The 60,948-nt window shown below is 36.0% G+C and overlaps 1 protein-coding gene, 1 long non-coding RNA gene and 1 pseudogene across 4 annotated transcripts; all 3 read right to left on the bottom strand.

The window, feature by feature from the left end:
* Nucleotides 1-257: 257 nt before the first annotated feature.
* On the bottom strand, nt 258-49,376 carry LOC145581907 (eukaryotic translation initiation factor 2 subunit gamma-like; annotated as a pseudogene).
* Nucleotides 35,481-37,828, bottom strand: LOC145581906 (uncharacterized). 3 transcript variants are annotated; one of them, XR_014099704.1, is made up of 8 exons: nt 37,693-37,828; nt 37,483-37,595; nt 37,154-37,210; nt 36,985-37,062; nt 36,213-36,884; nt 35,977-36,114; nt 35,818-35,898; nt 35,481-35,716 (listed from the first exon to the last, which is right to left on the bottom strand). It is a non-coding gene; the product is annotated as an uncharacterized LOC145581906 (long non-coding RNA). The 3 variants fall into 3 exon arrangements; XR_014099703.1 differs by having other exon boundaries at nt 36,213-37,062; XR_014099705.1 differs by having other exon boundaries at nt 36,213-37,062; nt 37,483-37,585; nt 37,693-37,819.
* Nucleotides 49,377-51,671: 2,295 nt separating the features above from the next.
* On the bottom strand, nt 51,672-59,021 carry LOC145582951 (eukaryotic translation initiation factor 3 subunit I-like). Its single transcript, XM_081640021.1, has 9 exons — nt 58,893-59,021; nt 58,362-58,551; nt 56,973-57,188; nt 54,250-54,377; nt 53,931-54,053; nt 53,755-53,844; nt 53,026-53,112; nt 52,263-52,342; nt 51,672-52,143 (listed from the first exon to the last, which is right to left on the bottom strand). Exons 2-9 carry the CDS (start codon nt 58,543-58,545, stop codon nt 52,068-52,070), a joined length of 984 nt encoding a protein of 327 aa, XP_081496147.1. The 5' UTR covers nt 58,546-58,551; nt 58,893-59,021; the 3' UTR covers nt 51,672-52,067.
* Between the last annotated feature and the right edge of the window lie 1,927 nt (nt 59,022-60,948).

Below are 60,948 nucleotides of genomic sequence, written 5' to 3'. Positions count from 1 at the left end.
TTTTTTTTGACAATCTAATTGCCCTCTTTGATCTTATATGTTGTAGTGAATAACCTGAATATGAGATGATTACAGAACATAATGCATGAGAGCATGTAATAACAACCCAAACAAGAAATTTTTAATAGCATCATATGCAAATATTATCTGGAAACATGTACCAAAATCAAGCATAAGAATTGGTTTTCTCCTCCATCTCAAATAAATTGTACCTAAAAGTTCCCTCCCAACCCACATTTCTTTTTCTCTTATCTAGTCTCTTTCACTCACTTGTTAACTTGTTACTCAGACTGCTCTTGGTGGGATCTCAAGAGTAACACCAGCTTGAATCTGTCCCCAACCGATGAGTCGCCAGTGCTTTTCAACCCGGCGACTCGGGGAAATTTTCTCTCCTTTACTTGTGCAAACCGGAGATGTAAGTTGCAATTTGGCCAAATGCACTTCTTATTTGACAGCAATTACACGAGCACCAGTCGACATGGATCCAATGTTCAACATAAGAACCTTTCCTTTGCTCAGTTTCGATACCCTTCCCTGTTTCTCAGTCCCTTTTGTTTTCGCACCAATCAGCCGCCAAAGCCAGAAGAAATTCACCTATTTGTATGTACCATCAGTAGGGAGCTCAGAAACCAAAATAACTATTAACATACTGAAAAATCATTAGTACTAAAATTACCTCTAGTTCGATGTAAACATCTGGAAGAGATCCAACCTCTCCGAGTACCTGACCTACCAATCTATCAGCTCGGGTTAAAGTCGGATCCATTGTTGTTCCAACCCCAATCAGACCTCCTAAGACAGCAAATTGTAACTGATTCTGCTCAGCATATAAAGAAACAATCCTCGAATATATGGGTGTGCACGTAATGTTGCCACTTTCATCCTTCACTACGATTCCAGGTCATACCTCAATTTCTTGGTTAACCCTTAAAACACCCTGCATTCAAAACAACATATAATGAGAACATTTCTCAAAGTATAACAAATATGAAGTATGATGTATTACAAATATTAGAGAAACAGTGAGATGCAGAAATGGAATCTTTAGCTAAAACAGCTGATAATACAGCAAACCCCATGAAATTTGTTACGGTTATTAGAAAGACAGGAACCTTTAAGATACTTCCACTAGCAACACCACCACGTATATCATCAACCTCGTACCCTAGCTTGTTAACATCAAAAGACCGGATCAAGATCATAGTTGGTGGTGAGACAAATTTTTTTTTAAGAATAGGAATATTTTTGACAATGTATTCACAAACAACATCGATGTTGTACTTCAATTGGGCAGAAACTGAAATCACAGGAACTCCTTCAGCAGCAGTTCCCTAAAGAAAACAAGGGGTGATTCAGAAACATGCTTCAGCATCTCATCAAAGGAATTTAGACGATTGCATTGTAAGCTGGTTCACCATTCAAAACAAGTTACCTGAATAAATTTCTGAACAGATTCATGTTGGTTTAGAGCAGCATTTTCTTGGATGAGATCAACCTTATTTTGGAGGATGATAATATGTTTAAGTTGCATGATATCAATTGCAGCAAGATGCTCAGAAGTCTGAGGTTGGGGGTAGCTCTCATTAGCAGCGATAAGAAGTAAAGCTCCATCCATAATAGCGGCTCCATTAAGCATAGTCATGGCCGGCTGAGAGCCTGTGCAAACAGACCCTCAGCACAGGGCCTCCAATTGTGTAGGGCCCCATAATTTTGAAGTCCAGTTGATGTTATATTTCTTCTGGAAATGCGATGTTGCTCTTCCCCATTAACCAGCTTTCATTAAACATTCATCCCTCAAAACTTCCTACTGAGTAATAAATTTCTCCGTGAATCTTGCAATTCCCATAAGCAATAATTATTTCATAACATTCCATATTCAAATCACTCTAATTTCTCATTAATTTTCAAATTCAAAATTTTCAGTTTTCGTTTTGTTTTTGGGGGAAAAATATCAAATTCAAACCTTTCATGGAGTATAATCATTCAATGATTTCCACCATTCTCCTTTTTCGATAATTATTCCAACTACCACTTCATTTTTGGGTATTTTGTGTGTTTTGGGAGGAAGAAGATGACGACTGTGAACAATAAATTGCGACAAAGCTTTTGATTTTTTTTTCATCAGTAATTTTTCTTTTTCTTTTTTTTTTCCATTGTTTTTAATAATGGGCTAGTTTTTTTTTTTTTTTTTTTTTTTTTTTTTTTTTTTTTTTAAGTTATAAACTACTCTGTTGGATCCGATTAGTCATAAGCTTACAAATTAAATTGGATCTAGTACTAGGACAAGAATTATACGAAGTGTTTGAGTTTTTATATGGTGCTTCATTTTATAAGAAATACTACGTATGAGAGTATAATTAAAATATAAATGATACTGTGGAACTTTGTATAAACAGAGTGATTTAGTTAAGTATTTGATTTTTTTATTTGGTGCATCATATTATAATAATACTAGTATACAAATACTCTTGTCAAAAAAAATAAAAAAAATACTACCTCCGGTCCAAATTACTCGCAACTTTGGAATATTTTATATCTCACAAATAATACCCCGAAGTTGTGAGTAATTTGGACCGGAGGTAGTATAAATATTACTATTATAGGGCCCATTTTAAAATTAGAACAGGGCCTCCAAAATGGTTGAGACGGCCCTGAGCATAGTAGCCATAAGAATATCATGACCCTGTCATTAAGAATTTGGAAAGTAACGTTATCACAAAATAAGACAAATCTAACAAGAACTCACATGAGTTGTACCTTAAAAACAACCCCTTTTACTAGATGAAATGTATCAGAAGGGTCAATAACAACAAAAAGAACAGAGTTTATAGATGAAAATGTGGGAAAACAGGCAAAGAAAACACAACCCACCTAAGGAGCCAAGCTAGATTGGATAAGATGAAAATAGCTTGATTATTTCAACACAAATAATGATCAAAGTACCAATATAAAAAGCATACAGCTAAATCAGGTATTATAAAAATCAAGGGCTGTTAGTTGCAACAATAGTAGATTACCGGATAATCAACAAAGGAAACATGTCTCAGAAGCTTCATCCTAACATTCTCAAATCCAGGTACATCACACAAAGGGGTGTCTTCCTTTCCGCTTCCATATGCCCTGCCAAAGAAAAAGTACAAAATTGCAACACATGAGCTCAACTTCAGGACATATTCATCTTCAATGAGCAATTCTATAGGTGCTAGAACAAGAATCTAGCATAAGCATAATTGTCGAGATAATAAGCTCAACTCAGTAGATCATTAGGCCATAACAGATCGATAACATACTTGTAGCACATCGGTCGTGGGCACCGATCATCTTCACACTTATAAATCTTGGCATTTGCATAGCCAAGTTTGATAGTGATGTTCCGCTCCAGTTCATTCTTAAAGCGTACAGTCTGCATAAAAGAAATACGAAGTATGAATAAGAGATCTCTTCAACTATTAAAAACACATACAAAAAAAAAAAACAAAAACATCTTCCCAAACCAAACATAAATAATCAGCTGTTCCCAAACCACATCAATTCAAGGACTAAAGAGATATGCACCAACGAGTTGAAAAACGACTTGGTTCCACCGTCTAGTTGCATTCAGATCACTTTCTTGAATATCTCATAAGAAATCAAAAACAAAAAGTGTTCATGTATAGGAGAATTTGGTAAAAATCACCTGAACACCCGATATAACCTTCACAACTGTAGATTTTCCGTGTGCCACATGACCAATAGTTCCTACGAAATATAATCAAGGGAATACATATTTCAAATATATCTAAGAAAAACAATGATCCTAATTTAAATCTGTTTACATTTGTGAATGAGCGATGCCCAGTTGATCTTTATGATTGATTTGTAATGTCAATCTTTTTCGCCAAGTAAGCAATTATATTAGTAGGATTGTGAGTCACAGGGCAGGTGGGTACACGGTGACAACTAAGCGAGTTTGAAACCCCGTTATGCCGTTTTGAAATTTTTTTTTAGTGTTTCTTACTTGAAGCTGGCTTTTAATAAATTGATTTTAATGGTAAGGTTGTGGTTATGGACTTGTGGTTTTTAGAAAGCCTTGTTGTAGAAGTCCCTGGGCATTTCTTGCGTAGTAAGTTTAGTTTGAATAAAAACAGATCTGTAAATCATAAAAATAATCTACAAAAAAACCCAATATTCGCTCGACAAAATCGCTCAACTCGTTGGTGTAGTGGAGCAAGCATATGGAGAGGTCCAACAACGGATCTCATCAGAGTTGAAGGATCGCATGCAAATGGTTTTACTTGGTTAGTGTTTGCTTATGGAATTGTGTTATGAATATTTTTTTGTTGTAGATGTAATACTACTAGTCTTTGCAGTTTTAGATCAATGTTGTTAACTTGTTATGTCTCGACATATCAATTTATTTTGTGACTTATTAATGTTGTAATTATAACATAGTATATAGGTTCTTAATACTAACATACTAAGCTGAATTAGTATGAATGAATGAATTGCGAATGCTTATATAACCGATTTTATCCCTGTTAATTTGGGTGTTGATCAAGTTTTGTCTGAAGTCCGAATCAATGTAGTCTATACGGACATGTATAGTTTATCAATATTTACTGGATATGTGCAAAAGAATGGTTTGTTGCCTCATAGTACCTATCACACACGAAGATTATTTTTCATTTTATGCTTGTATTTGTTAATTATTTTATGGAGAAGTAAATTGATCCCGTAGTCGAAAATGTTTGTTTGTTACTATGAATTTGTATTTATTATTGGTTTGCGCAACATGATGGGTTAAGTAATTATATGTCATATTTGATGGAATACGTCACATACTAAGCAGTGATTAAAAATAAAATGCTAGATGGTCGTGTGTCGATGTTTTCTACACTTATAGTGGAGGTTGCACTTACAAGGTCAGATATTAATATTGACTTTTTATATTTTGTTGAAAAGATGTTAGTAAAGGAAATAGGACTTTTAGAACTTAAATTATATTAACACCGGATTTCATGCAGGTGTTAAGGTGTATCTTGCGCAAGAAACATATATCTATTAAGGATTGTAGAAAGTATGGAAGACGGATGTGAAGCTATTGATCTTCATTACAATGTTACCGGAGTTGGGTTTGGAACTGGATTCGACAATTATGATTGTGGCACAAGTGATGACCAGGATGTCCCATTAGTTAAGGGAAAAAGCACAACCAAGACACAGGGCTCCACTGACCTGAACAATGTGCAATATATGTCCCCTATACAAACAATGGGGAGTTCGGATACAGTCGTTGGCAGTAACCAAATGGGTGTAGTAAACTATGTTGAACCTCCTAAGGTGGGGATGGTTTTTAAGAGTTGGCAAGATGTGGAGGCATATTACAAAGAATATGCACAGCAACAAGGCTTTGGTGTAACTCGTGCACAAGGTGTGTATTCAAAAGGTGAGGTCAGAGACAGAGTTACAACAACATGGAGGTGTGAATGCTGGGGAAGACCAGACATGAGAGCCAGAAGGGAAGCACAGAAGAGGGCTAAGGCTATGGATGTTTCTGGTTCTGGAGGGTAGTCGGTGGTGTAGTGTGTGCAAATGAATTAAGCCAACGCAAGCGCAAGTCAAAAAAATGTGAGTGTTTGGCAAAGGTTTATGCAAGTGTTAATCGTGGAGGTGAGTGGGTAATTAAGAGAGTTAATTTAGAACATTCGAACCACACCCCAACCCCTGGAAAGGCGAAGTTAGTTAAGGAATATCGAATGAAGAAATTCAACACAAGAGCTAGGAAACAGTTGTTTAAATTTTTCGATGAAGGGGTGCCAGTCAAACAAATTCATGGTTGCTTGTCAAATGAAGTTAAAGGTGAAGCCAACTTGGCGTGGACTGTAAAAGACTTGCAACATGAGGTGTATAAGGCAAGAAGGTTGAAGACGGTTAGGGGGGATTCAGTTGCTATGTTGTCATATTTTAAGAAAATGAAAGAAGTCGACCAGAATTTCTACCATGCACAACGCTTAGACATAGAGGGTAGGTTGAAAGATGTTATTTGGGTAGATGCGCGCAGTCGAGCAGCATACGAAGAATTTGGTGATGTTGTATGCTTTGATGCTACCTATTTGACAAATGAGTATGAGTTACCATTTGTTAATTTTGTTGGTGTGAACCACCATGGACAATCTATTTTGTTCGGATGTGCATTGGTCGCTCGTGAGGATTGTGATACATCTACATGGATATTTCAGCAATGGTTGTGTTATATGAACAATAGAGCTCCTGCTGCCATTCTAACAGACCAGGTTGTGGCCATGAGGAAGCCATTAGAAGAGGTTATGCCTTTGAAGCGACATTGATGGTGCATCTGACACATTATGAGGAAAATTCTTGAAAAATTGGGAAAATGTGAAAGGTGAGCAAGTTCCTTTACTCAATTATTATCTATAGTATATCTAAAACTAATTGTTGTTGGTGTTTAAATGGTTATTGTTATTATTCTTAGGTACAAATATTTCAAGGGAGTGTTGAAGGCTGTGGTATATGAGAGTCTTGATGTTGAAGAGTTTGAGAGTAAGTGGCTTGCGCTAATAGCTGAATATGGTCTCGAAAGTAATGACTGGTTATGTGGTCTATATAAGGAGCAGCATATGTGGGTTCCAGCGTTTATGAGAGAGTACTTCTGGGCCGGCATGAAGACCACGCAGTGGGTGGAGAGCATAAATAGTTTTTTTTTATGGATTTGTGAATCGTAACACCAAGCTAAATGAATTCCCTTAGAAGTATGCTAAGGCAATGGAGAAGCGAGTGCGTGACGAGACTGCTGCTGATGCTAATTGTGCGAAATATATAAGGCGGTTAGTAACCGGTTTCATTGTCGTAAAGTTTTTTCAGACCTTGTACACTGACACCAAATTTCAGGAGGTACAAACTGAATGTTCTCGTATGATGTACTGCTACTGTAAGGAAGAGAACATTTTGGATGAAAATACAGTGCAGTATGTTGTAGAGGACCGTGTTTGGGTTGTACTAGAAGGAAAAAGTGAGGAAATCATCACTGACCGGAGAAGCTATTATTCTGCAACCTATAACAAGGAGACGAAGGATGTATCTTGCAATTGCATGAAATTCGTAACACATGGTATAATGTGCAAGCATATGATGTGTGTACTTGATCAGAATCGTGTTGTACGGATACCAGAAAAATATATTGTGAATTGCTGGCGGAAGGATATCCTTAGGAAACACACTCGGGTGCGGGTATCGTACCATGACCCAAACAAAAGTGTAGCTGTGAAACGTTACAACAAGCTAATAGGAGAGTTTGAAGCTTTATGTGATGCAGCTTCAATGGTGAGTGATGAGGCTATAGAATTGGTGAGTACTGCTCTGAAGAATATTTACTTGGAAGTTAAAAAGTGCAGGACTAAGAATGGCCAAGAAAGTATTAGCATTACTTCTTTTCCAGATGCAACAACTGATACAGGATTGCCAGTGTCTCCCAACACAAATACCAATACACTGTCCACAAACCCCAGCAGGATATTGCAGAATGTTGTCCTTCATATTGTGAATTTATCATTAAGGATCCGATTGTTCCCAAAAAACGGCGTGGGAGACCCAAAGGTTCACGGCAGAAGACACTGGCTGAGATGGGTTTCAAGAAACCAGGGGAAAGGGTAAAAATAACAGTGGCAAGGGAAGCAATGGAAAAACCACCAAAGGCAGTGAGCGGAGCAAAGATGATATGTGTAAGAAAAAAGGAAGGGTCATCAACAACAAAACCTGTGATGATATGGAGAAGAACAAAGGAAAGCTCAAGAAGATCAAGGCAACTGGCGGTAAAACGAAGAATAATGGAAGGGTGAACAATCTCATAGTAAATGATGACCAAAACAAGACTACAAGGAGGGTCAAAAGGAACAAATCCGTTGAAGATACAATGAATATTAAAGGGGACGGAAACAAGAACACCGCTAAATCGTGTAGCAAGGAAACATCGAAGAATATCTCAAAGGGCACGCAGAAAAAATTCAAGGTAAGCTTCTAAATTGTACGTATTTACCTAACTTCCACAATTAATCAAGCTTTGTCATGTATCAAATATATATGCACGCCTTTTTTCGACATAATTAAGGTTACCTAATGAGGTGTAGGTGGAAAAGGTGAGGTTGTTAAATGATTTAGTACCGCTAATGACTGTGAATGTGGTGCCGGAAAAATTGGTGAGTATATTGCATTTAAATTCTGAATGGTTACAACAATTGTGACTGGTTAAACCTAATGTACTCAAATTGTATCCATTACAGACCAAGAGGCGCAAGCTTACGGCCATAATTGAAAGCGGTCGCGAGTCAAAGGCAAAAAAGGTCGTATAAGGGTGTCGTCCCAGCAGCAATCGACATCTTACTGCATTATCTTTAATAGTATTATCATGATTGAGTAGTAGTAACTTTCAAATTCGTGTTATGGACTTCTAAGTAAACCAAGGAATATGTAGGGGCATTTGCAATTCTGGATTTGTATTGGACATAAATGGTTTGGTATTTATGCTGTGTGCTCTCTGTTTTTACTTTGTGTATTTTATTGTTTTTACTTTGTGGCATCTCCAAGTCATAATCATGAAATTTAATACAACATTAACACAATGAGAAACATGATCTAAATAACACACCAAGCGGTTAATTTGAATTTTATTCCCCAGAGAATTCCTAATCCAAGCGGATTATTTTTTTTCTCAACTACGCATAAATTTGAATTGTGACCCGTTGTAAAAAGGAACCCAGTTTAATGGGTAGGAAGTTAGTAGACCAAAACAAAACCCATAGTTATAAGGAATTAAATTTTGGTTTTCAGTAAGAACCTAATCTATCACCTATCAGTCCTATATTGAATCCTACATTGAAATCTGGTAGAGTATATCAACTAAAAGCACCAATTTATAAGCAAAATAAAAAAGGCAAGGAAAACAGAGAAACAAAAGATAAGACAGTAATAAATCAAAAATGCCAATACTAATGACTTATTTTTACCTTTCCCACCAAAGAAAAGATATCAAAAACTAGTACCATTTTCAAATTTCAAATAAGATACAATGCAGAATAATAATCACCCGCCCAAGAATATTAACCTGGTCAAAATGACTATTTAGAAGAATTCAACCTCTATTTTAATTTTTATAGTGTACATTCTTTTGGAAATTCCTATTTTTGGCTTTTAACTATGTACTAGTTAAATTGTTTATTACACACAAGATGAAACTATATTGCATTAATTTATTGTTTTCATACCTTTTTACACAACAATGGTGGTTGGGTGTGGACAGAGGCTAAAATTTAAGAATTACTAATAGTAAACTCGGCTTTGTATCATAATTCATAATCCAATGTGGGCCTTATCGAACGAACCGTATTTGTTTTGGCCTCATATCAAATATGAGCTAAGGCCCGTATGAGTTTGTCACCAGGCCCACATAAGATAATTCGAACCCTTAGGTAAAGCTGGGCGTGGGCCGGGTCAGCACGCGGGCGGCCCGGGCACGGCACGAGGATGGCCCGGCACGGCACGGCCCGCCGGCAGGCCCGGCCCGGCACGATGGCACGCCCCTCGTGCCTCGTGCGGGCTGCGGTTAAAAAAAACCAAAAAGCAGCCCGGCACGGCACGAGCCCGGCCAATAGCCCGTGGCACGGCCCGCAGGCACGGCCCGCGGGCTAACGGCTATAAGGCTGTTTTTGTTTTCCCTCCAACGGCCATAAACGGCCATAAACGGCTATAAACGGCTATATTTTCACCTATAAATACCACCCTAAACTTCCAATTCTTTCCACAACTCAACTTCTCATCTCATTCTCTTACTCTCTTATTCTCATAATCTCATTATTCTCATATATTATAATTTATAAATTATAATCTCTTAATATTTCTTAATCTCTTATTCTCTTATAAATTTTACATTTTTAATATTATTAGTCTACTACCAAAAAAAAAAAAAAAATACTTTGTTATATTTACATTCGGGAAATTATAATTTCGGGAAATTATAAATTCGAGAAATTATAAATTTGGGAAAGCGTTGAAGCGTCGTTGTAAGATCTAACTCAACTTTATTTTAATTTGTTATTGTTATTGTTATTATTATTATTATTGTTACTATTATTATTATTATTATTATTATTATTATTATTATTATTATTATTATTATTATTATTATTATTATTATTATTATTATTATTATTATTATTATTATTATTATTGTATACTTGGAACTACTTAATTACATAAAAACTAATTTCTATTTTAATTGTGGGTTATTTGGATTGTTGAAATCTGTCTAAGGCGGGATTTGGGCTCTGGACAACGTCGATCCTAACCATAACCTACCTGGGATCTCATTGATTTAGATAATCTACTATTATTATAATTATTTTTGAAAATTTATTAACTTACTAATTAAGTAATAATTAAGAAAAAAAACTTACTTATACTTGTTAATTGTTATAATTTGTTATAATTTGTTACTTTGTTAGTGTTATAAACTTATAATTGTTAATTTGTTATAATTGTTAATATTGTTGTTAATTATTATTTATTAGTTAATAATCTTAATTAATCATGGCATCAAACCCGAACCAATCCTCCTCTAAAAAAGCCAAATCTAAACGACCATTGGAAGGCTCTTCTATGCCCCCCCCTACAATGCAAATCCCTACTATGCAAATCCCTACAATGGCCACCACCCACCCCGGGTTTTCTACCGATTTTCCCACCGGATTAGATCAACAAGGGACATTCCAACCATGGCAAAGCACCCAATCTCCACCTTATTATGCCTCCGCACATGATATGCCTTTTGAATTTAACTATCAAACAACTCAAGCAAGCAACACACAACCTGCCGGCTCTAGTGACCCATCCGTCCAAAATACTATTCCCCCATCTGATAACCCATTCATTGAATGGTACACCGAAGAAGAAATGACCCTTTTGAAAAACCGAAAGAGTAAATGTTGGCAATATTTCTTGTTAAGTAGAGATGGTGAAAAAGCCAAGTGTAAAACTTGTGGTAATATTTATTCGGCTCCAGCCAAAGGCGGTACGGGGCACCTAAACCGACACAGTGAAAAATGTGGTGCCCCTAGTACTGACCCAACTCAACCAAAAATTTCTCAATTCCATCCTTATGGCTTCACTTACAATTATGAGAGGGATAGGGATGAACTTGGGAGAATGATAGTCCAAGCCGAACAACCTTTTCTTTTTGCTGAAAGTGATCCGTTTAACAATTACATTAAACGAGCACTACAACCCCAACACAAAAAAATCTCCCGAAAAACCGTTAAAACAGCTGCCATGAAAACTTACTTAGAATACAAAATGAAATTAATTGAAGAACTTAAAACTCTTACTTCAAGAGTTTCTATAACTTCTGATGCATGGGATGGTGGTTATGGTTTACATTATTTGTGTGTTACTTGTCATTGGGTTGATAGTGAATGGTTATTGCAAAAACGTATTATTTATTTCAAATTGCTTGAATACCCCCATACGGACTTTAATATTTCTAATTGTATTATGAGTGCTCTTGATGAATATTGTCTTAGGGACAAAATCATGTCCATGACGTTTGATAATGCAACATCCATGACAGCTAGTGCTAATCTAATTAAACCAAACTTGCATAATGTCATAATGGATGGAGATGCATTACATATTAGATGCATTTGTCATGTTTTAAACTTGTGTGTTAAGGATGGACAAGAAGCAATTGGTCCATACTATTCCAAAATTCGAAATGCTGTTTTGTCTATTATGTCTTCTAGCAGTAGGTATCAGGAATGGAGGCGATATCTTAAGCAAAATAAGATAAAGCCTATTAGAATTAAAACGGATTGTCCAACTAGGTGGAACTCCACCTATGACATGTTGAGTCAGGCACTTTCGTATAGAGTTCCATTTTCATTGTTTTACAATAATAAGTATCCACAATTCATGATAGCAGACTCCGATTGGGATAATTGTGAAAAATATATGCAATTTTTACAATTATTATATAGTATGACTCACTGTTTTTCTTCTGTTTATGTTCCTTGCATTCATTCTTTCCTTCAAAATGCATGTTTATTTGCTCAACTTCTTTATGAACATCGATCACAACAAGATTACAATGATTATGTTCCACAAATGGAGGCTAAATGGCGTAAATATTACACTAAGCTTCCTATGGTTTATATGTTTGCTTCTATTTTAGATCCTAGATCAAAGTATGATGGCACATTTATGCTAATTGATATTTACTATGAATGCATGCAACTCGGTGATGGTGTCGAACAATATAAAAATCATGTGAAAGATAAATTTTTTGAGTTATATAGAGTTTATGAATCTAAATATGGAACCGTCACTCATTTTGCCCCTTCTCAAACATCCAAAAGCGTAAGTAAAACGGGCAAAAGTTTGGCGGCCCAAGCTGCTAACATGTTATCTAAGTTTTCAGGTAGTGGATCATCATCAAGGCGAACACAAAGCGATGTTTCGGAGTTGCAAATGTACTTAAACTACGACTTCATGAAAGGCTTGGACGAAGATTCGAGGTTGGGGATGGACATCCTAGATTGGTGGAAATCCCAAAGCACAAAGCATCCAATTTTGGCGGCAATGGCACGTGATATTTTCAGCATCCAAGCCTCCTCCGTTGCCTCGGAACGAGCTTTTAGTGCTTCGGGAAGGGTTCTAGACGATAGAAGAACAAGTTTGAAGCCCGAAACACTAGAAATGTGTGTTTGCTTGAAGGATTGGATGGATGCCCAAGAACGCATCCAAGATCGTACTTTTACGGCCAACGACAACATCGATGGTTCCGATCGTTCTGGTTCAACTAGCTCCTCCGCATTAGCTAGTGAACATGAAGCCGAAGATGAAGACGAAGAAGATAATGAAGACCTTGATTGAAGATTACCAACAACTCGAGAATTAATATTAATTAGCGAAAATTCTAGTATTTCCTATGTACTCTATTAATTAGTGAAAATGTTAGTATTTCCTATGTTGGCTATGTACTCTATTAACATTAGCCGTATAATAAAATAACAAAATAAGTTATTCATCAATTATTGTTAGTTGTACACTTGTACTTCATATTATCTTTTACTTAATAAATTTTTATGAATGAATTTTTTCAACTTTTAATTTTATGGAATATGTTATATTGTTATTTAATTTTTGTCTAATACTTATATAGTTATATGAATAATATGATATATAGTAAATTATGAATGAACAATAAATATTAATATAATTTAAACAATATTTAATATAACTTAACTCCATAAAAAATTTAATAATTATTAAATTCAAATATTAAATTGTATAATTATTCAATTCAATTTTTTCTTTCATAAAAAAAATTCAAGTTTTTTTAAAGTTTTTTTTAATTTTTTTTTTTAAAAAAAAAAAAGAAAAAAGGGTAAGCCGTGGCCCGTGGGCCGGCACGGCCCGCCTCCACCGTGGGCCGGCACGGTGGCCGGCACGACGGGCGGCCCGGCACGGCACGACCGGCACGGTGGGCCGTGCCGTGCCGTGGACAGGGAAACCTTGAAGGCCGGCACGGCACGGCACGGCCCGCCTCCACCGTGGGCCGGCACGGCCCGGCACGACACTGTTCATGGCCCGCCTAGGCACGGCCCACGGCAGGCCCGGCACGGCCCATGCCCACCACTACCCTTAGGTGCCTGTTGGGCTATAGGTATGTGAGTCGTTTAACTACTTTGGGTTACATGAACTGCTACTCACCTTGCATGGAGGTTTGAAAGGAGTGGAGTACGAAATCTCATTCTCACTAAATTAAAATTACATTTATTTTCAATTTAAAGCAAAAGGGAGGTTCTATTTTAATTATTCAAAATACTTGCATTTACCTTCGGATTTTAACCTTTGGATATATATGGATTCAAAACATGTTATAACAATTTTTTAGAGTCATCTTGCTTGCATATAACTCTTATAACTTATTAGTTCTATCTATTCTCAAAAGCCGTACATCAAACGTCTATATAATTAAATCACCCAAGCATATTGTTATCCTACCACACTTAAATTTGTCCCAATCCTACCACACTTAAATTTGTCCCAAAAAAAAATAATCTTAATATTCCTAATAGTTAGTACTTAATACGATCTATTAAGAAATTTTTTTAAAAAAAAAGGCAAAACTTCACAATAATAGTGATAACGATAATACTTTGGTTTTTATAATTAAGCTACAACACCAATGTAATCATATGCAACCCATAGTAATAAACTAATAACAATAATATTTGGTTTTTTAATTAAGCTACAACACCAATACGTCATTAATAAAACCATGAACAATCTCTTAGCTATGAGCTTATGATCCTACTTTAAGCAGAATGACATACGATATAACAGGAAGTTCTACATTAAGCACAATAACTACCTCTATGAAATCCATTTATAAGTCCTACAATTAAAGCCATTGCATAAACAACTAATAATCGTAAAATGTAATTACTAATTTTTTAAGAAAGTAGAGTTGAAACACCTCTGATAATACCTACTGCTCCACTATGATGTCACCTCAAAACTAGGGGAACACGAAACACTTTAAAAACAACCCAACTTTCCAAAAAAAACCCCACCTTTGTTGCCTCCCCTTCATCTGCCATCTCTTCATCCTTGGTCATTTCGGAAACCATCTGCTCCCCCTCTTTGTATAACCTACAAGTAATAAGAAATGGTTAAACGTGTCGTACACTTAATAAATTTTTTAAAATTAAGTTGAACCCTTTAATATTTAATAAAGATAAATTAATAAATATGTACTTACAACCCTCCTTGCTGTTACCTTTCCCGTTCTCATACGATTTACCATTACATATAAACTCATAGAGAGTTTGGTATTCTTGAACCTCGTCTGAGCCGGTCGAGAATGGGGTGGTGTTCGAAGTTCTTTGACCAAACCAATGTATGTGAACACTGATGGGGTTAGAATAGGGAAGGTGAAGCTATCTTCTCTTTTTATCTCCTTCTCTGGCGAACTTTTTACAGCCAAATTACCGGCTGGATGGTTAATTTGATTTATAGCTTTTTGGTGTTCCCGATGACGAGCAATTTCACGGATAAGCATACGGTCTAAATCTACTTCAGTAGGATTAGGCCCCCCAGCTGGTCCTAATCTAAAGTGGCTGATAAAAGGATCAAACATGTCAAGGTCTGGCACCTTCAACCGACCTTTTGATAACCGACCCTTCATCTTACAAGGATCAGTTGCAGAGAAGGTCATTCGGAAGCACCTCTTAGATTTTCTTCTCTTTTCTACAGTGCAATTCGAGGGATACTTTGCTGAGAATTTAGAACATTGAGGTGAGATTTTATGGAACATTATTTTTCTTTGGTTGGGTTTGGATGTGTTATTTAATTTTTCAAAGTTCTGACAGGGGAAGTTCTCTGATGGGGAATATAAAGCATTTGAGTTTTACAACTGAGAGAGGGCGAATTTATAACTGTTTGGAGAAGTATTAATTAGAAAGTATGATGGTAGTTGTGGAAATATTTTTTCCAAAAAGTACATGGTGTTGCTAATAATTGCTGAGTTCACTTTTGGGTATATTGGAGTATGAAGAGAGTTGAATTATACACCACTACTACTTATTCTAGTCCAATATGATTTGGAAGATGATCTTGATCTTAGGATTAGCCTAACTGCTACTTATTCTAGTCCAATATAATTTGGAAGATGGTCTTAGGAAAAATTACTTATGTTGAATGAAATACTCAATTATGATTTGGTAGATGGTTTTAAATGTATATCTCTACCAATGTGCACGAAATTTTTTTTTCCGAGTACTTTACCTGGCTTTGACCAAAATTATATTAAACGCAAGTCACACATAATATCTAACTCAAACATAATATCCAAAATAATATGAAACGCAAGTCACACGTAATATCCAAACTGTCTTATGTTCGTTAATGTTAGGATTAGTGGATGGTGTTATATGAATTGTCTCTTGAAATTATAATTTCGTAAAGACTATTCAATGGATTCCGTAAATAGTAACTATTGTAAATAGTATAATCATGACCCTTTATTTTTCATGAGGAATCATGTTTCATGTCCTTACTCCAACTTGAGTTCAATATTTAAAACTCATGTAAATAGTACAATAGCCTAATAGCACATAAATTATTGATTATGTTTATTTTATTTAAATAGATGAATTTTTTCTGATTATTTCCGAAGAATTTTATCTCGAAGCTATTTATTTCGATTTTAGTTTTTGACTGGTACAATTTACTTCGTTTTCATTTAAATTTTCTATACAGATGTTTGTTTTTGAAAGAATCAGTTTAATTTTTGTTTTAAATTAACTACATGGAGGGATAATATGATTTTTATCAATTGGTGTTCGGTTTAAATTATGTTCTGAAGTCAATGAAATGGAACAGATATTTATAACAAGTCAAATAACAATATCCCTTTTTGTTGCTTTAATTACCCCTCATGTATCTTGGTGAATAAGCGCAAAGCATTTTGTCACTATAAGTTATGTTTTTAGTCAAATACTAGAATATTAAAAACCAAATAATTATATCATGTTAATATCGATCATGATCAATATGGAATAACTAAAAAAAAAAAAAAACAGGTTAGTTTCTTGTAAAATTATGTACATGTATATGTGAATAAGGTTACAATTACAATGTTGGAATTATTTAATGTCGAACGTAAACTAACTCAATGCCATAAACATCTTTTGTGAATTATTTATTTATTTATTTATTTATTTTTTTTATTTTTTTTTTTTTTTTTTTTTTTTTGCGTAAGTAACAAGAAATTACATTGGAGCTTTGAAATCGCCAAAGAGAGTGCACAATAATGAGCATTAGTTTTTCATTTATGATCCTACTATTTATATATTTTTAGCATTAAACATCAATATTATTATTATATTATTTTAGTTTTATATTATCTTATTTTATGTTTTAATTTCAAACACTAAATAAAGAGACTTAAAGGCAACAATTTTATTTATCAAAAAACCAAAATTGATGTATCAAAATTCAAAACCCAACTTTAATTAGCTATATCAACTTTATTTTTATAAAGACAATATTGCCATTTTTGAAGTTAGTTGACAACACATTGCACCTTAGTTTCCTCCAATTTCACTCAATTTCATACAGTCATGTTAAAGTTATACTAGCCTATCATCTTAAATATTCATCACCATACAACAATAAATTTCACCACCATACACACATAATAATAATATTAATTTTATAACAACATTATTTTTCCACTACTACAAATACTTAGTACATAACACTACCGTCAGTCCGTCACCATTACACGCTTAAAGATGCCATAAATAATTTTAATACATAATTTGGATAATTCAACCACTTCTTAAACAAGTACCCAAATACATACACTTATCTTAAACATACGAACTAGCCTAGACTTAATTAAACCATAGTCGATAATTTTTGTTCCCTAATGGGAAAACATAACTGGAGCTCCACTCTCATGCATCAAATGTTCTTCTAAATGTTTGGGAAAACAAAGATCTCATCATCATTCTTGATACCAGCATTAAACACAGTGTTAATTCGAGTAAGCATACCATTTTCATAGGTCATGACGAGATGATCCGGATCAAGGTTTGCAAATTCACTAAACAGCTCGTACAACCCTTGTCAATAGGAACCCAAATCACCCGTAACCTTCACCTTAAGCGGATTCGTCCTATGGTCCCTCACATAAAAGTGCTTAACACGAGTATTCATGTTATGCTCCGGATCCTATAAAATTACAAATTATATAATTAGTGATAAAAAATATTAAATGTTAATTTTTTAAAATCATAATTAAAAAATTGCACAACTAATGTAAAGACACCAAATTCACTCCTCAATTGTTTTAGAAAAATGAAAAAATAATAAATAATAATAAAGGAATAGTAATCAACTCTCTAAACCAAAAAATATAAAAAAAATACTTAAAAAAAAGGAAAGTATCCTACGCTTTATAACATTGAAAATTTGTCAAACAAAAGTTTTAAACATTAAACGAACAAATTGCATTTGATTTCCTACTCACCTGACCTAAGACTAACAAAGCTTCACGATTAACTACACCTACGCCGAGTGGGGTGTCAAACTTGTCTATATATGATCCGGCTTTGTAGATCAAGATTTCACTAACTTGTCTATCCACTTTCGTAGCATAATCATAATAGACACGTTCGAATGTCTCATCGGCCCTTATGTAGTACGTAACACCAAGGTCTGCTTCGTTGTTGCTGTTGACAGTGAACTCCAACAAAGGAATTAAGTTTGCTTATGGAATAGGGTTGAGGTTAGGTCCATTAATTGGAAAGTTGGGTACAACATTAGGAAGGTTTTGTTGGGCCATGTTAGGAGGCAGTGAAAATACGGCCATAAAAGCAAAACCATGAATAGGATTAGGAATATTAAGTGCAGGGATATGAAGTGGATGAAGGGGTGGAGCTGGAACTAAGGGTTGAGCTGGAGCTAAGGGTTGGACTACGTCCTCATCATCTGGAACGTCGTTGTACAAGTTAGGAACAACGACATTCTCTTCATGGACGTTAGTGGCTAGGGTTCTCACGTTAGTGGCTACGGACCTAACACGAGCTCGACTAAGTCTAGCTAGTTGACGACCAAGCATGGCTGCCAAACGGTTAGTCCTACGACGTGCCAAGTACAAGCTACGTGCGGTTAGCGACCTAGACCTCCTAGGGATACGTTCATGGTGAGATGACGAAGGGAGGACCCATATTAGGCTGGAAATGGAGGGTGGGGAAGGCATTGATGAAGCCACAAGGGGGGAGTTGGAAGACATTTCTTTTGTTGGGAACTTAGGATGTTACTTAATTTGGTTTAGAATGCATGACTAGGTTGCTCCTCAATCACATATATATAGTAAGTTTGTAACTTAAGTAATGTCACACTTGAGGCCATTATGTCGTTCTATATTTTCTTTCTGAGAAATGTCAAAATTAAACGAAAGTAGCTCCCTGTCTGTAATGTTGGTCTCATATACGCTTATCGATGCAATTCAGTGATCTCACATGTAAAAAGATTATAAGTACGACCATGATTAGGAAACAAGAGATTTTAAATTCAAGTTTGATTATATTCATTTGCAAAAGGATTACACTTTACTTCAAATTGCAATTTCAATTCATTTTTTAAACGCATATTAAATCCATAGTTTTGCGTAGATTCTTTTAATGTGTACAAAAAAACAATTAAAAAAAATTATATTTTTAGGGGACACATTTCTTACTAATTATGCATAACATATGTCGTTGTGAGTTGTACATTTAGGCTATATGCTAATACTACATTCATGCTTAGAGCGCGGACAATCAAATTGTAGTCCAAAAACCCTTGGTGTTCATTTAGTGGTGTAATTTGGTGTGAAACAAGCTAAATTATAGATCTAAGTCATATGGTAAAAAAACCATGAAATCATGTGAGTTAAAGCCATCCATGTACACACATAACATTTGGACCATTATCCTTGTCTAATTCCAAAAAATATTAAACAACAAAAATGGCAATGGCTACGCATATGTAGAGTAATTACTTGAGCTGTGACTAGTCCATTAGTAATTTCTCATATTTGTAAGACAATTAACCATTAGAAATTGGCCATTAATATGTTATATTATTTTACAACACCGTACTCACTAAATAGATTATGAACCGAAATTTAAAAAGAACTCTTAATAGAGATCCGTAAAAATTTGAACGTAGAGCGTAACTTTATTACTCATATAATCAATTTTATTTTTAACACATTATCATCCTACATCCTGAAACTATGTTTTTTAAAAGTTTAACATCCTTCATTCCCTGCCAACAGAGTTAAGGTAATTTACCTAAGGGTTAATGAATCCCCAACTACCTACATTTACAACTGCCACTTGAACTCTTCAAGAGTAACATTTCTTTGTGTTTATGCATTAGATTTTTCACCTTGGAAAAGCAAATGACTTTATTGTGCTGTCAGCAAATCGCAACGAGCCGCATCATGTTAGGAATAAGTTCTAATATTGGATAGTACAATATACAACTGTGCCAAGGGTTTGCTTCAAGCTGAAATTGCAAAAACAACTTAATGGCCAAGTAAATTGGACACATGGCAACTTTTAACAGGCTTAGTACAAAATATATAAATGGTTGACATTTATTTCCAATATAAGTCCAACCTGAAATCCTATCGGTGCCATCTATACTAGGTAAACAAAGTCAAGCCCTATTAGAGTAGGGGTGGGTCAGAAACAGTAGAAAAAAGTGGCACAATTCCTACCTTTATTTAATTAAACCCTAATGTATTGATGAACATATTACTATATTTGGGTTCCGCCACATCTTCGAATAAAAAACATAAACACTCAAGTGTTTATAAACAATGTGGAGAAAATCATAAATTTAAAATAATAAACATGCAAATATATAAAAAAGAACAAAAATTAGAGAACAACTATTTTAATATAATTGCAATTAGAAAAGTTGATACATTAAAAATGTACACTTCATATGCAAGATAATGCAACGCTGTTTTATTTTTAATTTTTTTATTTTCTTTAAACGAAAATACAGATAATTTTCTTTTTAAAAAAAAATAAATAAAACAATGAAATAAACGTAGAAGTGTTTTTGTTATTTTTCCTTGAATAATGGTGATATTTTTTACTACAGTTATCCTTTGTTCCCCTAAAAAAAAAAAAAAAAAAACTATCCTTTGTTATCTTTGCCAAAAATGATTTGTTAAAATATTTTAAGTTATTAACATGGTGATATACTTGACTAAATTTACTTCTAATCATCTATTCCAAAAATAATCTGTTTAAAAGATTACGATGTATAACATATTAAAAATATTATCTTTTGCCAATTTTGTATTTTTATCATTTACAATTTAAAAATATTTAGTTATAGTTTTTAGTTTTTGAATTTGAATTTTTTTTTTTAACTAGTGTCGCTTATATTAAGATATACAAATACATACTTTAAAGAAAAAAAAAAGGATTTTTGATTGTGAGATTGAAACATATTAAAAATAATTCTTATATCATAGTTTTCTGAATATATGGAGTAACATCTTAGTCTAGGGAAAGAGTAGATAAAGTTAGATAAATTATAATCATTTACTTTAGGCAATGTCTCTTGATGCATTTTCTTTTTATTTTTTGTTTCCATTACAAAGGGTAACTAATTATTTTTTGACTTGAGATACAAATACAGATCATGGAATAATTATGCATTCACATGAATAACACGGAGTATATCTGTTACGTGTAAAGGATTATAATTAGAGGAGTCAAAACCACACCCGACCCTACACGATCCGAAACATATCCGATTTTGATTTATACTCGCTGGACATAACAATTTAAGGGCCTGTTCACATAATAATTGATCCGACCAGACCCGACCATATCAGATCCGATCTGATTATCCGAATTGACACCCCTAATTATAATACCCTTAAATCAAGCATTGTATACTCAAACCTTATGATTGTTCATCAATGGCCAGAAAATATACTTGATTCTTTAATCATAATTATCTATCTACAGTAAGGGTCAAAATTATTCTTAGTATTTGAAATTTAGAAATAATTTTTTTTTAGTTGAAGAAACGTTTTGAAATGTACAAATACTCATGTATTTTAGATTTTTATTAAATATTGCATTTTAACTTGTTAGAAATTTTGCTAACACGGAGTAATTAATATCCTCTTAATAAATGCAAGTTATTTATTGTCAAAGTAAATTTGCATTGAATCTTTCAAAAAATAAAATAAAAGAAAAACAAAAAAAAAAAAAAAAAAAAGAAAGAAAGAAAGAAGCAACTTACATTGAATTGAAACAATTGAATAACATAACTAATAACCATATTGTCCACATACTTCTATTTTGTACAATTGATTTTTTTGGGAGGGTTTTTTTTAACGTACTTAATTCATTATATAAATTGGGATGAACATAGCTAGCTTCACCTTAAAATAAGGGATAGTGTGTTGTGATTTATTTGTTTTCTTTTACTGTAACTAGAGCATATCCGTGCAAAGCACGGGATACATTATACGCAAAAGAAAATTGCCTAAAGTGAAATGTTGGTGGTTATAATAATAAAATTAAAAAATAGTAGGATGGGTAGGGTAGTTATTGGTGTTTACAAAAAAAAAAAATAAAAAAAAAATTTAAAAAAAAGTTGTAATCAACAAAATTTGAGGATTTGAGATTTGGGGGATTGTGGTGAATTGACTTTACAATTATATTATAGATTTTATTAGACGGTTTACCTTAAAATAAGGGCCACTGTGTTGTGATAAATTTAGACTTTTGTTTTTTAAAAGTGTAAATCGTAAAGGTAGATTATTTTCTGTAAAGGTAGGTTTTTTTTTTTTGGTTGTCATTTCTTTAATTCGTTATTCTGTTTAATTTGTAAAAGTTAATATTAATTACCTTAAAAAAAAGTTAACACTTAATACAATTACAATTTATCTTCCCTTATGCACGTAGTATTTAATAATCCATGATAAAGTAGTAAATTTTTTATGTTTAGCTTGATCATAAGAATTTTATTATCAAATTTTTTTTTTAGGAAATGTTATAAATATAATGGACTAAATGGAGGAGATTTATCGACCTATTTTAATGCTCATTTTGGTAAAAGATTTTTTTTGGAAGTAAATCAATTAAATTCAGTTTAAGAAAAGTGATTAATTATTTTTATATATCTCCTCCCATAAATACCGCTTCCTTTTTATTTCCTCTATTTTGACAAAATGCTTCTTTTTTATTCTTCAAAAAAATTAAAAAAATATACTGATTCCTTTAATTTTTTTTTTAGATGAGGCTATCAAAATGGGGATAAAGTTATACAAATGAATTTTGTCAATCGTTTATTTTGGATGATTTTCTTCAATTTTATAACTTTGAAATGATTATTTATAAATTATAATTTTATAACTTTGAATGATTATTTATAAATTATAATATTATAACTTGGACAAAAAATTTACCCTCTAAAAGTAATGAACCAAACAACCCTTTGCTGTTGGCCGCTGACTGATCGCTGAATTGTCATGACTTCAATAATGTGTAACTTTGATTTTTAAAATGTTGTTTAATAACAATTTGAAGGCTAAGAGCCTAAGATTAAGCATTATAAAATTTCAAGGGTTTACATTTAGTCTCTTATTGAAGTCGACCATAGGTCCATAGTCGTCTGAAGTCGACGACTACCATAGAATCATCCTAATCGTAATAGTAAAATTAATCGAGTGCCTAGGTACCCCTTTTAACTTAAATAATCCGCTGCTATTAGCAGATAGCTCATCTGTATCCCTCAAAATATATTAAATTTTATACGTATTAAATATTTTTAGAAGATGGTTGGGACTTAGGCGAATAGGTGTATAATGATTTTAACCTCACTCAAGTGCTCTGAGGTATTCTAAACGGAGGGTTGAGAGAGATTTAGAAGTATCTCGCAGGGGCAGGTTGGTTATTTCACACGGGATTTAAATTTTGTCATTATAGATTCAGTGGTATAAAATATACTCTCAGTGGTACAAGATATAATTTCAGTGGTATTTCAAAAAAGGTTCAAACGTCCTATTAAGCTATCAATTAATTCTATTGGAGCTTCACTGGTACAAAATATACTCTCAGTGGTACACAATACAATTTCAATGGTACTTCCATAAATCCTCAGTGGTACAAAATATACTCTTAGTAGTTGTGGTTCTAATACTTTTTTGTCTTTTTTGCACGTGAAACCATTTCTGACCTTTCAGGTAGGCCCCACCCCAACCCTCTTTCGCTCTCTCTATATCTCTCTTCCTTTCTCCCTCTTCCTAGTACATTTGTCATATTATTTTATGTTGTGAGACATTTTCTTTTGTCTCCAACCCTACATTTATACTTCCTCAAAGTGTTCTATGTGGCTAGGCTGTGTCTAGTAGTAGACTCTTAGGTCTTGTAAGGAGCAATAGTCAATTGTAAGATATATTTTTAATTAAATAGCAGACTAGCAGTGCCACAATTAATAATGAACAAATGTGGATGCCTCGCTCATTACCACGTGTGTCTTTTACGAGATACACTTTGTTTCCCACCCGTCGATGGCCATGTTTTACTACAACTTGGTTAACATAAAGATTAATCGGGTTAAGATAATAAATGGCGTCTTAGTTTTTTCAAAATGGTGTGTATGAGGAGTAACTTTATCCAACTTAGTGATTGATTTCTAATTTTTTAAAAGTAAATAATTTTAAAGATTTTTACACAAAATTTAGATCATTACATGAAAAATCATACCCTTCTAAGTTTAACAATAAAAAAAATTTATTACAAATTTCTTTTTTAAAGAATTAAGATCCTTCTACCTCAACCAACCAAAAAAAATGCAACAATTCCTTTTAAAGTTTTCAAGGCTTGTAAATTAATTATATGCATGAATACCCTTACCGTAAGGCGTAAGCGTATATTTCTTGCTTGGGTTACTACAATTTACCGTATATGATTATGCTACGGTCGTCATGCTAAGTATATATTCTCATAATTCGTTATTGTTTATAAAGAATAAAATATTTAATGTAATTACTAACTTTAATTGTTTTTATGGTATTTATAACAGAAAAATCTTTAATTTCAAGGTTTAAGTAATTTATACATACTATGGAAGGATATTGATAAGATATATAGTTAACAACTGTATTATTGATTTTGGGTAGTGTTATGTTGCTAATTATATCATGGAAATTATTCTCATATATCATCCATTCTTAAATTTCTTTTACACTAGTGTTTCACTTGTAACAATATAGAAGATGTAAATATGATTTTGTAATTGCATAAAGAAAATCATATTATATTGTTTTACCTCCCCCAAATGACCAACATTCATCCAAACCCTAAGTAATCAATTCAAAGACATTAATTTTATGAAGTGCAAAACCCCGAAATTGTTTACCCAAACCCTAATTACAGTAATCAATTCAATACGATCAAGGTGGATTAGCATAAATTAATACACTTAATAGCTATAGGTTAAATCAAATTTGCAGGATGATTAGGTAGAAAGGGGTAGATTGGGGAAACCGAGAGGGTAAATGAATAAAGTGAGGTTAATCCACCAGAAATTCCACCATTGACCACAAGAATTAATTTAAAAAAAAAACTTGAACCCCAAACCAACAATATATTGGCAAAAATTAGACATAATTTTTTCAAGTTTAATCTAATTTTGCAAATTATTTTGTTTATTTCGATGGTTAACATACTCATTACTTTCCTACTGCATGGAACGTTAATTAGATACTTGGTAAGCGTGACCACTTGACGAGTCCAAATCTAGGTTGCATAGAAACGGTTCATGGAAACCAAAACGCCATAACGGTAATTTTGTATGAAGATTTTTTATGTGATAGGATCTTGCTTTTACTAGGGTACAACCAGTGCCTAATTTGTACCCCGACACATAAAAATGTAGTCTCTACAATATGATCCTGCGGGTTCCTAAACGGTTCCGATGTCACTTGTAAGTTATAAAGTTTCCGCTCTCCAACATCGTGCGCATCACATATTTCTATTTTTTAAGACAATTAAATACTTGCTAAATCTTTAAAATTATATAATCAACCACTTACCATTTAGTGTTATAAATTTATGTAACACTTTCATTACTACCTCTTTTTAAAATCAAATAAAAAAATTAAAAAATAAAATAAAGCTAGACGTAGGAACAGGAAACAACCTACCTGGCTGGTTGGCTACCACTCCCAACCTTTACATCCCCTATTACTCAATCTTCATGCACAAGAACACAACAGAACCATAAATTTCGTCAACAACAAACTGCTTCAAAAAAATTAAAATTAAAGGGGATTGTGGGAGGAGGATCATAAATTGCATATAATATCAAACTCGGCTCTACATATCGATCCTGGGAAGTGCAAGTGTAGACCACAATTCAAGGTATTCCCCTTAATTTGTAATTCCAATTCCATTTTATTTAAGCTGAGAATCAATTTTATTTAAGCTGATAATCAATTTTATTTAATGTGATAGTCATCCTGCTTTATTTCGACTTTCATAGTAAGATTATTAACATATAGCAAATATAGCTTTACTGATGTAGTTCGACTTTTATTCGATAAATACCCAAGTTATTCGATTATAATCCCTATTTAGTTCTACTTGGAGGTCATGGCCAATTTGTCTAAGATAACTCTAATTGTATTCTAGGATTTATATTTTCAAAATACTTAAGGTCATCGTGATTCAAAAGATGTTTCCCAATATTATATCTGAGTAGATGTGTTCCTTGTAATTGGTTTTAAAAAATTAAAAAATTAATCAGATCAATTATTTATTAGTTAAAATAGGCTGTTTCGCTATGTTCCTTTAAGTTGAAAAAAATAAAATTACCAAATTTGGTTGCTATTACTTGTTAAATAAGTTGAATTATTGAATTTCAAAGTAATATGCTATTGTACTCTCTAAATTAATATATAATCTACCCCCCAAGTTAATAGTTTTAGTTAAATTAAACACGCATTTGGGTATACAATTCTAGAATACCAATAAGGTTATTCAAACTTATTAAACACACACATGCATGCAAACACAGATAATAATCCATTTTTGTCCATTGTGTATAAAATTTATGGGTCGCCTAATTAATTTTTTTCACATTGCATATGTAGTTACTTTTGTGCAAATCCATGAATGCAATGCAAATTCCTTGGTTCCAATTCATGGTGGATGATACAACACAGCAAAGAGTGGTTAGCTCTTCCATCTTAACACTTAATCACCTTTTTGACCTATAACTGTCAGGGTTTATAAGTAAATAGAGAAGACAATAGGGTTCCTAATTTATAATTTCCTACTTAATAATTTTATCTTTCATGTAGTTTGTTCCAAATAAGGTTAGGGATGTGCTACAATCACCATATGGGAAATACTTTCTTATAACGGGGAACCAATCACCACCATCCGCTATCATACTTAGGCTTGTTGAAGCTGGACCCGTATGGAAATGTTATTGAAGATGGATGGTGTAACTACCTTGAGGATAACAACATATTGAATGGAGACATTGTGGAGTTGTTCTACGATGGAAGCCGATATTTCCGACCTAGAATATATCGAAGGGGGAAGCTATTAGGAGAAGGTAATTCTAGGGAGGATAGGGATTCTTCAGATGAAGAAGTGGGCGATGATGAAGACATAGACTGCGACCCACCCATGTGCAATGCAAAATTTACAAGGCCATATATTAGATCAGGAAGAATGGTAGGGATCAAAAGGAAGCCTTGCTGTGTTTCATATGCTTTTGATAATTACATATGTTAAAAAAGTAATTATGATTTTAACTGTAATTGTCTATGTGTTGACTGATAATATTTTGATTGAATAAAGTAATTCCGGTCAAGTTTGCAAGGGAGAACTTGAATGGGTATCCCGAATCCACTCACATGCAGATATTAATGACTAGGAACATTTGGGATGCGACATTGGTGCTGAAATACAACTCTAAAAGGAACATTGTGCATTGTTTTATCAAACGTGGTGTTACTTCAATGGTTTAATGTGACTCCATCACACTCGGGCAGAAGGTCGTTGCTGAGTTCTATGGGGATACAACACCACCTCTCTTCTACATTACAAAAGGTTGACTGAGACTTTGATATATGGCAGAAGCAATTCCTCTAATAGTAAGTTGGTATGGATATGGTTAATTAATAATTGTCTAGGCGGATTTTTCAGTGTAGTAGAAGGTAATCTTTAGAATAACTTTTATAAAAATATAGGGTTGTAAGACCGTGAATATGTGGTGTTGTTTAATGTTGTTAAGGTTTCTGCATATTATATATTATTAGATCGTTAGGCGTTAATGGAAATATGTTGTGATGTTGTCGGTTAGTTGGATTGTCATTATTTGCCGTTTAAGCTTAAAACAATCGATTTATTTGATTGTTAAATCTCCTTATATGTGATTAGTAAGGTAGCTTCAACAATTACTCACCTTTAAGAGTGTGGCTTGTCAATCAACTAAGACAAAATCAAGATGATAGGACAATTAATACCCGTAAGAATAACCAACTCTAGGTATACACTAGTAATGCAATATTTGAATAAGTCATCATAGTGGACATTATAGATTTACAGATCCGTATTATAAAAACATATTCACCAAATGCCAGACGTAAGAGTCGAACCTTAGACTATGTGTAAACCATATTCGATATTTACCCCTATATTGTTAATTGTAAGTTATTCGAAACGAAGTAACATGGGTATGACTTCATCAACTTGGCAAAATCAGATTGTTATTGTAGTGTTGTATCACAATCGATTTTCATGACCTTTGTATACAATATAATTCACAATTAAGCCCTGGTGTTCCGATTTAATCAATGAGCAATCGATACACTCTAACCAGGCTCAGAATAAGAAATTGGTAATGCATTTTTTTTTTAATTTTTTATTTTACTAAACATTTCCCTTTCTTTTTTTTTTTAAAAAAATAAGTAGTAGTAACCTAATAATTTTATACAAAACATTTGGGGGGTGAAGGGATTATTTCTTACCTGAATGAATACGCAATTTTGAAATCATAACATTTAGCCTAAATATTTACAACCTTATGTTAAAATTTTATGTTCTGAATAGAATCGGTACATTTTAAAAAAAATACAAACTTATGTTGATAATATTGCATTTATTTAATTAATTATTAAGACCTTAGAATTAATTTATGAAAACTTGTGAATGTATTTGTACAACAATGTATATTCAATAAAGCATTTTCCTGTCTTTAAAAAAAAATTAAGTACTTTCCTCTCTTAAAAAAAATTAACTACTTTCCTAACATACCTTGAATATCTTGAATATCTTGTGAAGTAGTTGACTATTTTACAAAGTAATTTCGTATGCACTGTTGTAACATTGTACTTGAAAGACAAAATATTAAGAAACTTGTTGCGAAATTCAAATTACAAGTCCTTTTACCTAGTAGATATTATTGCTTTTCCCTTTTGTTACCGCATAATTTTTCATATAGTACATATACTTGTAACAAATGGTCAACACAAAGTAACTTGTTCGCAAAGTTTATTTTTTTATTTTTTTTTGCCCATGCTGAAGTGGAGTTATCTAAGTGGCCTTCAAGTTTTTAGTCAAAACATTTACGCGTTTTCTTCTGTGTACGTAGAAAATATAGTCAACAGGGTCTGAAGAAGAGCAGTTGATTATAACTTTATAAGTAGTTAATTAGTATTGTACTTTTAGTTTAGCGTTGAGGTAAATATTTGCTGAACATGTATCTTAGAATTATCTTAAGAACTAAGGCACTTAAATTGAAACTTGCATGACAAGGTAAATCTTTCAATAAATTGGAGGGCATGTGTTAGGGGACTTGCAAGTGAAAAAAATAACCTTTTTTTTTTAAGGTGAAACAAATAAACTTTAATAAAAATAATCTAGGACTTCCCATCCGTAGCATACAACCAAGCAATGGACCTAATAACTATTGCCTCCCAAATATATATCACTTGACTTGTCCATATAACTTGCATGACAAGCTGAATGAATTCAATAAAAACTTGAATTACAAGCTAAATGATTCAATAAATTAAAGGGCAGGTGGTAGTTGAATTACATTTACAAAGCAATCACTACAATAAAAATACACTAACACTTCTCAATTTCTCAATCATAATTTAATTTGAACCAAACAACCAAATACCTAATGGCGTCCCAAGGTAGCACATCTTCAACATATGCGTCTCATGTGACATGCAAACACAGCCTGGTAGCCAGAATATCCACCGTGAGAAAGGGTATGAACTATGGAAAGGGGTTTTATGGATGTCCCCACTGGAAGGTAATATATTTATAGAGCAACTTAAGATTTAATAGTTGAAGTTCACAATATATTGACTATATGAAATAAATTTTATCAGGACCAAACTAGAGACTGTAGATTCTTCATGTGGAAGGCGGATGCAACAGGAAGAAACACGACTGAGGTTGAGAGGGTAGAAGTGGAAGATAAAATCGTGCAATTAACAAATGTCTGTGAAGGTTTAACTAAACAGATTTCTGATATGCGATTGGAGATTAAAACTCTAATAAAATTAACCGAGTCGCTTTGTAACAATAACCCCACTCCGTGGTATTAGAACAATTTAATTATTGTTGTTGTAATATTATCCTTAACTATGTACGTGTCATGCCGTGTGTATTTCTAAGTAGGATTCATGTTTTTTTGAGAAATCAAATGCTTCAATGCAAAATAGATTAGTGGATGTGTGACGCACTTAAACTAATTTTGTGATTTATGTTATTTATTTGACATGATGGTTCAACTATTGTTATATTGCTATTTAATGTAATTTTAGACAGATATAATGGTTATCTCCTAATTAAATCATAAGCTCATAAGCACCCTTGAAAGCAATTTAAAGTATTCATAATTTGTACTATTTCAATATAAACCTTACCATAAACCGATAATAAGATCATTACAAACATTCAAAGTGAAAATTACATCATACAATCTTTTAATTCAAATATTCAGAATTAGTCCAACGGTGTAATACTTAAAACATAATAAAAGCAACAACTTAAACATTAAACACTTAATAACGGTAATTCACTTCAGTCAAACACTGGTAGCATATAGTCTTATTTCTTTAATAGGTAGCTAATAAAATCTTGGCTGAACTTCAATCTCACACCATGCATATTGGTTTGTTCCCCATAATTAAAACAACGGACGCCTAGTTATTGGGTGCCCCTACAGTAATAGAATTGGAATTGAAATTAAGAATCGGTTAAATTAACACAAAATAAATAGTTTTGTAACATTTACTTAAAAAATAAATAAATGGTTTAGTCGATCAAGTATATGATAAATAGGATACCTTGAAATACAGGTCCTCTTTGACATGGTCAGATTGAACGGTCCTTTGTTCAATAGTGATGATTTCATTCCTCTAAAGTACAACCAAGCCACCAGATAGGCCATTTGGAGGAGAAAATACACAACTGTATCTACCTGGAAGGGATGCAACAATAAGCTGCACATTTTCCAGACTCTGTCGGACCTCCAACAGCATAACAATTCCTGGGTTATGGAGATCATAAAGTTGATGGAAGTGCGCAGCAAGAGATGGCCTACCAAGACCTCTAACATTCCAGCAACAGACAGTCGTGTCCTTTGGCATGGTCACACATGGTGGGTTAACAAGAGATGTAGCTCTTGCTCCATAAAATGGGGTAAAATTAACATGATGGTATCCGGATATGATGTCGGTGTGTATATCATAAGATACCCAAACGTGCAAAACGTGTGGTGAAGGAGGGAGCTTAATTACTTAAAATCCATCCGTGTATGTCCCCATTCACAAGCGGACTCCAAAGTTATCAAGGTTCATAACAGGGGAATTGATGTTGATTACAGGCTTTGAGTCAAGCACATGTAGCGATGGGGTTAAGTTCTGGGGGTTGAAAGACTCACCTAGGCACCACCTAAGGAAAACGTGATATTTAGGCCGTATGGGGTAAATATCATTGTAGTTGGGGAGATGAGCTGGACGGCTCACCCCATCTACCCCCCTACGCATCAAGAGTTTGTTAAGGTGATTGTGGTTAGGGCTTGATGGATTCAGTATTAAGAAGGCTATAGTTTCTCGAGATATGACAGTGTAAGAGTTTGGATTGGCATTATCTTTGTGCAAATACTCAAAAGAATTGAAACCCATCTTGGACTGCAGTTCGGAAGGTGGAGTAAAAAACAAGAATGCATACGTACCAGCCTTAGTGCGTGCATGTCTAGCCATTGAAGGAGAGGAACGTATATAAGTGTGGAAGGAAGGGTAAGGACTGGATTGATGAGGGAAAGAAGTCCAATCTGCCACCCTTTATATAGAAAGAGGTTCCTAGCAACTTGATAACCCTCCTTTGGTCCTTGCATCCTTATTCCTCAGTTACATTACTTGCGTGTGAAGTCTCAACAAATAACAATATCCACGTGGTTAGGTACTACTGAAAAAAAAAATTTAATGGTAAAAGAGTACACATGACTGAAAAATTTAACATTCTAATATAAGTTGTGGTCAAACGCAATCTTATGGTACTAGACAATTAAAATGCTCGACATGAACAATGGAACAAGATAGAAAATGAAATAAAAATAGAAAAAATAAATAAATTACCTGAGTAGTTCTCTTTAAGAGATGGAGTCGATGAGATTATTGCATGTTGATAACAATTACAGGGCGGTTTCAAAGTAAATGCTTCCCTTAATTAAATGAAGTCAATGTAAAATGTAGGACGTATCACTAGCTTGACCAACAATTAATAACAACATTTTAGTTAATGGAAATGTTGGAATACATAATGGCTTCAATGTGTACCAATTCTGTTCCTTATACGATTAATAAGGCTCAAAATTACGTAAAAATTATACAAGTAATAGATATAATAACTTGGAATAAAGAGTTAATAATAATCACATTTTATATTGATGTTCCATCAAATTACCTATTCCAATTGAAGGCAAGTAAAAAATCATAAATACATTTTTTTATAGTAATTGTTGATCAACTCAAACCCAACATGCTTTTTCTATTGATTACGTAGTTAAAATGCTTAATTTTTTTTAAACAAAACGTACATGTAATTGTATCATTAACCCGCTTTTATTCACCCATACCTCTAAACAAACATTACTTTTCTTCAATCCTCATATTTTGTATCCTCTTATCCAACCCTTTTGGCATCCAACCCGTAAACAAAGACCCTCTTAAGACGTAGTTGACCTTTTTATCCTAATATTTTAACACCGGCCAATGATAGTCGATGAACTCATTCAAGGTGTGCTTTACACCAAAGTCATTAGTTTGCGGTGCTTTTTTGGCACTAAGCATAGTACATGGTATTGGGTGAGATATAATATTAGTTCAAAGTGGGAAAAGGCAAATTTCTAAACTTATGTACATGCTCTGTAATAATCTCTCCGTTTCACTTTGTTAGTAAAATTTACTCCCTCTGTGTGTTTTTAAGTGTTACAGTTTGACCGGGAACAAAGTTTTCGGCAATTCTAATTACTTGAATAATATACGAGGTAAGTGGGGAAGTTGAAGTACTAAAAAATTGTAAAAAAAGGAAAGTGATGATAATAGTTTAGTGAAAATAATGAACGTGAGAAGAAAAAAATAATAACCAAAGTAGTATTAGGTTTGGGTGGGGACCGTAAGAGGAGAGAGATTTAATATTTTAACGTTGCTTTCTATCAAAAAGGAAGTGTAATACTTATTAAAAACACGGCCGGATTTGGTTAGTGTAACACTTAGTACTACACGCAGGGAGTACTTTTTTATGGCGTTTCATGATGATATACCATATCTAGAATAAATTCCTAACATTGTTATAATATGTCAATAAGTAATCTAAGGGATTGTTCAGACTGACTGAAGTAAGCTAAACTAAATTGAACTGAATTGAAATGAACTGGACTTATTGGAGCTGAACTGCAATGAAATGAACTTAGAACTGAATATTTTGAACTGAACTGAATACTTTACGAGAGAATGATATTATGATAAAAAAATGAACTGAACTATATTTATTAGAGTTGAGAACTGAAATGAATGAAGAGCACTTGCCATAATTGGGTGTTTAAAGAGTCAAGTGATTTTAATTGTTTACTATATGTACGGGTTGATTGTTGACATGGCAAATTCATCCATTCAATATTTATTACATGCTTAACCATACATAAAAAAAAAATAATACATTAACAATAAATAAAACAAATAATACATAAAAAACAAATTCAATAGTTATAAGCTTACAACCATTAACCATAAATATAACAAATAATACATAAAAATAACAAAACATTAATTTTAAATATGTAATAATCAAATAAAGAATTACAAAGATTCCTTCTTCTCTTATTTTAACTGAGAAATTCCTAATGGGACTAACAAAAGTGAAACGGATGGAGTACAAAATACAACTTCCGAGTTAAAACATTTCTTTCTCATACCGTTTTCGTAATACAGTTCCTCCCTTTGTTTTACATTTATAATTTACCTTTAATATAATCAAACATATTTTCTGTGCGAGTCGTCCAGCTCAGGAAGATGATAAGAAATCGATTCGATGAAACTAATGAGTATGAATCGAGTCCTTGACAAGGTCAAGAAGCTATTATTCTATTATTTTTCCTTTACACACCTTACCTAGCTAATATATCATCTAAACTTGATATAAATATTATTATTTATTTATTTTTTTAATGCAGATATTATCTACCTTCAATTTGACATTTAATCCAAAAAATATGCTCGTATATAATTTCGACAAGTGTAGGAGATTCATTGTTTTGAAACAAGAGCAACCTAGTAAAATTACTTGACTTGTGTTTCTTTTATCTTGCACCAAAGAAAATTACTTCACTTGTGTTTCTTTTACCCATGTAACACCTTTACTATCCACACAAACATTGTGGAAGACATTAAAGACACATCCACATGTTAATGTCCAAAAAATTGTGTGGTCTTATGGATGTCTAATGCACCATACATTGTTAGCTTCACATGAAAGACATACATTTTAGTCCAACTCTATACCCAAACCTATTCCCTCTAGCCTATACAGGTGAATAAAGCCACAATTATCTCAAATTCTCAATAGTAACTCTGTATGGCTGTCCAGCAATCTTTTTTCTTGTTGTTAAACACGTCACAAATAATTACAGAATATAATTTTTGGTTAATAATTGGACCAACTTTTTTTTACACAAATTTGTGAAATCTTTTTTTTTTTTTTTGGAGATTAAAATTACCACATTGATATATATAAAAAAAAATATTTAAATGATTTGCTTGATCGGTAATATGTAAAAAAATTTACTAATCTTTTAAATTTTACAAGTGTATATGTACCAAAATTAATTACATACGCTTTATATGGAATATCAGTAGCACAAATAACGAAATTGTATATCATTGCAGAGATTGCGAAATTGTTGCATAAAATTGACATGGAATTGTAATTTAGTATTCAAGGTATTCCATTATCAAATTGACGTTAGTTTTTGGGCGTAAAAGGGAATATTCTCTATTTACCTATGTACTAATAGGCCCAGACTACAGTCCACTTTCAAAATGGGACATAATCCACATTACTTATTCTGGGCTATTTAATTTAATTAATTTCCATACAAGTCATATTTTTCATTAACATTTTAAGGTTATTAGGCCCAAACTTAAGCCCGTATTCAAATTGGGGTCATATATTCCTGTTTAAGTCAAATAATACGCCCATACTATAGGCCACTATACCTGCTTAGCAATATTATGGACTTCATGTTGTCAAGTTCTCAAACTAATGACATTCATTGAATAGGAATGTGTTCCACTGGGACAATATATTCCATACCATAGAATAAACTTCTATGGTAATGTGTATTACATAAACAAGATGGTACATAAACAAGATCGTAAGTAGACAACTCATTAAGTGTCATCCGAATTGGTTAAATCTTGACCGACCTCAGATGATAGTATTTTTGCCGATGCATGATGCCCAATCCCACGTGCAGAGATCAAGTCACTACGCCTTCTTCTATTTCTAGTACAGCCTACTAGTTTGGACACGTCCTACAAAAGCAAGATAAACAAAACGATTACACACACTTAACCACATAGTAGTAAATAAGAACTTATGATGGCTACCGATTAATCAGTTCAAACGTACTCACAGTGTACATTGGACATCTCGGGGGTCCTGAACTGTCCTGTGCTTGTCTAAGGTGTCTTTCACCATACGCAACATCTAACAACTATCAAAACATGTTAGTGTTGTACACATATAAAGTAAGGCTACCATACACTGCCACATTTTGTAAGACTAAACTTACCCCTAATTTCCCATAGTCCCCAGAAATACAACGATCAAGCTTCCCAACAATTTATATCTGCTTCATGTCCCAAGTTCTAAGTCTTGAGAATGTTTCCCAATGCAGAGGCTCCAAATCGAGTCGGTCAAGGTAGAAAATCTGTACCACAAACAGAAAAAATGTCCACATAGTTTAGTATACAATTTATCAATCTTATTAAATACTAACTGAGACATATTCAAAGCTTGTGTACTTACAACAACAAAAATTGCGCAACCACCAACAAATCCATTGGCATAAAACTTCTTGCAAAACTTGACACATTGTCCATCAATTTTGTAAGAACCAACTCACACTAATCATATTCGGTACAATCCATCGCACAACTTATTGCAGGTAACAAATCATGAGCGAGTCTAGGAGATTGTTTTGGGCATAATACCATTTGGAGTGCAATAATTAGGAACAATGTCTTAAATTCTTCTTCTTGGTCCTCTTCAAAATGACCCTCTAACTTATCCATCATTTCTACTGTTACAGGAATGCCAATAGAAGTGTATGTCCGACCAAAGTGTGTAGCTGGTTTTGTCTCCCATGCCCTACCGTATTTTAATATCATGTTTTGTACCTTCCCACGAATGTTGTCGGACATATGTTTAGTTGAGGGTACCGGCTTTGTGCCACATAAATCCATCGGACCTGATTCTTGGATGTGGGGAAAACACGCCCATCTAACCCATTAAATAATTTATTAATTGGTTCAATTCTTGTCATTGACCAATAGGCTAATTGTCAAGGTAAATGCATATGATGGGAAGCAAAATGGAGTAATCCCCCAAATCCCACCTAACAAACCCATCTTGTTCTCTCTCATCAAATTTTTGGCATATTCTTCCAAAGGACTCTACCCGACAATTCATATTAGGAGGCTACACAAAATTATAACATTTTATCAATTGAGTAGCATGATAAGAACAGTAATTTAATAACACATCAAAGTATAGGGCCTGTATTGGATCTACAACTCACCCTCCGAATAGAAATGGAGTATTGATGTATCACTTGCCCTCTAGCCTTCACAAATCCACCAACACTTAAAGAATTATCCTATTTAATACATGAAGCAATTAAATTTTCATCTAGTGAATAATACCACCATTCAAATAGACATGAACAAATACGCATAAGAATACAACACCTTAAACAATGCAGGGTATATGTCTACAGTTTTCATCCACATTCGAAGAGGTGATGGCTGCAATAACAGAGGAGCTATATAAGCATAGTGAATAAAAATTGCATAATCAATGGCAATATGGTGAACATAACAATTTCGACATTAGAATGTATATCATAGGTCGTTATTCATGTAGAACAAGATCATAAAAATCCAAAATTGAGTAGTTATGGAATCATGTTTTCCAATTTGAGAGATACAGAACATCATGAGTAAACAATTTACAAATTCAGAGATACAAAACATCATGAGTAAACAATTTCCTCAAGTCGTTTTCAATTGAATCTGACCTTAATTTGTTCATAGTCTGACTACAACTCACTGTCCTCCGGAGGAAGAAGATGATATTCGGTCCGGTTGTTCTTCGGACGACACCTCTTACCTAACTCGATACTGAACATGACTACCAGTGCATATATTTCATAAATCAATGAAAAAACAGGACAAGAAATGAAAGATACAATAAACATGCATATAGTGAAGTGAAACAGGCGAATCACCTCGGCAATTAAGATTATGATGAAGACTGGGTGTACTGAATAGAGTATTCCAGTATTCCGATGTACTCAGGGTATACGGAAGTGGAAGTGTATAGAAGCCGGAATAAAAAACCAAAACTGAAAAGTTTGGGGGGAAATGAAGCGTAAACCCTAAAGCGATAAACAACATTGAGGAAATAACGGGAACTGTTTTGGGGAAAATTACCACGTATCCCACCCAGGATTGGTCCAAAAGGGTCCAATAGCAGAATGACACATGGAATCCACTGTCAAGAGAAGGAATGATGGCTTTCAAGGGCCCAATTCTCAAAAAGCTGCCAAAACGGGGGCAGCCCACCAAATCTAGGTCATATGACCTACGTAAGGGCGCACTTTTCCCCAATGACCCTATAAATAGGGAGATTTCCACCATTTATGGGGCAGATACAATTATTACAATATTCCTGACATTCTCTTATATTAGAGAAATCACTTGATCTCGGAGTCCGAGAAGATCTCACTTTTACCTTTTTTCCGCAATTTCTACTCTCTCCTGCACGTTCTAACTTGATCGTCGGAGGCAGAGCTCCAACCACCCGGAGTCTCCGTTGTTTTGCATGTACATGCGCTAGTAGACCAGTCTTCGAGTCGTGAGGGACAAAAAGACCCAAAACATTTGGCGCCGTCTGTAGGGAGAGTACCTCAAAGATGGTTCAAAAGTCTGTACCGTCTCCTGACCCCAATAGTCATCAGCCGGAGGTCTTTACAGACTAGGTGGATGATGACCTTCAAGTCGAAACCTATTTGGCCAAAGACGGGTCACTTATTAACAGGCGCCTCCGTCCTAGAGATAATCTGGAACGAGGTGAGAGTCAGGCGCGTACGAGCAGGTCTCCTGGACAGCCAGAAGGGGAAACCCAGATGGCAAGAGGATCAGCCCCAGTCACCAGGGACGAACTCATGAAATTCATGACTAGTTTCAAGGGTGAAATTAAGGATCTGATCAGTAAAAGCAAGGCTGGCCCAAGCCAGGGTCAGTCGGCAAAGAAGACTCCTAAGGTTGAAAGGAGGATGCCAGTCAAGGACAGGCAGCCAACTCCACATCCAAAGGAGAAGGCGGCCGTAACACTTGACTGGTCTAAGATCCTTCTGCCCCAGCAGGGTCCGAGGAGATCCCGCCGGTAGGATCAGCCGGGGGGTAACAAAAAATCAACCCCTGATGCTTGGGAAATAATCGAGCGCAGGAGAAGTCAGCAACTGTCTGAGTCGGCTTCCACTTTAAGCTTTCCAGATAGCTTCAAAGCAACTTCAACAAGGAATACTCAATCCTTGCTTGAGAGCCATACAGGCGGCCAGTCCGTCCATACTGGCCCTTAAATGATCGAGTCAACCCCGTATGTGCCTAAGATGCCATACGGGCAATATGCCCTGCAATATATGCAGCCGACCCTCTATGGAGGACAGGCGGCATACAATCATGTCCAGCCCGGCAGCTCCGTCTGCTTAGACTTGGTGAAAAACCTTCTACGTTCACCAGAGATATAACCGAGGCGGCACAGCCGGCCAAGGTTAAAAATGTCTTGGTTGGTACCTATGACGGTACCCCCAACCCTGAGGACCACCTCATGGCATACACCAACCTCATGTATTTACAGGGGTTGGATGATGCTACGTGGTGCCGCTGCTTTCCGGCCACATTGAAAGGCATTGCCCAACAATGGTTTGGCAACTTGCCGGCCGGATGTATAGACAGCTTCAAGAAGCTTGCCTACTTGTTTGCGTCCAACTTCTCCATGAACATCCCTGCGAAGAAAACAAGTTTAGACTTGAGCACCATTAAGCAGGGGGAGAAGGAAGGACTCCGCTCTTACGTTAGACGGTTCAACCTGATCAGAATCCAAATTCAGGGGTTTTCTGACGAAGTACCCTTTACAGACTTCTTTAAGGTTCTGAAGGACGGGTCAACTTTCAAGTTTGAGCTCGTCAGAAAGAGGGTCTTCACCTTTCAGCAGGCGTTGATGGAGGCGGAAAGCTTTATACAAGCAACCGACCTCTGCTCGCCTAGCAACCAGTCGGACTCCAAAAATTTTGACAAACAAAAAGATAGTCGGTCTACTCAACCGACTAAGAAACAACAAGAGAGTAAAAAGAGAAAAGATGTTTGGGCGGTTAATGAATCTGACTAACCATCCCAAAAGAAAAAGAAGGAATTCAAACCGTACTCCCCGAGGTACGAGTTTAATAAGAACTGCAATTCCATCCTCATGGAGATCAAGGACCGGCTGACTCTTGAGAAGTCGAATCCTATGAAAAGTTCCGTTCAGTCACGGAACAAAAATAAATTCTGCCAGTACCATGAGGAGATTGGCTATGACACCAACGACTACTTCAGTCTTCAGCGGGCGTTGGATCGTCTGGCTGACAAGGGGATGTTAAAGTCCTATATCTCCAAGTCCAAAGAGACTAATAAGAAGAACCCGAGACAGTCTTGGAACTACTAGTAGCTCGGACATTGACAAAGAGCCAGTCTACACCATAGCAGGCAGGTTCTCAGGTGGTGGCCTGACTATTCGGGGCACCAAGTACCATCTGAAGAAGATGGCCAAAGCTGCTGATGAGGAGCGGGCGTCTGCCGGTGGAACCTTCCTAGACGTCCTTATTACTGAGAAGGACCGGGGCAGCGTCCGCCGTCCGCATGACGATCCGGTCGTCATTGAGTGTAAGGTTTCCAACCAACTGGTTGGACGGATCCTTATAGACACCGGTAGCTCCTCAGACATTATCAGCTACAAGTGCTTGCAAAAGCTGAAGTACAAGCCCAGCAGCATGCATCTGGTTTCCCATCCCCTGGTTGGTTTTGGGGGAGGGGGGAATGGTGTACCTAGTCAGCAAGATTAACTTACCTATCCGGCTGGGAGACAAAGGAGAAGGACAACACCTAGTCGTCAAGTTCTTGGTAGTAGAGGAGTTGACCGCCTATAACATCATTTTGGGCCGTCCAACTCTGAACGAATCCAAGGCTGTCATTATCCCTTCCCTCATGCTGCTAAAATACGAAAGGGATTATGGTTCTATTGGCTCCCTAAATGGGGACCAAAAGACGGCCCGAGAATGTTATCTTTCAGCCGTCAAGCCCACCGTGGTCTCGTCCGCCAAGGACAGGAGCCAATAGACCTTAATGAAGTCAAGGATCCCAACCCAGCCCCACCAGCAGCCGGAACAAAGAGGAAATCTGATCAGCTGGTGGACGTGAAGAAAGAAAGGAAATAGCAGTTACTGACCGGGGAGCGATAAGAGGAGCTCCGTCCCAAGCCGGCTGGTGAGCACATGGATCTCGCTCTGGATGACAGCCGTCCGGAGCGTACTGTTAAGGTGGGGACGGCTGCCTTTGCTAATTTAGGTGCAGACTTGCACCTCTTGCTGAGAGAATTCAAAGACATTTTTGCCTTTGAAGTGGAAGAAATGCTAGGCATCAGCCCGGATCTTGCTGTCCAAAAACTTGCCGTGGATCCGAAAAAGAAGCCCATTCAACAAAAGAAAAGAAACCACGGTGAGGAAAGGAGTCAAGCGGCAGCTGCAGAAGTTAAAAAGATGTTAGACGTTGGGTTCATTCGGCCATGTAACTTCCCGAATTGGGTTGCGAACGTTGTGCTGGTAAAAAAGCCGAATGGTACCTGGCGTATGTGTGTTGACTACACAGACCTCAACAAGGCATGTCCAAAGGACAGTTACCCGCTCCCAAAGATTGACAGCCTAGTCGATTCCACAGCCGGTCATGCCCTGATGAGTTTTATGGATGCCTATTCCAGCTTCCATCAGATACCCTTGTGGAAAAAAGATCAAGAAAAGACGGCCTTCGTCACTGATCAGGGGTTATTCTGCTATACTGTGATGTCGTTTGGCTTGAAGAATGCACTTGCTACATTCCAACGTATGATTAATACAGTCTTCATTAATCAAATTGGGAGGAATGTAGAGGCGTACATTGATGATATGATAGTCAAATCCAAGCTACAAACGAATTACCTTGCTGATCTCCGAGAAACCTTCACCACCCTCAGACGGCATAAGGTTATGTTAAATCCCAAGAAATGCGTCTTTGGTGTTGAGTCTGGGAAGTTTCTCGGATTCTTGATTGATCAAAGAGGGATAGAGGCTAACCCCGAGAAGATACAGGAGGTGATTGACATGGAGTCACCCCGCACTGTCAAGGAAGTTCAGAAGTTAACCGGTTGCCTGGCGGCATTGGGAGATTCCTCAGCCGATCAGGTGACAAATGTCTTTACTTCTTCCAAGCAATCAGGAAGAAGACTAGATTCGAATGGGGGGATGATGCTGAGGCGGCCTTTCAAAGGTTAAAAGAACACTTGCACTCTTTGCCAAGGCTTGTTAGCCCTTTGCCTAAAGAGACATTATACATGTACTTAGCCGTCTCAGACCATGCCCTCAGTACTGTTCTCCTTTCTGAAAGAGACGGCATTCAGCTCCCGGTCTATTTCATTATCCATGTACTCAGAAACGCAGAACTTTGGTACCCCCATGGTTGAAAAATTCGGCCTTGCCCTTTACATGGCTGTCAAAAAGTTGAAACCATACTTTTTGGCGCATCCAGTTGTTATATATATAGATCAATCCCTTAAGCGGCCGATGTCTACCTTGGAGTCATCTGGTAGGATGCTTAAATGGGCTATTGAAATGCAAAGTCTTGAAATCACTTTCGAACCAAGAAAGGCAGTGAAGGGTCAGGCGTTGGCCGACTTCATTGTCGAAATGACAAGGCCGATTCCATCAGATAATCCTGATCAGGTTTGGAAACTGTACGTGGACAGGAGCTCCACTATGAACGGCTGTGGTGCAGGAATTATCTATGAGTCTCCTGAGGGGGACAAATTTGAGTATGCACTACGGTTCAAGTTCCAAGCCTCAAAGAATGAGGCAGAATATGAAGCCCTGTTAGCTGGCATCCGCATGTGTAAGGCGGCATGGGCAACTAAAATTGACGCCTTCTCTGATTCGCAATTGGTCATTAGCCAGTACCAAGGTGAGTATGAAGCCACCCATCCGGCAATGATCAAATACCTTCAGGCGGTCAAGGTAGAGACTGGGACACTTGAAGAGTTCCATCTAAATCAGGTGCCCAAATCTGAGAACAATCAGGCGGATGCGTTGTCCAAATTGGCATCCTCCGCCTGCTGCAATGCGTCCCGGTCAGTCTTTTGGAAATTTCTGGAAAAAAGAAGTATACATGAGGAACCCATTGGAATTCTTGACCGAAGCTCCACGTGGATGGATGGCATCCGGGCATATCTGACAGACGGTACGCTTCTTGATTCACCACAGGAGGAAGCCGTCATGAAGAAGCGAGCTGCAAACTTCGAGATGAGAAGAGGAGAACTCTTCAAAGTAGGTTTTTTGAAGCCCCTAATGAAGTGTGTTACCCCTGAAAAGGGGAGGGAAGTTCTCAAAGAATTGCATACGAGATACTTCGCCTCTCATGCAGGTGGCAGATCCTTAGCCGTCAGAGCCAGGCGGCATTACTTCTGGCCTACTCTCAAGTCAGTCTCCAGGGAGATGGTTAAAAAATGTGACAAGTGCCAAAAATTTGGCAAGCTAATCCATCGTCCGGCCACTAACCTGACGGCGATCCACAGCCCGGTCCCGTTTGCAAAATGGGGCATGGACATTTTAGGTCCTTACACGCCTGCACCAAGCGGAAAACGCTACATACTGATGGATGTGGATTACTTTACCAAGTGGGTAGAGGCGGAGGCGGTCATCAAAACAAAGGATGTCATCTCTTTCATGTGGAAGAACATTATCACCCGGTTTGGGGTACCTATGTCTATGGTGTTTGATAATGGCCTTTAGTTTGAGACGCCTCAGCTCAAAACTTGGTTGGGAGATCAAGGGATCTCAAATTGTTTTGCATCAGTCGGCCGACCCCAAGCAAACGACCAAGTTGAATCCTTCAACAAACTGATCTCATACGGCATTAAAAAGAAAATCGAGAGAGCCGGTGGTTTATGGGCAGAAGAGCTAATTCATGTCCTATGGGCCATTCGGACCACTGCAAAAGGGGAAACTGGAGAAACCCCATTTCTCATGGTATACGGAGTCGAAGCCATCTTGCCCATTGAGCATTATGAGCCGACTCTACGAGTCATGCTTTACGATGAAGAGGCAAAGTGGGAAGCCATGCGGCTAACATTAGACTCACTCCGGGAAAGCAGGTGCCTTGCGTCACAAAATTTACCGTCTGAGGAAGACAAGATCTTACAACAAGAAGGTACACGAGCTTCCTTTGAAGGTTGGGGACTTTGTGCTACGCAAAATGGAGGCAACCGGTAGGGCAAATGAGCTTGGAAAGCTAACTCCTAATTGGGAAACCCCCTACCGGATTTATGAGGAAGTAAGAGACGGCACCTATCGCCTGGAAACACCAGATGGAAGGCGGCTGCCCAGAACTTGGAATGTAGACAACCTTAAAAAGTACTACTTCTAAGTGTTGTAAATTTATGAAAATAGAAAGTCTATCAATGAAAAAGCTGCTTTTTGTTTTCAAATTTTGTTATCTATTCCTTTATATACATCCGCCCTATCTTGTGTGTCGCCTGCTCAATGCACAGACGGTACACATCCACCTGATAAATAAATAATAAAATTTGGAAGTTAAAACACTAATATCCAAGTAATGTGAGGCAAATGGCCAGATAATAAACTAAGCACAAAAAGGTTTAGTGGCTACACAACCGTCTCTTGAAAAAGACATGAGGTTTACGGACCGGATGGTTTTATATTTTACAAATTCGCCTGCTCCAATGTGAAATATGGCGTTCGGCGACGCCCCTCCGGATGTTATCGTCGCAGAGGGCATTCTATCGTTTGCTCTACAAATACATACAGATGGCTAAAATTGAACGACTTAATTGGTCAACTCATAGCCGTCCGACCAGGGTAATCTAAAGAACGACTAAGATAACGAAAGCCGAATGTTTGACACATCAGTCAGTAATCGGCCGAAGTTCTAACCTAGGTTACATCCCGAAATTATACAAGTCTTCCCAATAGGGGCAAATGGTCATAGAGTATAATTGGATAATTATAGTGTGGCTATTAACTTACACAGACGGCCAAGTTCAAGTTGGCCTAAGTAGGTTAATTGTGACACGAGAACCCTTTTGAAATGGGGCAGGCACCATAGGTCGCCTGGTGAATGAAGGGCCGGCTGCTAGTGCCACAAAACACAGCAGACAGACAAGTGTAATATTTTATCCTAGTCTATACGACTAGTACTTCTTACAGGAATAGCCATCCGGCTAGTACTCAAGTGGTCGGCTGCGCGCCTGGCTTGGGGCAATCACCTTAGTGATTGATTGACTTAAAAATCAGCCATACCCCCCATCAGGTATTGCAAATTTCCAAGTCAATCATCCAACTTGTAAACCCAAGCGCACAGCCGCCTAGGGGCAAAAACATCCAGTATACCATACACAACTCAAATTTGATTTTTAAATTAAGAACACAAGTATCAAATTTAAAACAAGTATTGAAAGCCGACCTAACGGCCGAATGATTCATCATAAAAAAAAGTTGATCCCTTAATCAGCCAAAATAAGTCAAATTATTAACCGGTTTAACCGGTGAAAAAGGAAATTGTTAAGAAACCCGACCCCACGGTCGGTAAAAAAACAAGCATACACGGCACGTAGGCCGAAAAGTGTATTTAAAAGACCATTCGGTCACAGAAAAACTAAGCTTAATCAGCAAGGGGGGAGGACTGCGCTTCATTCTCATCCACCATATCTTCGTCATTGGTTGGATGGTCCCCAGCCGGTTCATTGCCCTGGCCCCCAGTCTCTTCATCCAAGACTCCTTCCTCCACCTGATGTTGCTCTTGATCCAAGGCTTCAGTCGCCTGCTTATAACGATACTCCCAAATAGAGTAATTGTCCCTAGGAAAGAGAGCCTTCCATGCCATCTTCATTCGAGTGACACAGTCGGCCTCATTCTCCTGAATGAGCAGGCACTTCTCTTCTTCAACACGAGCCTGGTACTTGGACTTAAGCTGCTCCTCCTGGTTGGCAAGTTTTTTCTGTAAATTCTCAACATGGCGACGGAGACTGTCAGTGTCCCTGTCAATGTCCTGCAACTTGCCAAGCTCCGCCTGAGTGGTCTTCGGCTCCCCCTTCAGCTCGGTCACCTTCTTTTGGGCCCCCTCCAAATCTTTCTTGACTTGCAAGTTGGCAGCCGCCTGCGAATACAGGATATCCTGAGTTAGTAACTCAGTCTTATTTACATCATACAGCGCCCGGTCAAGATTGGAAGCGGCCCTAAGGTTGGCAGCTCTTACCTCTTTGGTTTTCTCATTGAAGGGCTTTTTAAGCCCATCCACTCGCAATATAGCCTGCATCCAGCCAAAAAATTAAAGTCCTTAGTAAACAGACGGCAAGAAAGAAAAGTCTCATATTTCTAAGTATAACTTGAAAGCATCCTCACCTCAGCAAGGAGAGCCAGTATGGCATCAAAGTTCATGGTGCCAACTCCTTTTATGGAGTCCCGTTGCTCAGCAGAGACGTTCCGAAGCATGTCCTTGGCAATTTTCCAAACATCCGGCACCTAGGGAGACTCTACGTGATCAACAAATTGACTGTAAGAGTGTATATACATCCGACATGTGCAAACAAAAGTTTCCTAACTTATTAGGAGGCCGGATGAAGAATAATACTTGGAAGAAAAGTACCTAAGATTACAACCAGGTCCTGGACCTGCTTGTCTCTGCGCTTGCTTGGGGAGTTGGCCCCAACAGCAGGCCTCTCCTTTGAAGATTTGGAGTCGGCCGCTTGTTTCAGGGCAGCCATAGCAGCCGGCGATTTCCCTCATGTAGAAGGGTGGGACTCGGAGTTGCTCGCAGCCGACTTGTGAGCAATAGTCTTCCGAGGCCGCTTGGGTGTTTACCCCTCGTCGGCAGCAGGCCGCTTGGGGGGCCTTTCACTCAAACCAGGCAGGACCAGAGGCTTGATCGAACCTTCTGAAAGGAAATCAATGGCACTTAGTAAAAATTAACTTGTTTTGAATTCAAAGGCAAAGAGACGGATGTATAAGGCTTACATGCTCGAGTTGATCCTTTTTGAAGAGCTGACCTTTCTTGTTAATCATTTGGCGGTATGCAGATGCTGAGCCACTTGGTTTCTTGCTTGGAGTGAGCTGAGACATAGCTTCCTCTACAAAAATGGTCAAATGCGTGGTTAGAGTAGCAAAAAAAAAGGGCAAACAAATGCAAAACAAGCTACTCATCCGGCGCCACACCTCTACTTTTCTATAAACTAAGGCCACCGGCGGCCAGGAAGAATGGGTCCCTAATCCATTCGAATCTAGGGATATAGCTATTGCAAATTATTTCTTTCTCGGCACTCCCCTTTATGGTTTTAATGTCAACTTTAAACAGCCCATGCATCAGGATTTGATCCCATCCTTCTTAGATACAGGCGGGAGGAGTGCCTTCTGGCCTAGAAGATAGGGATTTTTGTTCCAGGAATTGAATTTTTTGTTCCGGATGGGGTCTGGAGAAGATATTATGTAAAATCTATTTCTCCAATCTTTCCAATTAGATTCTTTTCCAAGATTCATCATGAAACCCTTGTTGCTTGTAAGGGTATACCAGCCGGGGCCGGCTGATTTGGGGGCCTTACTCAAGTAATTTATAGAGGCAAATGCCTCAAAGTTTGGTTCAACACCTTGCATCCTACAGCCGGCCACAAATCCTAGAATATTAACCCAGGAATTGGGAGTAAGTTGCCATACCCCCAGGCGGTAACCGTCTAGGATCGCCTCAATGGCCAGATCCAAAGGAAACCGGAGGCCAGCCTGTATAGTAGCCGCAAAACACCCAAAGCTAAAATCCTCTTAACTTTGGTTAGGAGGCCAAACGACTATATCCTCTAAGGCCGGAACATTGATTTTATATTCGGCCCCCATCACATAAGTGTCCCTAGTTTCACTCAGACCTTTCCGCATGAGTTTCTGGGTGGCAAGTGATATGTGTGTGAAATATGGGGTGAATTCGTTTTGCATAGAGGAGGACGCCTCTTCCTGACCTCTCTCGGGAGAGGTGGACTCCTCATCAGACTTATCAGGCGGCCCCTCCCCAATCTCAGGGCCGCTTGACGAAGCGCTTGTACGGGAGGATACTTGCTTAGACTCAGACTCCCCATCCAAGTCATCCGACTCGTTTAGAATGGAGTCGCCTGGGGTACTTGAGGCACCAGGCGCATCGTAATGAATTTCACTCCTGGGCACCCTTATAGAACCCTCATCCTCCTCATCACTAGGCGGTCGTGCTGTTCTTTTCGTCCTGGCCATAGTGTCCTGCACAGACACATAGACGGTCGGATTGGGGGACGAAGGAATGGAGCAGACGGCACCCCTAGTCCTATATTCAGCCGTCCCAGGTGACCGATTGACAGCTATCCTAGGCCGTGCCGTGTGTGTTTGTGAAACCATTTATGAAAATAACGAAAAAGCAAACACAGGCGGAGATTCAAAATTTTAAAGAGAAAATAGACAGGCAGTTACCTTGTAGAAGGTACTAATCGAAAGTAAATTGAGCCGGTTGTAGCAGGTGGACTGTAGCAAACGGAAGATAGCAAAACTTTTCTCTGAAAAATCTCAAATTCTCTCAAAGTTGTTTTCGTGAATATGCGAAAATTGAGGGGTAGACTTTTTATATAAGGGGTTAATTCCAGGGATACCTTGGTAATTTTCCCAAAAGGTGAACAGTAAAATCTGTTCCACCAATTGTTGAGTGACAAATGTCACAGATGCCACGTGGCACGCCACATCACATCTGTGAGGGGTAAATGTTTTGGGGAAAATTACCCCGCCACGTGGTCCAGTTAAAACAGGACACGTGTCCATCCAGAATTGGTCCAAAAGGAGCCAATAGCAGAATGACACGTGGAATCCACTGTCAAGAGAAGGAATGACGACCTTCAAGGGTCCAATTCTCAAAAAGCCGCCAAAACGGGGGCAGCCCACCAAATCTTGGTCATATGACCTACGTAAGGGTGCACTTTTCCCCAATGACCCTATAAATAACGAGATTTCCCCCATTTATGGGGCAGATACAATTATTATAATATTCCTGACATTATCTTATATCAGAGAAATCACCTGATCTCGGAGTTTGAGAAGATCTCACTTTTACCTTTTTCCGCACTTTCTACTCTCTCCTGCACGTTCTAACTTGATCGTCGGAGGTGGAGCTCCAACCACCCGGAGTCTCCGTTGTTTGCAGGTACAGGCGCTACCAGACCAGTTTTCGAGTCGTAACTCTCTCGAGGGACAAAAAGACCCAAAACAGGAATGTTAGGCTTTATAAGGTCAGCACTATGCTATATAACTGAGTAACCAACCTGGCACGCCTGATGTGGATGAAGGAGGTTGCCAAGTGGTATTTAAAACAGGTAAGCGCTTGTAAATTACAAGAGGGTCCTTCATTAAATTGAGCAAAATGACTATAAACCCCCTATGATTTACGAATTACAGCAATCATGAAGATGAACCTGAATTTGCCGTTTGTGAATAATTCGTAAAATACCAATGTTAATCGTAGCTTGTCTAGAAATAACTTCAGGAGATAGAGGATGTAATTTTGTCACGTCTAACGTATTCAAGTCTTGCTCCATCAATCCTTTGCGTGCCATCTTAATCGCGGTAGTCTAAGCTTCCCTCCCTAAAAACTAAATATTGAGCAAATAAGTCAACTCCTCAACTCGCTATTTATTCAAAAACTAACAATGTTTATATAAGAGACTCAAACTGTAGTTAAAAATAAAAAAAATAAAATAAAATAGGATTTTGGTCACTAATATAAGATTATTGATTCGAAAAGGAAAGGAATTAGCTAAAGAAAACTTTACAACGCCAAATTAAACATCCATGTTAATAATTTTATGGCAAAACTGGCATAAATCACCTTTTTTTTACCAACTTTTTTGAAAAAATCACCTTTTATGTTTTTTTTTTACTAAACCACATTTTAAGTACCTAAGTTTTTATTACACCACCCCTATTTCAAATTTTGACGAAAAATTTAATTGAGATATCAAAGGGGCCCACGACTTGTGTTTTCTTTCCTAAATCATTTATTTTTTTCCCTCCCAAAAATATTCGACCCTTTCCTCTATATAAATGCATGAGTAAATAGATTAAAGCTCTAAAAAAACCAAACCTAATTTTACTGCGCAAATTAAATTGTAATCTTTGTTCATTTTCAAACCCTAAAATGTGGTAATTGAAGTGGATGGTTGAGATGGAAGGGAAGGTTTTGCTGTGGTTGTTGATTTGGAAGTGGAAAGTTGAGATGCAATCCGTTGGATTTGAAATAGGGGTGGTGCAATAAAAAACTTAGGTACTTAAAAGGTGATTTAGTAAAAAATAAAAAATAAAAGGTGGTTTTTTCAAAAAAAAAGGTGATTTACATCAATTTTACCTAATTTTATCTAGCAATACGAAGTATAATAGGAAAATAATTAATCAGTCGAAATAATAAGATTCTAGCCTCAAGGCAGATTCCAATGCAAACATCAATAATAATATTACACCATAATACTAAATACTCACAAGATTAATAATGTAAAGAACAATTCTTGAAATGAGGTGAACTAAGATAGAAACTAAACATACATTCACAGCATGAAGAACGACAAATAAATCCAAGGTAGTTATAATTGCTAATAATATTAACCTAATAATTAATTACCCATACAAAACTCATAAACCCCATAATCAGAAATAATAAAACACATACGAAAACTGAAAACAGCGTATGAATTACAAGAACAAATAAAATGACTTCAAATATGAGAAATTAAAGGGAAAAGGAGATTACTAACCTTGACAATCAGAGAGATCGGAAGGTAGTCGCAAAATTTGGTTGTCACTGTCGTCGTCGTCGCCGCCGGTGGAATGATGAGTAGGGTGAGGAAACTATTTGGGTATAGGTACAACACTAGGGTTAAATACTTATGCACCGTGCATGGCCAAATAATCCAAATAATTACACACTTCCTTTGACCGACTAAGGGTCTCTTCATTTCAGCTTATTTTCAATTCAATTCAGTTCAGCTCCAATAAGTTCAGTTCAGTTCAGTTCAATTCACTTCTTAATTTCCTTCTCTTATAAAATATTCAGTTTAGCTCCAATAAGTTCAGTTCAATTCAATTCAGTCAATCAGAACAGGCCCTAACATACCTATCACATACTCCCTCCGTCCCATAATAATTGCGACGTTGAGGTGAACATGTATTTTAAGAAAACTATGCGTAGTTCCATTTAAAATATTTGTTTATTGTATAAAAAATTCTTTTTTATATTTTTATATGGTAAGAAAACAACAAAGTAGGGTGAGATTGGGGTAGGTGAGGAGAGAAAAAATGTGGGAATATATTTTTTTATTAATAGTCCTATTTCATTTTTAGTAACGTGTCAGTATTGTGGGATGGACGAAAATGAAAATTGTGTGAAGTATTATGGGACGGAGAGAGTACGATATATGGACACTTCACCTAGCAATTGTGCCGTATCGAAAACCTAAATATCATGTCCGTTATTTTTTATTTATCTGGACACTTTGACATGGACTGTGTCCTTCTATGATATGGTAGGTTTTACACTGAATCATTTTGAGACGAAGACTTTATTGTTTGAAAGTTAAGTAAGAGGCCTACGAATAATACGAGTGTCTTCATATCTGAACTTTTTTTTTTTTTTTTGACAATATCTGAACATTAAATGTGAACTTTTGATATTAAGATCTTGCTAATGTGATAGTATAAAACTAAAGGGGTAAGAGAGGTTGTGTAATTAGTAGGAAAATTGTGTCCATAGGCTATATTAATGCAATATGTAAAAGTTGAGTAAGTAGCTCTAAAAGATTGGTTTACCAATTCTATATGGAGAAGTACAAGGCAAGGCAAGACAAGAAGAGAACATTGAAAACTGATACAACCAAAAACTTGTATTGCTGAAGACCAGTGAATTTATAGTAACAATACAACTCCGTAATAATTAATAGTACAAGGCTGTTTTTGTGAAGAAAGCCTACAAACTAATCTTGTAGTGAACCAAAAATAAAAAGGACTAATTTTTTGGCAATTAAAACAAGATTTATTACCAAAAGACAGAAGAACACCAGAAGAACAAAGCCACAAGAAGCAAAGAAAGGTCAGCTCAAACCAGGTTAAGATACAAAAAGCTGCTTCTGGACAGCATTAGCACTATAAGCTACTGTATAGGCTATTCTACGAAAAACAGTAGCAGTGTCTTCATAATTACTCCGGAAAATTTTCTTGTTTCATTGCAAACCACACTTGATAAAAAGGCTAATTCAAGATGGTTAAAGCTTGATATGGAAATAATCAGGGTCAAAGTGGTGTAACCTCACATAACCATCTTCACCTCCACTTGCAAAGCTGAATAACACAACAGAAATACTTGAGAAAATCTTCCATGAACCCTTATGATAACTTCCACAGGAAAAAAATAAAGAAAAACTGATAAATAAAAAGCACAATCTAGCGAAATTATTTACCTTTTACCATCAGGATTGAACGCTAAGGCATTTATAGGCCCGAAATGGCCCTTAACACCTCCAATTTCTGCCGTGAGAATCTACAATCAAAATAATACAAATTAATAACTAAGGAAATTCTTAAATTCAGCAAGTTACAGTGAATATTGATTTTGTCTTTGCAACCAATACCATAAAGTAATTGCTAAATTTACTACGCAAAAAAAAACAAAAACTCTAAAATAGAAAAGTTAGGTGTTCAAGTTTTTGGTTTGCAAAAAGCCTTGAGGCCTGTTAGATACCAGTTCAAAAGAAATATGATGTGCATTGCTAAATTTACTGGGCAAAAAAGCTCTATAATAGAAGACTTGGGTGTTTTAGGTGTTTGTTTTGCAAAAACCTTGACACATGTTTAAGTCTACTGAGAGGTGTTAGGTGCGAGTCCAAAAAAAAATATGAAGTGCAATGCTTAAGCTGATAACATACTCATATATCATGTAATCTTGATTGACTATGGAAAAATATGAAAAATAAAGCACATTTATACCACAGCCATGAGCATTGGGGAGATTACATGCTCTTTCTTTGACCAGTTATGCATTACGTGAAGAAATTGACATAAAAATGGAATAAATCTTTACGAAGAAACAGTATATACTATTTATGGACAGAATGCACTTCAAAGTAACAGTAAGCTGATAAGTCCTTTCAGTCCCATATTTACCCATTCATACTAATAGCAAAATCAATATTTCATTCACATAAAATTATTTTTGTGATTTACCTTATCATAGAATTTTGCCTCAAACTTTCCTGCACGATGATCTGTAGTCGTCACATGTGATGCCTCCTGACCACCTCCAAGCACAACCTATAGAAAAAACACACAGTTCAAGCAATGTGAAGTAGTCTACCAGTAGAAATATATGAGAGTATTACAGAATACACAGACAAACATAAAGCTCTGCTGCACCACATGCACAATTTAGAGGTATCCTTAATTATCATCATCACCCCTAATACCTCTTCTAAAAAGGTTCCAACCTCAAGCAGGATAATTAAAGTCAGTTATAGCAGTCATAATTTGTATACCACTTCACAATAAATAACAATTGCACATAACTGAGTCACTTTAATATGTCCCATCACAACAAAAACTAAATACATCAATCACATTATGTTATCCCACCCTTGATATCACACACATCTCTCACTAATCATGATTCGAGATGACAGCTGACTGCTGTCTAACATGAAAAAAAAAACGGAGAGTAGAATAATTGGTTTGGGGGATATACAAGAAGAAAGAGACATAGATGTTGATCCAGTTGAGCTTAAAACTCATCAAACAGCCTATAGTGAAAAACATTCAAATTTTTAATTTGTTACCCAAAGGAAAATTTCCATGGGAAAACTGGAGCAGCACAGATATAGAAACCACACAGCAAGTAACTGGCAACAACAAATTAAATAAAAGTGCAAAAAAAATAAAATTAAAAATCAAATAACATACGTGGTCCAGAAGGGGAGACATGGTAACAGCATTCACAGGTTGCTCTGTACCATAGGTTTTGATAAGAGTTAAAGTTCTTGTGTCCCAGAGCTGAAGAAAGAAAACAAACCATGTCAGCACAAAAGGAACCACAAATCAACACTACTTATTCATTCAATAATCATGAGATATACAACCTTAGCTGATTTATCCAGCGAACCAGTGAGGAAATGCGACTTGTCTGCAGATAGACAAAGTGATGTTATTGGTTTTTTGTGACCATTTTCATGGTCCTTTGTTGACATTATCTCTTGGCCTGTCTGCAAATTGAAGCATTAAAATTAACCACCAAACATGGCAAAAGCAGAAAAAGGAACCCCAAGCATATGTAAAACATATAACAGGATTAAAAAGTGCACTGTTCTTTCATGAAATTCCAAGACTCAAGGCTATCTGTATACAAGTATATAACAAACTACAATAAAATGAAATGATATAATTGGTACTGCTACTTACCGTAGGATCCCATACACGAATGATAGCATCCTCACCACAGCTAATAATAGTCTTGTTCAGAGGCCCCCAAACAGCTCTATTAATTCTTCCATTTGGGCCCCTCATGACAAGAACAGGTTCATCACTCTCTGCAAATCAATATGAACAATGATGTCATCTTCAGAAGCAGATTTTGAGAAATAAAGCGAGGGGATTAAAAGTGTATGATTATAAGCACACAAATAAGATATAGATAGAGAAGCAAAAACCAAAAGCCAACAAAATAAGAGAAGGTATGGGGTGACAAGAGCCCACAAGGCTAAGCCTATTAATTCCTCACATGATATAAGAAGTAATGTTTACTGAAAAACAGAAAGCCTGCATGTTGTTATTAAAAAAAAAGGTGGGGGTGACAAGAGCCCAAAAGGCTAAGCTGAACTTATGGCTGCCTCTCACATTCTCTACATAGTAAGCAAACATGATCATCTGAAATGGGAACAGGATGCTGCATTTGAAACAAGCAGCATCATACAATGTGAGGCCACAAGCTATCCTATATCAACCTTTTGATAGTGAAGAAAACAAATGTGACCTACATGCAAAAGACATCGCTAAATGTGTGACGAAATATAACGATTCCTTAGTGTATTCCAGCCAAGGAATAGCAAGTGGAGAAATAAAATCAAACATAAAATTGCAGAACAATCTCGCATGCCAGCAAGAAAGAAAGAGCATGAAATTCGTGCATCTGTCTCATATCCAAGTTCAATTAGGCATATCAGGATGATACATTGTAACTTCTAAATTCCTTCAAGTATCAGTAGTCACATATGTTACAGATTGACAGTTGCATATATCCTTAGTGAATTTGAGACTGCACAAAATAGGGCAAAACTTAGCGACAACTGAAGGACTGCAAAACATTTGGGGGCTTGTTCGTACATTAGTTCCAAGACTTCAGCTTGACAAGTTGAGCTAATCTAGTTATTGAGAAAATCAAAGTACCATTCAACGTGAAGATAATTTTGTTCAGCTGGAAAAAAGTATCCCAAGCCTCATACATAAATAAATGTAATCAAAAAAAGAATTACATGCTTGCTAAAAGCAGATAATGCCTCCAAAGCATCATCTGCCAAGATTACATATCTCATAAACAAAAGACGCCCACGGTTAGTGGCGGAGCTACCATTGTTAACGGTGGGTCACTTGACCCAGCAAAAAAATTAAAAGTTTTGACTTTTAACAAAAAAATGACCTTTTGCTCTTTTCACGCGTCACGATTCACGGACTGATGAGTGACGACCACACCAATTCAACACAGTACCTCTTCCTCTCTTTCTCTCTCTTTTGAACCTGTCAATTTTTCTACTCTTTCTCTCTCCAAAAGCTCAGATCTTTGCGACAATAAAGATGTCTTTGTTCTTGCTGAAAATGGCCAGGTAGTTTCCAAACCCCATTTTATTTTCTCTTCAAATTCTTGCTCATTTTGTAAAATCAACAAGAAATTATGAAATTATAATTTGTAGTTTCTAAACCCCACCAAACAAACAACCAAATCCATACCCACCACCATCCACAATTCCACATAACACCTTTGTTTTTTGCTCTTTTCTTTTTATCTTAGATGTTTTGTAAAACACATAAACACCTTCATCATGCATCAATGCATCATAATTATTGTTGTCATCAAGAAAGGTAGGTGGTGGTGGTTTCGGTCAATGTCGTGTTGGTGGGTTGAGGATGGAGTATGCGGAGAATAGGAACAGAAAAATAAAAACACAATTGAAATTGAAAGAGCATCAGTTTCACCGTTTGAACAAGTTAAAGAAAAGTCAGGATTGTATTGCGAACAATGAGAAGCCTACTAAGGCATGTACTAGTTGAGATTATTCATCTTAATTTCCTTTTTTAATTTAAAGTTTCTAATTTCACATTCTCCATGAGTTATTGCTTCGTTGGATTGATTGTGTTTAAATTACTACCTCCGTTACATATTATTTGCAACGATTAGACATTTTTCCTCTCTATTTTATGTCAAATAGTTGCAAATAATATGTAACAGAGGTAGTAGTTGTTTTTGTTATTTAATACTTTGGGAATTTTTATATTTTTTATTTAATAGTTTTTATATATTCATGAATTAATTATTGATTGATATGCGATCGATGGATTAAAGTGACTCAGCACCCAAATCTTGGAGCCGCCACTACCTACGGCCTATTAACACCATTAAGAATAGTAGTTGTCTTAGTAGTTGTTACTAGCAATTAGATGTATTAAATGCAAAAGTAGATGTAAGATGTTGTGATGTTAGATCAACAGTTCAAAAATTAGTGTAGGGTAAAATTAGCTTCCCAATTGTTAGGAATAAACAAAAAAGAAAAAAGAAAAAAGAAAAAGAAACACTGATTTCTACCTCTAAAAGAGGCACCTGCCAAGTCAAAGCTTTAAAGCTAAAAATTCTAACTATTCCAAAGCACTGTTTGTAGAAGGTACCTCCAACTCTACAATACCAGCCCCTAAAACTTGAAAATCTACAAATAAAATTGCTTCCAAACACAACCTTAGTTTCTTTCTTTCAAAAGAAGGGTGGAAAGGGTTCAGAGTTTCAGACAAACAGTATACAAAATAAAGCTTGCGAGTGAAATAAATGGTAGTTAAAAATAAACACACCAAAAAAAATTGCTAAGCCGGAAATGATGGCCAAGAAGTCCAGAAAATCAAAAACATAAAGACAGACTTACGTTCATCATCGTCTTCTGCAATGCGATATACATGAATCGCAGATGTCTTCTCCATGAAAGGGTCAGTAGTGATAACGACTAGTTTATCACCAATTGAAAAGTCCACTGACCTCGCAGGAGAGTCAAACTTGAAAGTATGCAATTCCTCTCCCCTTTTGACATCCCAGAGCTTTACAGTCTGATCTGCACTTCCAGTAATTAGGCGGGAAGAATCCCCTGAAAGAAGAGAAATCATCAGTTTAGGGCACAAATTCACAACTTTAAACAAGTGTAGGTACTTTAAATATATTCATAATGAAATTAAATCCAAATTTTATGATAGCTCTTTAAAGAAAGATTTAGGATCATTGCAAGTTTGTTCAACATTCAGTAAACAGCCCCAAGTTTCAGTTATACCAAGACAATATGAAGTTTAACAATAACCTTAAAAGGGTTATCTATAATAATGCCATATCTATGAAACAGAATTATTATAAGGTTTAAATGAAAAACTCCTATACTATCCACTCCATCTTCCCCCTTCCAACTTAGCAATTGACCACCATTAAAGAAATCACAAACCAACCCTGCCCCCCCCCCCCCTCCTTATTTACAAAAACACTTCATCCCCTATCTTCGTCCTTTTTTCCGCATGGAATCCTTTCTCTGCACTATGTTTTGCCCTTCCTTATTCTAACTTTAAGGTTTGCATAACTACAGTCCATATAACAAACCCCCGCAAATAGCTCTTTTCTCAAATGTTCATCCATAATACTTATCTCAGAACAAATACAACTTCAAAGAAACTAAAGTGACCAGGGTTAAACTTGAGAGAATTCAGAATTAACAACAAATTGAATTTATCCAGCAGCAAACTTGCAATAATGGGATGAATGAAACAAGTTTCAACTGCGAGACACGTGTTAAATGCAGAAAACCTCTCTATACCACTTTAAAAGAGAACAAATCAGAACCTTCCTCGAATCCTCCCTATACCACTTTTCTTCCTTTGTCTTCTCTAGACTCTCCTCTTGCTCCTTTAATTAATGGATAAGCAAACATCGCCATCAACCATATCCTTCTCTAAATTTCCATGGAGTATTAACAAACTAAAAGTTACCTAAACAATAACAATCATCCAAATCACCCCAATACCAACTTCATAATGAAAGTTACGAAATCATCAATATTCGATCTTTATATCTTAATCACCCAAAAGCGGCTGCTTTCACTATACACAAAATATCAATGATCAACAAAACCAGGATAGCTGTGACCTTATTTTTAACACAGACAGCATCAACATACCCTAATTATTATTCAAACAAAAAACCAATACAATTCAGTCAAATAAACACAATTTGAGCTCAAAAGTAAAAGAATTTAGACAGAAAAGATATAGAGTAATACAAGAGATGTCGCAGGACCAAACCGCGCCATTGTGTCCCCGATAGGTACCAAGGCGTTCTCCATTGTCAGCGAACCATACAGTAGGATTGTGATCCTTTGCACAAGAGAAGAGAAGGTCGCCGTCTCGATTGTATTTCAAGAATGTTAAAGGCCTTTCATGACCCTTCATCAAAATTGGCCTCATATTTACCTAACATATTAACACAAAAGCAAACATATTAGACTCAATTTATCAAATTTGGCTACAAAAATCACATATAAAAAAAAAAAAAAAAAAAAAAAAAAAAAAAAAAAAAAAAATTCTCCTCACTTACTACGAATGAATATCAACGTAAATTGCACATAGTAAAATTCCAGTAACAAATTGGACTGTTATAGTTTAACATAAATTGAGAAATTACAAACAAATAGTTCAAAAATCCACCTTTGAAGAACCCTAAATTGACTACACTGACAATCAAATCAACAATAAAGTGAAACAAAACCCTAGATTGTGAAATTAGTATTCGATTATTACAAGAAACATTTTACCTTAGAAGCTGCTTCAATGGAGAACTGAGAGTACTCTTCAATAGAGGAGAGAGAAAGAGGGGCGTGCAGCGTAGAGAATGAGAAACTCGAAAGAGGGGAGGTATTTAAATGATACGGATGCGAGGGCGCAGAGGATTCCTTACCTAAATGAGTACATACTCTATGGTAGAGCCTCTTCGGGCCGGTCGGGCCTTAACATAAAATCTTATGTCCAAATTCGTAAAAAGTGTCGGACTTATCGAATTAAAGTAGGATTTTTGGGCCAAGGTCAAGGTTATAACAATAATTGTGTTTTTAGACTTGTCTAAACTTGCTCATTTTTCAGGTCCACTCATAGTTGGTTAAGCTAGTAAATTAGTTCTCCTCTTATACATAGTATTATTGTATTCATTTTTTTCTATTTGTTTTGAAGTTGCACCCTGTTGATTTGATCTGCTTGATAAACTTAGATGGTTTATCTGGAGGTATTTTCGCCATTTCACACTAAAAGTTAGGGGTACATAAGTTTTTTAAATCAAACTCCAATGGATCATGGCAAGTTAACTGTCGTTTGCTGCATCATTCTTCTTCTTCCTTCATTCTTCTTCTTTCTATATTGAAACTAATTGCTTCTATTTCCTCCACTAAAACTAATTTCTTGTTCTTTCTCCATCTTCATCTTCCTTCCGCAATCTCCACCCTTCCTCTAACACCACCATCTCCGGTGGGTTCGCCACCAAATAAAACGAAAACCTTATGAAAAAGGGTGTAAATTTACGGGTGTACATAAACAGAACTGGACCTGAAAACCGACCTAACTCGAACCTATTGGGACCGGACCTGACCCGGACATGTAGATTCAGGTCCGGTCTCGGCCCTTGAAATTCAAGGTTTCCGGTCTCGGTCAGGATCTGGTCCAAAACCGGGGTTTTCAGGTCTGGACCTGAAACCCGGTAAAATTGTGTATTTAAAAGAGAAAAAAAGACTTTTTTTCCAAAAATCAAAATAAGAAATCAGTTAGTTTCATTTCTAAGTTTCTAACCCTAACTCACTCACTCACTCTCTAACTCTCTCAACCGACACCAACACACCCACTCCCTCACGCTACACACTCCTATTGCCCAGACACCAATCACCCACCGCCCACCAGGCCACCAACACAAAAACCCCCTTATTGCCCTACACGCTACATCAGCCACCACGCGAACTCTGGGAATTGTAAGTTTTTTTTTTTTAAAAAAAAAAATTAAATCAAGTTATGTTTGGGTATTTTGTATTTGAAATGATGAATTAAATGTGAGAATTTATATGTTTATTCATGTTTCAATTGCTTATAATGATTGTTTGATGTTTGCATGTTGAATTTCTGTTTTTTAGTTCTTTTTTTTTTAATTCATTTTTTTTTTGGTTTTTTTTTTATTTTAAATAACTGTTTTTGAATTATTTTAGTTCATTTGTTTCGAATTCATGTTGAATTTTGGTTTCTTTCGAATTGTGAGTTTAAAATCTATTTATTCTGTTTTTATTTTTTTTACATTGTGCATTTTTTTTATAGTGTATGTATTTTTTTCCGCATTGTTATTGAATTCTATCGTTTTATATGTTTAGGATCAACAAGAACCATGGGTTCATTAGTGTGAATCCCACAATCAAAGGGAAAGCAACTCGTCAAAATTCAAGTTGTCTTTGGAAATTTAAATTTATGTATTTCTAGCATTTGAGACTTAGAGATTTTATGTAGTTTATGTAGTTTTTGTGATTGATATTTTCAGATTTTATGTAATTATTAAATTATGCAACAGGAAACTGGTCCATATATAGGTGTAGACACCAAATTTTGATCCCCTATTTTCCATAATTTTATTTTTTTTTACATTCAATTAACTAATAAATTTTGTGTAATTTCATAATTATAATAACAAATTTAATTTTGCTAACGACAACCGCAATAATTAAACATAAGAGACAAATTCAAGTAGTGTTTATTTATAATTTTGGAGTATACAAAACCCCTACAATTTGTACTCCTAATTTACGAACAAAACACGAGGCTAATTTGTAGCATAACTCGAACCTT

This window comes from Chenopodium album, chromosome 15, assembly GCF_948465745.1.
Source record: "Chenopodium album chromosome 15, dcCheAlbu1.1, whole genome shotgun sequence".
Lineage (NCBI taxonomy): Eukaryota > Viridiplantae > Streptophyta > Magnoliopsida > Caryophyllales > Amaranthaceae > Chenopodium > Chenopodium album.
Note: the sequence above shows the minus strand (reverse complement) of the source record. Positions and strands in the feature narration are given on the sequence as shown.

What these genes read in the sequence shown, in the direction of transcription:
- LOC145582951 (XM_081640021.1), bottom strand. Translation starts at nt 58,545, where the DNA reads ATGAGGCCAATTTTGATGAAGGGTCATGAAAGGCCTTTAACATTCTTG. An exon ending in TGCAGAAGACGATGATGAAC is followed by an intron (nt 54,378 to 56,972) that starts GTAAGTCTGTCT and finishes ATTGATTTGCAG; the next exon opens with AGAGTGATGAACCTGTTCTT. An exon ending in TTCGTGTATGGGATCCTACG is followed by an intron (nt 54,054 to 54,249) that starts GTAAGTAGCAGT and finishes TTCAATTTGCAG; the next exon opens with ACAGGCCAAGAGATAATGTC.